The 60,948-nt window shown below is 53.8% G+C and overlaps 2 protein-coding genes and 1 long non-coding RNA gene across 4 annotated transcripts; 2 read left to right on the top strand and 1 right to left on the bottom strand.

Annotated features, from left to right (window-relative positions):
* Nucleotides 1-241: 241 nt before the first annotated feature.
* Nucleotides 242-9,082, top strand: LOC141571511 (uncharacterized). The gene is made up of 3 exons (XR_012496265.1): nucleotides 242-1,443; nucleotides 2,091-2,467; nucleotides 8,121-9,082. It is a non-coding gene; the product is annotated as an uncharacterized LOC141571511 (long non-coding RNA).
* On the bottom strand, nucleotides 4,537-16,223 carry GDF7 (growth differentiation factor 7). 2 transcript variants are annotated; one of them, XR_012496263.1, is made up of 3 exons: nucleotides 15,755-16,223; nucleotides 11,349-12,976; nucleotides 4,537-6,924 (listed from the first exon to the last, which is right to left on the bottom strand). XR_012496263.1 is itself a non-coding variant. In XM_019756336.2 (2 exons), the coding sequence occupies exons 1-2, from the start codon at nucleotides 16,143-16,145 to the stop codon at nucleotides 12,015-12,017; spliced, it is 1,353 nt and encodes a 450-aa protein (XP_019611895.2). In that variant the 5' UTR covers nucleotides 16,146-16,223; the 3' UTR covers nucleotides 10,313-12,014. The 2 variants fall into 2 exon arrangements, 1 of the variants encoding a protein (XP_019611895.2); XM_019756336.2 differs by lacking the exon at nucleotides 4,537-6,924 and having other exon boundaries at nucleotides 10,313-12,976.
* An 11,869-nt stretch (nucleotides 16,224-28,092) lies between these two features.
* HS1BP3 (HCLS1 binding protein 3) lies at nucleotides 28,093-50,065 on the top strand. Its single transcript, XM_019756132.2, has 7 exons — nucleotides 28,093-28,220; nucleotides 31,268-31,433; nucleotides 35,024-35,231; nucleotides 35,558-35,765; nucleotides 43,485-43,639; nucleotides 44,961-45,096; nucleotides 47,821-50,065. Exons 1-7 carry the CDS (start codon nucleotides 28,189-28,191, stop codon nucleotides 48,077-48,079), a joined length of 1,164 nt encoding a protein of 387 aa, XP_019611691.2. The 5' UTR covers nucleotides 28,093-28,188; the 3' UTR covers nucleotides 48,080-50,065.
* The last annotated feature ends 10,883 nt before the right edge of the window (nucleotides 50,066-60,948 follow it).

The following is a 60,948-nucleotide window of genomic DNA, read 5'->3' as shown; positions in this document are numbered from 1 at the left end:
TGATTTTGAAATTTATGAAAATAATTATTCAAAAGAAAACCATGCTCTCTCCTGCTGCATCTGTCTCTCATTGCTTCTGTTTCAGAAAGTGAATTTCTTCTAAGCAGCACATGGAAACGGGTTCAAATCCGGGGTCTGTCATTTATGAGGTTTGTAATGTTACATAGACTTAACCTCCCTGACCACCCTCAGCCCTACTCCCACCTCCCACCCCGTCTCATCATCCACAAAAGTACTTGCTTCAGTTTGGGGACTATGGATTTGGGAAAAGTTTTTGTTTTTAATGGAGTCCAATGAGGTCATGCATGTAGCATTTATCACCCTGTCTGCCTTGTAGTAGCTGCTCTATAATATGGTACCTACAGAAAAGGAGAGCAAACTTATTTTTCTTTTACCTGTCCCTTCTCTTTGGTGCAGTGGAAGACTCCATGATATCTCAATTTTTGCATTTCCACCCAGCCTGCAATTTGATTTTTGCAGTCTTAGCATTTTTGGTTCATTCTGGGGGCAAGGGGGATACTTGCTCACCTGGCCCAGCTATCTGGTCCCAGGCCATGCAGACCTCCCACACGCAGCCCAAGATGCTCCAACATCACTTCTAGGAGCTTACAGTCCTTTTAGAAAAGATGCAGGAAGCCAAGCATTTCTTAAATAACACCAGACATCACGTTTGTTCCTAGCCTTCTCTTGAAGGAAACAAGGAGATACACTTGGCTTCTCCTTCCTGAGGGGGTGGGGGGAGTAGGGAGCCATCAGTTGCTGGAATTAAGTGTGCTTTGTGAACAAGTATATCTCTGAGGCCTTAAGGCCAAAGTTCTCCTGCAGGAAGGCTGAGGACAGAAAGGCTTTCTCTTTCCAAGAGACAGATTTCTTCTGTGGGGAAAGCATGTGCCCCACAGAGATGTAGGTGAGTGACCACATTGGTCCAGGTAGGCAGTCAGTGTGGGACAGTGGTTGGATTGTCCTCTTCCACCAGAGCGAACGCATCCAGAGCAAGACTGGTGAGGCCCAAGAAGGTTCTGGTTGCCATGGTTCTGTAAAGAGCCAACTCCTGGAGGGAGAGGGGGAGAAGGCTGGTCCTGGTGCCAGAAGGACAGGGAGAACTTGGCTGCGTTTGGAGGAGAGAAAAGCAAGTCCAGAGAAAGAACCCCTGCTCACTCTGCACTTTTTTCACACTGTCTCATGTAGACCTCAGTCCTGCGAGGTTTTGATTATACTCACTTCACAGATTACCACAGAGGTGCAAAGGGAAGTGACTCGCTCAAGATCTCACAGCCACTGAGTGACAGCTGGGATTCCAATGCAGAGCCACCCTTCATCCTCTTCTTTCCACGGCCTCATGCTGCCTCCTGGAGGCCACTGGCAGCCTGGGAAGCATGGAGAGTTGGGGAAGGGAGTCCTTGGAGCGGCTAGGGCAGCAGGGAAGTGAAGAGCAGATAGTTGGTAACAACTGAGTCGTTTTAACAGAATGAAAGATGTAACAGACCGGTTTGGGGTGGGGGGATGGGGGGCTTGCCAGGAGGAAGGCCTGCATGCGGGAGGCTGCGCTGAGGCTGCAGGTAGCGCTCTGACCACAGCCGCCTGGCCTGGGCTGGCGGGGGCACTAATTTCTGTCAGCTCTGAAGGAGCACTGAGCTCTGAGCCTCCAGCCTGAGAGTGCCCCTGCCGCTACCCCACACCCTGGAAACTTGGCCCAAAATACCAACCTCTCCTCTCTCCCTCCGAGCCCTCGTGGTCACCTGTCTATGTCTCTATTGAAACACTTACCATTATTGTAGGAATTACATTTTTACCAGTCTGCTGCTTCCCTCTCCTGCCGTCCACACTCTTTCCTTCCCCTAAAAGGCGAGTCCTAGCAGATGGAACTTGTGCCTTCATCATCTCTGTAGTCTCTGTAGTCTCAGGGCTTACAGGACAGGGCCTGCCAATGGCTTTTGTTATCTAAGTTAATAAAAGTTTCTACCATACCTAATAAGAAGCTCTCAAGAGACACAGTTCTCTCAGTCGGCAGATTGTCAGGGACTCTTCGTCCCTCAGAACTGATTACGTAAATGCAGGTGTGACACGGACTTGCTATTTTATCTCTGCAGCATTTCCCCAGCCGAGCTGCGCACAGCTGAGTCAGAAATATTCGAGGACGTGGACAGTTTGCTTTCTGGCACTGGGGACTACAGGAAAGCAAGGTCACTACACCTCGTGGCCCATCCTTTGTCCCCTCCGGCTACAACTGTTACTTCTGTTCTTCTGTGATTAGAAAACCTCTGGAGTTTGGGTATCAGCAACTCCCAAATATGGTTATTATTCGCTGGGCGCCAACCCCCTGCAGCACCCGAGTGGGGATCACAGCAGCAGTTCACAAGACGTGTTGGGGACAGCGCTGCGTGATCATTTTGCATTGCATTCCTCAGACGTTCTGGGGAAGGGGCCTGCGCTGACCTCCCCACACTGGGACAGACTTCCTTGCTGGGTAAGTCTATGGGAAAATTCCTCTTCCCCGGGAGGGGAATGTGACCCTGTGACTGGGCGTCCATGACAGCCAAGGGGTGCAGGCGCACCTGCACGGCCTCCCTCCCTCACTGAGGGACTAGAATCCCGCCTCTGCATCCCCCACCCCCACCCCCCAGGCTCCACAGAACATCTGGGCCTGCTCCTACTGGCCACCGCTGAAGGCCCACGCACCTGCATGTGATAAGACGCCCCCAGCCTCACGGTCCGTGGCTGCAAGCTGGTGACACATGCAGTGTGACACATGGGTTTCTCCCTAGTCACTGTGCCTCCTGAGCAGAAGAGCGTAGGATTCCCAGGGGCACAGGAGCACAGCGTGTCCATGACCAGGTCAGGCAGCCCCACCCTCGGCGGTGCTCGTCTTTGCCTCGTCCTGCTGGGACCTGAGCAGGCGTCAGGCGTCAGGGCGCACCAGGGCCATGGGGCATGGAGAAGCCAATCTTCACCTCCTTGCAGCATCAGTCATGGCAGGGCCTTCTAACCTGCTCTATCCGTGTTTGGGAAACAGGATGAAATTTTCAAAGCTATCCCTGACTTTCCTTTCTCTCTGTAACTATTGCTTCTCTACTGGATGTGTAATCCTCTAACCACAGAATGCTGGGGTAGGTCAAGTGGAGACTGAAAATAAGAAAATGAACTGACCAGGGATTGTTACAAACAAAGCATAACAAGACTTTACACTTTTCAAAGGCATAAAGTTTCTACATTTATTGTACCTACCAAATGAGTTAGTTGACAGGTGAACATAATTGCTCTTCCAAAGAAAGAGACTCTTTATTTAGTAGCAATGAAATTAAGAAGCAAAAAGGGAGCAGACTTGCTTGATCTATCTCTCCAGACACGTGACCGCAGGGACTGGCATTAATGCATTGCAGGACCACGGGAGCGCAGTGGATATGCGTGGCCATTGCTGTGGAAAGCTGGTCACGCTGGCCTGCTCCGTATGCCCGAGGAGGTAATCCTGGTAACAAGTCATTGTGAGGGAAAGTCCCTGTCATCTTACACAAGCTTTTCTGTCACTAATCCTCCCCCAGAAACACTGAAGGAACGGATGAAATAGCTTTCTCCTTCCTCTGTAGGAAAAAGTCGGGTGAGAGCCAGATAATGGTACAAGGGTATGAGTTCCTGCCGGTCTGGGAGAGATGCTGAAGGAAACAAGGCGGTGTCACTGAGCATGGACCTTTGTACTCATCTAGAAGAGTACTGAGCAGAGGGGCCCTGTCAACTCCACTGCAGGGCCTGGTGGGTTTCTCTGAACTACGTCATTGGCCTTGCAGAGGAAGCTGCCACGCTTGGGCCTTATGCTTTGGATTTCAGAGGCACGACTGCAGCCTGCAGAGTGGGCCTGCTTGTGCTTCTGAAGTAAGACAGGTCCCACAGCAGCCTGCTGTGTATGAAAACAGAAAACCTCTGAACTCGAACTGTGCTTGCAGTGACAGCATTCACTCATTACACGTGACCGTTTTCATTTTCCAAAGAGAAAATGTTTTCCACTGCATATTGGCTTCTTGTCCCCTGAACCTTCTACCTTGCTGTGCAGTGGCTTCATGCAGTAAAGGGCTGCACACAGTGTCCAATGCAGTGTCACACCAGTCACAAAGACCCAGGGAGAAGCAGCAGCATGCCTGAGGCCCCCATCCTGGGGGGCCATCTCCATGTTACAGCTGGAGGCGTTTCAAGGGGGGGATGTCAGACGAATGGGCCCAGAGCTGCCGGGCAGCCCCGTTTCAACCTGGTCATTCCTTGCTCCTACGTGGTTGACTGTTCTCAGTGCACAGGAGTAGGGCAATAAGGCCGAACAACACGTCAAAAGTAGTTCTCCAAAGACCAGTCGAGCAGTTTTATCAATAAAATATTTAATCAACTTATCTGTACAAAATATTAAAGTGGTTAATGAAGAGTATACAAGCATGTTTAACAAATATATACTGCTATATAACTGTCAAGAAAAATAGAGATTGCTGTTTTATAGTTCATTTACATTTCAATATGTACAATCTATTTAAACTTGAGAAGACATATACACCGCGGATTTGAACCCTGCTAGCTGGCCTGGGCACAGGCAGCATTCACGACGTCAGCTCCTGCTGCCCAAAGGGCCAGGCTGGGCAGCAGGGAGAAGGCCCATCTCCAGCCCCCAAGCCTCGGCGTTCTGCTCTGGCCAAACCAGTTCTGGAAGACTGCCAACAAAGGAAATTTCGGCTCGCATTAAATGAGCATTTAAAAATCTCACCCCCTTCCCCATCTTATTCCCCAGCCAAGCTGAAATACAGTAGTGAGTGTCACTGCAAAATGAAAAGGACTTGTAAACTCCCCCCCTCCAAAAAACAATTCCTTTTGTCTACAGCTGCTGAGGGAACAACATGTCATTGAGCTGTGACGGCATTACCGTCAGGTTGCGTTGTGCCCATTTCCTTAAAATCACAGTTTTGCAGTCAGAATGCATGTGGTCCTTAAGGGGCAGGGCACCCATCGTGTCAGACGCCGCTGCCCACCCAGGGCCTCTGCAAATGGCACCACGCTGGGGGCTGGTGCAGGAGTTCTGCAGAAACCATGGTAAGAGCTGCTGCTTTAGATATTTAAAAAAAAAAAAAAAAAATTTTTCAGAATCCCCTGTTGTCATCTGCTGAAGGGCAAGCTGCGGTCAGCATGTTAATCCTTGTAAAAAATGCATTAACTTTTCATTTGGGGTGAAATACTTCCAGCTAAAAGACCTGAAGTCATTCAATGATGATTCTCTGTCATAGAGAATATAAAAGCTGTTTGCACCACTCTATACAGTGAAATAGAAAAAAAATGACCCTAAGGAAGCTTGTATTCATCCTGTGACATCTGAAGTGGAGAATGCCGGAGAAATTCCCCTTTCCAGTCTCTCTTCCTGGCTTGGGGCACTTGAATATTTCCCAGCCATAAAACACGTTTTACCCCAAGCTTTCTTGTTTCCCCAACTGGATCATCCTTTTCTGAACAGAGTGCTGAATGGCTGACTTTGCTGTGACTGTCACAGGTCCTGACCAGGAAATATACGTTGCAAAGAAGTAAGCCCCGCTCCTGGGCACTCCCCTTCCTCAGGCAGCCTGCTCAGCGCTGGCCAAGCTGCTGCTGCCCGAGCTGTGGGGGAAACTCGGACCCATGTGTTTTCTTCTGCCCTCAGCAGTCTTCTGTCATGCAGAGGTAAACATGTAGACAAGGAAAGGCCCTCGACACACTTTTTCACTGCTTTTCAGACTCACCCCACTGAAAAAATCCAGGCTAGAGCTGCCCATGTGTGAGAGGTCTGAGAGAAGCCGGGCTCGTGGGAGAGTCCGTACAACAGATACAATTTGTGCACCTGCATAGAGCCACCTGCTTGCTGGCTTAGATGCTGCCCTTTGCAGCCTGTAGCCCCAAGAGCGTCCTCAAGGGAAGTTCAGCCTCTGCCTTGGATGGGTGTGTTTGCCTGTAATTCAGCAGGACTTCTACGAGTAAGTCTTACCGGGAGTCTGGCTTTTGTCAACCACAAGCACACCTGAGCCCTGGAAGGCTCAGCCGAGGTTCTGGATTCTGACGGCCAAGTGTTTGAGCGGGGTCTAGGCCCGGCACAGCCACCTGGCCCCGTTCTAGCTGCAGCAACGGCGTGTGGTTGTTGCCACCTCTGGTCAGATGGAGCAGCGACCAGCGCAGAGATGATTCTGCAAAGACGACAGCCCTTGGCCCACTTCCTGCCAGGTCAAGTCTCCAAAAACCACCGCACCACAATCCTGTTTGCCTATAGCTCTAAAGCGGGGGAAATAGAAAGGCACAAGCAAAACTGCTGGCCACCTCCCGGAAATTCTGTACTGCCAGGCCTGAAGGCGCCGAGGATTCAACCATCGGAAGCTTTTCCTCGTTTTTCTAGACAACTCATTTCACATCCCATTATGAACTTAGAAAAAGGATATAAAGTTTCTGCAGAAGGAAATTCCTCAGGCAAAAGGATCAGTGCAGTGTGCTCCATACACCAGCACGCCAACACACTCACCTGACTGCAGAAGCACCTCGCAGAAAGTGTCCGTGAACTCTTGCCATTGGAGGGGGATGTGTGCGACAAAGCAGTCCTTCGTTCTGCCAACACAGACGCAGGAAGGGCCTGCCAGACTGCTCGGGACGTCTGCACAGGCAGGAGGAAACGGACTGCCACGCATGGGTTGCGTGGCTCTCAGGGCGTATGTACACTTCACAACTACAAGCATGATCGGAAACGCAAACCAATTTTCAGTGACCTCGCAGTCTTTGACCCCACACATCCTAGGCTGCTGTGCTGTAACTGGTGCTGCTGCCGTGACCCAATCTGCCCGGCCAGAAGGTTCTATGGCCAAGTCCAAGCCCGCTGTAGGCACGGCACCTGCCCAGGTGATTGCAGGGTGGGTGGGAAGAAGCTGAGCTCTGGTGAAGCTGGACCTGCGAGCAGAGAGCGCCCCTGAATGAATGGCCAACTTCCACCCTCTCCCTGCAGCCACAGCCGCGTAGGTGCCTGTACACATTCAGCCAGAAGTGTGGTTCCTCTCACCGAGAGCCTCCTTGGGAGGTAACTATTTGTGCAGTTCTGGGCACAAATTAAAGTCCAGAATGGACTTCACACAGAGGAGAAAACTACTCGAGCCTGAATAGCCAGAGGCTCCAGGAACAAAAGACCAAGCTGGCTGAGAAATTAGGAATAACATCTTTTTTGAACTCCCCTGTTCTAGTGTTTCTTCATGTTAAACTCTGCCACCATTTCCAGGCCATAAGAAAGAAGAGAAAGGAGCTCTTCTGATGCCTGCCCCTGGTTCACTCCCCTGGCAAGCTGTACAGACAGGGCCATGGCATGAGGTGACAGCAGGGCAGGGGCCTGGTGGAGCAGTGCACCCTTAGACAGGCTGGCTGGCCTCATCCAGGGGCTCTGGGACACTTCCGGTCCCTGTCTGGGCTGTCAACAAGGCAGAGCCTTTTCTCTGTTCCCCACACACACCAGCAGCAGGTGGGAACCTTCCCCAACTTGGTCTCAGAACAGTCTCAGCCTGAGTATGGCTCTGCCCACGGCCGTGTGAGCATGGAACTCGAACTGGGTTGGCAGTGCACCTCAGCTAGGACACAGGAAAGGTCGTGGCTTTGGTGAGCTGAGCCCCCCTGAGGTCCTGGCCTCTCCTGCACCGGCCTGCCCCAGGTGGAAATCAAAGCAACATCTATGAAGCACCAACAGAGGCGAAGAGTATAATGGACACACATTCACACATGTACCCACAGGCAAGAGCTGCCACACTTGGGACAGGGACCGGGAGGGTGCGTTTTCCAGGAGCAGTCACATTTGCTCTGCCTTTGAACTATGTGAATGTGTTTTTGGACAAAAGAGAATGCCAGAACCACGGGATTGGAAAGCTGCTCACGTTACAGGGGCAGAAGCTGAAGCTCCGGGCAGGGAGCTGACTGCCCACAACTTGGCTAGGCCTCTCCGGGTCGCCTTGTAGAGCTCTGAGGCAGGGGCAGGGGGCGGTGGGGGACAGTTCACTGCTGGGCTCGCAGAAGCCCACTGTTGCTCAGCCCTCAGGGGGATCGAGTCACTTCCCACTCACTCCCGACATTTCCTAACTGATGACTCGCTTTCCTTCCCAATCCAGGCATTTTCTGAGACGGCAGTGAAGGCCCTTTGCTCCCTCTGACAGACTGCTGCCTTCCAGAGCCTCAGGCCTCCTGGCCCACCTGCTGTCCCACTGAGAGGGCCCTGTTTTCTAGGCCGAGGGAAGAGTGTGTACCCCCACTGACATGCTCTCATGAGAATCAGCAAGGCCGTGAGGACATCTGTGGCCCAGAGATGGCTGTAGTGCTTTCTCTTCTCCTCCCTGGATTTTCTGGAGATCAGATTCAAGCAAGGGAAGAGTCTGACTTTTTCTGTGCACAAGCTGCTCTCTGAAAGAATTCAGTTTTTCTCCCTGCTTTAAGAAGAAAAATCGGTCTGCAGTCCCTAGTTATTTTCTGCTGAGTGTGAATGAAGCTGTGAACAGGATAAATGATTTGCAGGATTTGGATTATACTCCGACTACATCCACAGGGTGGTCCGTACTGGTGCACTGAGAGCAAGGTTCCTGCTCCCGCCGACACCTCCACAAGGCCGTCGTGGGAGGTCACTGTGCTGGGTTTGATGGGCTTGACTCCACTGTCACCCGATCCACACCTCTGCTCTTTCCCATGCCACTTTAGCAATAAAATGTCAGGATAGTAGGGTGAAGGGGCTAATGTACATAATGAACAGGCACCGCTCAAGCCTGCTTCCCCAAGCTAAGCGGACAAAGCTCACCGCCCTCTCCAGAGGACCTGGCCCCACTGGCTTGGAAAGCCAGACTTCAGCCAGAGGAACATGTGGGCAGTGGTGGACACGGCCACCCTTAATACTAAAGTCTGGCTGCCAGCAACAGTGACCAGACTTGGTGTTTGGCAGACCCAGCACCAGTGCCCCTGGGGCCCCACCTGGCCTGCCCTGTGTTCCCCAAGCTGGGATGCCAAACCCTCCTCTCTAGCAAGAAGAGTGATTCAAATGATCTCCACTGGCAGTCCATGAATCTCCCCAACAAAATGAAAACTTTGATTTACTTCAGGAGAAATACTTTGGTGACCTGGGGGTGGGGGGGTGGGGGGATCTGCCTTCACTCACAGCCCTGACACACTTGACCCTGCTCCCCAGCAGCCAGCTTGCCCATCAGTGGGACTGGAGCTCCCAGCTGGGTGATTCGGCCCCACTCCCCACTGCCTAGAAGACGGACAGACTACCAGCTGTGCTGGCAGAATCCCTTCTCTACAACTTGACAAAGCTAGTCTGACCACATCTCAGCAGCCAAACCTGTCTGCCTCCACCCGTGGTGGCCCTTTTGCTGCATTTTTACAAAGTGAAACACATCCTCTCCACTCACCTACTTTGAACTCAGATGCCAGAGGCCGGAGCAGCGTTAGAGGAGGACCCCGGTGGTGGCCCCTGGCGGTTACATGCAGCTCCAGAGGAAATCCGGGAGGCACCCCTCTTGTTTGGTAAGCAAAGAACACACTGGAGGCTTCAGGGCCACTGAAGGACCTGTCACTGGCCAAAGACAATGCCCTTCCCCCACCCCCCACCGCAGGTGCAGCCAGGACTCAAGCAGGGGACACCCACTCCTATATCGCTTGTCTTGATAGAGGATGTCATTAGAAGGAAACGGAGAAAATGGAGATTTTTCTTTTTCTGACATAAAAAGCTCAGACTAAATCAAGACATTTCTTCCCCCAAAAAAATTTTCAAATCACTAAAAAAGTATCAAAATGGTTGTTTTTTGTCCAAAGATATTTAAATGCCCTAGAATTTTTTCCAAATAACATTTAACTATAGTTTTCCATTAACTCCCTTTCTAAAACTTCTAATACTACGACTTTTATTCTTCATTATGACAAGTATCAGAGCAACCACCATGCAATTGTTAAAATTATAGTTTTCAAAAAGCAAGAGAGGTTTCTCTGGCAAAATCCATAAATGTAAGGGGACCATCTTGGCCCAGTCACTGAAATTGAATGGAGGTGTACCATTACAGCCACTTTGGGATTTTTTTGTTTTAACCTGAAGAGACTTGCATTTTCTGGTTATTTATAACTACCCACATAGCCACAGCATATAAATTCACATTATAAATGTGTTTTCTTTTCCTTTGGGGGAATTTTACAGCATGAAAAGCACTCAGGTGGGGCCCTTAAATAAATTAGCTGTATCTCTCTCTCTCTCTCTCTCTCTCTCTCTCTCTCTCTCTCTCTCTCTCCCTCTCTCCCTCCCTCCCTCCCCCACCCCCTCAGAATTAAAAGGTGTGTAACTGGTTGTGGACCTTCCCTTCATATCCACGACAAGAAGGGCAGAATGAATGCCTCTCAGGGACCCTACAGGAGAACACCCAGCACAGCCTTCCTTAAACAGCAGCATGCTGGAGGGCTGCAGAGGTTTTCAAAGAAGCTCTCAGAGCCCCAGACAGGTGGACCCCAACTTACATCTCTTCCCTCTCCAAACCATTCATACAGGCCACAAAGGACTACCAGACGGAAATGAACCAAACACTATGCAGGCTGGCACGTCCGAGCTCCCTTTTACATGGACAGACAATCCTCCCATCAACACACCTCTGTGAGGCAAGATGCAGGGCCTGGGAGATAGACTTCCACCCACCTCTGTTCCCCAACGCTGAGGCCTGGCCCTTCTGAAGGGGCCACAGCAGCCAAGCTACAAATGCCGCTGGACAGAGCAAGGAGGGAGGAGTGGGCTTTTCTCCTGCTCTGAACCACTGGGCTGTGGGGAGTTGAAAGCTCACAAAAGCACTTTTGTGTGGCTTCACTCCCTGCTACTATCACACTGCCAAAAATTACAGCAACAACACAGTGAAAGCGTGTAAAAGCCAACACAGATTTGATAGCTAAGCACAAGCACATGTCTGCCCACTCTGAGTGGGTGCCATTGGAGGGGCCATGCAGCCCAGCAGACAAGCCTGGGTCCCCTGCAGGAGCTGCCCAGGATGCCTTCCTGCCTCTTTCAAGCCGTTAAGAGCCTCGTAGGCAGCTCCTTAGGAAAACCACTAGGAAGACCCAGAGCTCCCCACCTTTCCCCACTCCCAGCCACTGCACTAACTTCCTCCTGGTCCCCCCAAAACACTACCACAACCCGGGGCTGCGCAGCTTAGGAGCTTTCGAACCTGACGGAATGCACCCCACCCTCAGTTTCATATCAGATCAGACTGGCAGTTTAAAACCTCTCCCCCATTTCACTCCCCCCAAAAAGAAAAATATTTTTCCACTTTCTAGATCATTCCTAACTGGAACTGATAAAGAAAAAGGGTGGTCCTGACCTTTGCAGAGATCTGGGAAGCTCCATAACGCATTCTTTCTGACAAATGTTCTCTTTCAAAATTGAGGGGCTCCGTGGATTTTCAAAGTCAGAGAAAAGATAAGGCCTTTTGCAGCGGTTCCTTCCCAGAGTGAACCGCCTCCGTGCAACGCACACCTTCGGAAGGGGCATTTCAGCCCTTCAGTCAGCACCAGGGTGACCTCATCCTGCCAGCGGGCCCTGCCCCCCACTCCATCAGAAACAGAAAGCGGTGAGTTAGAACGCAACACCCCTTTAGTTCACCCATTTCCGGAACCCCCAATTCTCTAACCCGTTTCTAGCCTATGTAGTGCCTGTTGTAACATTAATACAAACACTATCGTCTCCCCCAAAGGGGGCAAAGGGCGCGATGGTGATCTGTTTGCAGAGTACACATGGCTGTGAAATTCGGTAGCGGAAGCTCATCTCTTCCCAGGGCTTTCGGACGCAGTCCACGGTAAATGCGTGCAAGAGTGAACGAGTGTGTGGGAGTGAGTGCTGGTGTGAGTGTGACCGTGCGCTCTCCCTCCTCCGTGCTGGCGCGGGGCCAGAGTCCGACCGCCGCACCCACGCTCGGCCCGGCGCGCGGCTGCTCCTCGCAGGGGGTCGCCGCCGCCGCCTCCCAGGCCCGGCCGGTCCGGCCCGCCTGCTACCTGCAGCCGCAGGCCTCCACCACCATGTCCTCGTACTGCTTGTAGACCACGTTATTGGCAGCGTCGATGTAGAGGATGCTGATGGGGCTGAGGCGCGCGGGCACGCAGCAGGAGGCCGGCGCCGCCTCCGGCGCCATGGAGTTGAGCAGCGTCTGAATGATGGCGTGGTTGGTGGGCTCAAGGTGCGAGCGCAGCGGGAAGTCGCAAACGCCCTCGCAGTGGTACGCCTCGTAGTCCAGCGGCGCGATGATCCAGTCATCCCAGCCCAGCTCCTTAAAGTCCACGTGCAGCGGCTTGCGGCTACAGCGGCTCCGGCCCCTGCGACCTTGGCCCCGGCCGGCGCCTCCGCCGCTGCCCTGCGCCGCCCGAGCCCCGGCCAGCGCTGTCCGCCGCCTCCTGCGACCGCTGAGGACCATCTTCGGCGACCTAGTGCCGGGTCCCGGGTCGGGCGGTGACTCCGCAGCAAGCGCGGCCCCGAGCGCACGGGCCTGGGCGCGGATCTCGCGGAACAGGCTCTCCTTCCTCTGCGTTCGGGAGGAGACGACCAGCAGCGCGCGCTCCTCCGCCGCCGCACCACCTCCGCCCCGCGACCCGAAGCCCAGCAGCCTCAGTGCCAGCGGGCCCCGCGCCGGACCAGCCACTGCGCGCAGCAACAGGCAGAACGCGCGGGTGGCACGAGGTTCGCGGCGGTGGCGCCTGACGGCGTCCGCTACGTCAAACACATCCCAGCGCGCCCGCTCTAGGGGCTCCGCGGCCCGAGAGTGCAGCAGCCGCGGCGCGCCGGCGGCACCGGGACACGTGGACAACAGCAGCAGCGGTGGGGGAATCGCGCTGCCAGGGCCCGGCTCCCGACACTCGCGGCGTAGCACGCGCAGCTCCGCGCCCACCACCTCGTCGGCGTCGGAAAGGCTGGACAAGTCGAACAGGAAGCTCTGACCGGTCTCGGCTGCCGACTCATCTGCAGGGGACGGGCAAAAGTAAAGAGAGAAACAGTCGATTGAGAGCAAGGTCTGCACTCCCGCCGCGGGCCCTCCTAACTCAAATGGCCGAACCGGGTTGCGGGACTAAGGCCGGTTGGAGCCGGCGCCCGACCCCTCTTCTCGGCCCCAGCCGGGCAGATCCCATCCTGGTCCAAAGGAAAGAGAGGGTTTGCCCCGACTATCGGGACCAGGGCTTTGGTTCATCGAGCCACAATTCCCGCCACCGCGACAACCCACGGACATTCACTTATCGATGAGACGCGGGGCTAGGAAGCTCATCCTCGCAGCCTAGACCAAGACTTGAGGCCACTATAGTTCTGCTGACTGCCCCAGAGCCACGGGTTTGCGGGGACTAGGTCGGAGGCCAGACTTTCGGCGGGTAGTGGACAGAAGGCCCGGTGGGCGCATCAGAAGTTGTGCGTCCCTTCCAAGGCCCGGAGGCCAGGCCGACTGTTTGCCCAAGGTCCCGCGCTACACGGGGACTGCTCGTTATCGCCCTGTTGAGTCCCAAGGACAGCCGCGGAGTCCCGGCTGTGCGAAACGGAAAATTCTTGTCCCCTGCGAACTCTGCTCTTTCTGCTCCCTCTCGTCCCCAGCCCAGCTGGCCATTCCAGCCGGCCACGGGCTCCCATGCAGGCTGAGTGGGGCCCTGCGAGTCCAGAAAGGGAACCCGTCAACAGGGCTCCAGAGATCCTCTCATTCGTCCAGCTTCCTCGCTTTGCCGAAGGGGAACTGAGGCCCAGGTAGGGGCCGGGCTCAGCCCAAGGCCTCAGAGCCGATGAGTGCGGCTGGTCGCAATCCGAAACTACAGGCTCTCAGATTCTCACAGTGTTTCCTCGACCTCAGATGGAGGGGGAAAGGTGGCAAAGAAGCGCAAGGGACCTTCTCGGAAGGGTTTGTGGCAGCGGTGACTGTCTTGCTGAAATGAGCACAGTGGACCAAATGAGGTCTTGCCTCCAGGACCCAGCCCGTCCCTTCGCATTTACTCTTTCCCTCCTTTATGACTTATCTCAGGCTTTCAGATTTTACTTCTGCTCGTGGGTGCTTTTTTCTTTGGGGGCTCAAAAAAAAAAAAAAAAAAAGACGTTGAAATTCCACCAAGCAGCAGATAAGGAGCTCCCTTTGAAGAGAGTCATATGGTTTCATTTTGCCCCAAAGGCAGAGAGACTGTGCAGACTCCCCCCACGATTGGAGATTTGCTCACCAACCACGGACGCCAGGCCCTGGCTCTTGAGGTCTGAAGTCTGGGAGCTGCCGGTGGCCTCGGGGGTCCTCAAGAAGCCCTGCTCCAAGTTGAGGCTCAGGTTGGAGAGGGAGGCAGGAGAGGCAGTGGGCAAGCACTCCCCCTGCACTGCTTGCTAACCAGAGCGCTTTCTGGGAGCTGCCCGGTTACCTCTCTCTGCTTCAAGGATGCCACTGCATCCCCTCCCTCCAGAGGACAGAGAGGGGACTTACTAGCCTCTCCAGCCAAGCGAAGTGCCCCAGGAAAGTATTTGGCTCAGGCTGAGGCTAGGGTAGGCCTAACTCAACCAAAGAAAGAGCATCTAGTGCCTTTCTCAACCTGGGGCCCTGCACACTCCAGCTCTCCCCTAGCCTTGCAGCCTGACCAGTAGCATAGGGCCTGGCCTTCCCTGGGCCTGTACTCCAGGACTGCTGCTTCCTATGAGTACCCCAGCATCCAATCCAGGGGCCATGCCAGGCCCTCAGAGGATGCTTGCAAGTTCCCACTGGACTATAGGGCCATTTGGGCCCAGGATGTCCTTGCACCCAAAATAAAGCAGTAGGGTGTGTGTGTGTGTGTGTGTGTGTGTGTGTTGGAAGCGGTGGGTGATTTGGTCACTGCTCCCAGGCGGGCCCATCTGCAGCAGTACTTGCTTTCCAGCCCCGTTTGCCCTCCTTTCTCTCCTCCCTGTATGCTGAATCTCTGGCTGGATAGAATTAAGCTCGAAATTACTTGCATTTCCGCCTGAAATTAGTTAAATCTTCCCTATCTGTCTGCTTTAATGACTTCAATAGAGATTAATAAAATCCAGATGACACAGCAATCACCACCGCTTCACCCACGTCCTACCTTTGGAGGGCCTGGCTGGGAGTAAGGTGGAGCGCTTGTTTCGGGAGAGGCCTGCATTCCCGCACTGTCGCTGGCCCTCCTCTCCTCCCCACACAACCGGTCCTCAACCTCCAGCTCTCCTGGGGACCCAGCACAAAGCACAGGCACCCCTAGCTACACACCTGCACCCTAAAGCAGCCTGCTGAGAAGGGCCCTCTTCGTACCTGGTGATGCCACCAGCCTCTCTGGGGCCATTTGCTTTAGTCTGACGCCTGCCTCTATCTCACATGCCCCTGAGTTACCCCCCATGTAAATGGCCCCTATGAGACTCGGAGCCGCCGAAATTGCTGCAACGAAGCAGCCACCGCCACTACCGCTCGCAGTCCCCCCGGCAGGACACCCTCCTCTTGCTTCTCAGGATCTCCGACTTAGCCTGCCTCCTCGAGGGGACCTGCCAGCTGCAGGGCCAAAGCAACCCCGCAGAGGGACCAGCTCAGCCCTCTGGGGCCGGGCCCCACGAGCTGCCGCGGCTCTCGCTACAGTCCAAGCGCAGCGGGTTCAGGTGCGTGGGCCTCCGCGAAGTTTCTAACACCTGAGGCTGGGACGGGGGCCTCGCCCCGACTGGAAAGGAACAGGGCCACGGCTCCGGCGGTGGCCTCCACCTAGGACTGGACAGGATGGACAGGCGCAGTAGAGGCGTGAGTACCTTGGGTCGCTTGGTCTGCGAAGCCGGTGATTGTGTCCGCGCGGCCGTGGCGCCCAGAGCCCGAGGTGGAGGCGGCGGCTGCCCCGGCCGGAGCCCTCCCGGCCAGGCTCCGGTAAAGCGACATCATGAACTGGTGAGGCACCACCGATCCGTTCCTGAAGCCGGAGCCAGCGGCGCGGCGCGCAGCGCGGGCCCCGGGAGCCGTGGCAGCCGGGGCAGCGGAGGCGCCCGCAGCCTCGGGGAGAGTCCGCCGGCTGCCGCCGCCGCCCCCAGGACTCCCGGCCGGCCCTGTCCCCGCCGCTCGCAGTACGGCGGCCGCTTCGAGCCCGTCGCGGGGGCGGCAGGCGCTCAACAGCCAGAGGCAGAGCGCGGCGGCCGCGCTCAGGTCCATGGGCTCCGTGGGCCAGGCGGGCGGGAGGCGCGGGCTCCGTGGCTCCGGGAAGTCCCCCGGCGCCTTTTGAACATAGTGTTTAATAATGGGGGAAGTGTGCGCAGCAAGCCGCGTCCCCCCCTTTCTCACCCCACCCCCGCCCAACGCCAAGAGCAGCGCCCCCTGCTGAACACTCTAGTGGCAGCGCCGCGCCCCCTACTCTGGCCTAACGAGGAGTCCAGGGCAGGAGTTTCTTCCCCCCGCCCCCCACCGAATCGCTGCATCCCCACTCTCGACAAGCGAGTGATAGCGGCCAGAGGCTCCCGCCACAAAACGGGGACCGCCTCCCTTCCCCACCGCCTAGCGACACCCCTCCGCCCATGCTGCGCCTGAGCCAAACGCGCCCTCCTGAGTTAGAGGCTCCGGGGCATTGCGCACACCCGCCCAGCTTCTTCCCTGCTCCCCTGCGGAGAAGCACCCGCCCCTCACCGCTCCTATTCCTCCAGTGCCCGAGATGCCAGAGGTGGGGAGGCGGCATGGCTCGGCCCCGCCCGTCGGTGTCGCGACCCGGTGGCCAAGGCGCGGAGAGGCCACTAGTGTGCACCGGGCCACGAGGGATTGCAGGGCTGCCACAAAGGCGCGGTTTTGATCACCGGTTCAACTGTTCCCACCCTGCCACAGCCCCCAAAGATCGGAGCGGGCGTCCAGAGCAGGGGAGGGGACCCGTCGGGAAGAGATCGAGCAGCTGGAAGGGCAACCCAAGGACAGATGGACATGGACCAACAGTCGGAGAGCAAAGGTTTGGGCGCGGAACGTGCGCTTAAGCGGGAGCCCAGATCTTCAAGGAGCGCGGGAATTATGAAGGCAACGCCGGGCTGATGAGGGGGAATGGCGCCCCGTTCATCTGTGCGTGGAAAGTGATGACCTTTCTCCCACCTTTTAGGGGTCAGGCTAACGGAAACGAGCTACCGGGTAGGTTGGGGTGCAGCCAGAAGCCGGGAGGGCGGTTGGCAAAGAGACCCATGGTGGCACCTCTGTACTTCTTTCCCCCGTCGCGGTTATTGCGCGGGGCCGGGTGTCTGTGGAGGGGGCGCCGAGTAAAGGTGGCGCCCCGGAGTGCACTCACGCGGGCGACTGGACACTTGGGTCCGTAGACGGCAAGGGCAGGTTCCCGAGGCCATGTCTCAGGGGTACGCTCAGGGGAGGGTGGTCGCAGCAGGTGTCAGCTCAGCTCCATCCGCCGCCCGGATATCCCCTGAGTGGGAACGTCAAGTGGACCGACAAGCCGCTGTTAGGCAGACCGAGGGACTGAGCGGAACGAACTCCCTACGCAGGGCAGGCGCGTCCTTTAAAACTGAATTTACTACCAAACTCGAAATCTAGATGGGGTTGGTGCGTCACGGTCACTTTGAGTGGGTGATCAGTGTCAATGTCACGTCACAGGATCCAAAGTCGCGTGAGTTCCGACTCTCGCCGCGGTGAGCGGCACTCTGACCCACTGAGGACTCCCGGCCCGGGAGCTCCCTGGCGACTCGGGCCTAGGTTCTCCAGCTCCCCTGCACCGGCAGTTTAGACCCAAGTGAACTCCTCCTCATGGTCGTCGTGGCCATCCCGGCCACTGCGGAGACACGGCGCCCGCTCAGCTTGAGACTTTGAGCCACTCACAAGTTGGGACATACTGGGGCAGGAGGAGACGCCTGATGAGGGGTCTCTCCTCGCCGACCCCAGGCGCATCGGATGGGCAGAGGAGAAAGGCCCGAGATTAGCAAGGGAAGGTCTGGGCGGAAAGGTGACCAGGGCTTCATTAACCCACCCTGTCTTTGGGACTGGCAGCAAGGCATGCCCACAGGAGCGGTCAGTCTCTGGGTAGTGATGGTATAAAGTTGCCAACAAATGGTCAAGCCCCATGGCTCAGCCTGGGGCTTCCTCTTGGCAACCCTTGGTAGTTGGGCCAGGCAGGGGGGAGACCTTGAAGCTGTATTCTAACATGCTGCTAAGTGCATTTTGAAGGGAAGTTCCTCTGGGGCAGCCCCTGTGTTGCCCCAGCAGTCACTGGGCAGCTGCAGGTGAGGCGCAGAGGCAGGTGCAGGAAGTTCTGAGAAGGCTGCGAGAAAACCCCGGGACTGGTGTCCTAACTGTTTTGCATCCCTCTGACGACTGCTCCCCAACCCAGAACTCCAGACTCCAGGTGTCTCAGAAGAAGAGGTGAGTTGGGCTCCAAAAGGGGAGAAGGGGGGAAGCAAGGGGTCCGGTGCATGTTTCTTGACTGGGATTCTCACCCCCAGATCTTCCCTTGGAGCTCACCACTGCTCACCCATCCTCTACAGAAGCTGTTCGCTTTCTCTGAGCACCAGGTCTCTGATCCAGGTGGCAGAATCCCAGGAACTGAAAGAATCTTTTAGGTTATTTAGGCCAACGTTCCGTTCCATGCCATGCCCACATCATAACAAATGGCTACCCAGGCAGTGCTTGCACACCTGCAAAGACGGAGAGCTCCCTATCCCAGGCAGCCTGCTGACAGCTCTGAATGTGAGATTGTTCTTTATACTGTACTCATGAGAGCCACAACATCTCTCAAAGGAACCTTTGTTGTGGGAGTTTACATGTCATCTGGGAACGTGAGCCTGAAACACTGTGTTGATGCCACTTAGGCAGTTAGTCTTGGGTTCTGCCAGCGAGAGCCACATTGCAGTGACCTTCAGGCACCAGGACGGGCCCCAGAAGCAGCCTCCAACAAGTGTCTCCTGCCACATCCAGACACCAGCACATACACACCCTGCCCCCATATCTAACTGTAAGAGCACAAAGGGGTCCCATAGAAATGGCCTGCTCTGCTGCCTGCGTTGTGCACATGAGAAGGGGAAGTGATCAGGACCCTGTTACTTGGCATCACAGCCATCTGGGATGGCGGGGCCCCTGTGGTCTTGTGCTTTTGCTCTCCATGCAGCTCAGAAGGTCTCAGGGCCACTCTGTCCCGGGCACCCTGTAAATGAAGCATGATGAAGATTCAGCCTCTGCCCTGTCCACTGTTGGGGGTTCTGGGTTCCCACAGGAAAGTACTGTTTTGGAGGATAGAACAGATGCCCCCTGGCTATGACTGGTTGATGCTCCTGAGAGTCAAGAGACCGGAATTCAAATCTTCCTCTAACCTTGGGTCTCAAGTTCCTTGGCTCTTCCTGGTTTTAGATCCCCAAATGCAGAGTGAGGCTGACAGTCATGTGTCCACTGAGACTTCACCTATGAGAGGTGGAGGGCATGTGGGGGTGGGGCCACTGCCCGGACCTAGCCAGGGGCCTGTCTTAGACCTGGACCCACCATGGTCCCTGGCCTTTGTGACTCAGAGATAGAAGGGAGGGTTACCCTGAGACTTTGCCCTGAGGATGGTCTCCATGGGAAGGCGGGAGAGGGAAGATGGTAATGACATTCACAGAGGCAGCTGCCTACTGGCAGTCACTGTATCTGGTGGTGCTGGTCTCCACTCAGCCAGAGAAGTGCTGCAAATATCTCTCCCAGAAAGCCCTGGGATGGGCTGCTTGGGCCACAGGTGTGGGAAGATTCCAGCAGGATTCTGGCTGTGCCCCCTGTCTGATGCTCAGGCTGGGGCTTCCTTGGGCTCTGAGAAATTCCCCATGCTCAACACAGGGCTGCCGTCCCCACCCCCACCCCAGGTTACCTGGAGCAGCAGCTCTGGCATCCACACTGGGATTGGCTACAGCCTGGCCCAGGGCCACCACTGGCTCGACCTGGCCTTGGGCTGCGGGCCCGTTGCATGGGGGAAAGGAGGGGACAGAGAAGAAGGGAGTAAGTGGGGTGGCTTCTTTCCCAGAAGTTCCACAGGGGACCGCTGGAGCCCTTCCATTTGGGACAAGTGCAGAGGGCTGGCAGACACTGCCATCTGCTGGCCACTGGTTGTAACAGCTGTATCACAGTGTGGCTGAACTTCTGCCTGCTGGGATAACAAAGACCCACCAGTCTGGAAGAAGTATCAGGAACCCTGGGACCTCTGCGGTTGAACCAGTTTACCTGGAGCTGTAAGGTGTCCTGGGAGATGAGGGGACAAGGTAATGGACCACACACATCACTGAGGTCAGGAAAGAGACTACAGTATAGGGTCATGGTAAAAACCTGGCTTCCAAACCACCTTTGCAGGACACTAGTTTTGTGTGACCTTGATTAAGTCAACCTGTCATCCTCCATCTCCTTGTCTTTAAATGGGGACAGGGATTCCTGCCTGCCTATGCAGATGAGACTTTAAAACAGGTAAAGTCCTCACCACAGTGCCTAGCTCAATAAAGGTGGCTTTTCCTGTATTCTAGGTAAGGCCCAGTTTAAACAGTTGGTAAACTAGTTAATCTAACCTGTCCACCCAATCTCCTCTGTATGACCACTGTCTTTGAGGCATGTCCCCTCTGTCGACATGTCCATCATGGATATCAGTTGTCTGAATGTTCTAGAGTTATGTCTCCATTAGATTTTCTTGGAAACGTTTGTGGACACATAAGATTTTTTTAAAAAAACTTACTTTTGGAATAAAAACTGGTAACTCTTAGAATGGTAATGGGATGTGGAATCTTGGTCAGATAGGAGCCCAAGTTTTCTTTTCTAGACGCACAATGAACAGGAGACCAAACTCTCTCCTCCTGGGAAAATAGGGGCTGACAGGGGAAAAACAACCAGAAGGTGTGTCCCCCAGTACAGGATATGAGCCTTTGCAGCCACCCCTGAGGATGGGGACACTAGATCAAAAGGTCTCGTGGTTCACACAGCAGAGCGTTGAGCAGGAACATCATGGGGCTGACCTGGGGACCTGGTGTCATCCAGTTGGGTGGCTGCCTCAGGTCTTTCGTCCCACATCATGGCAAAGACATCCGTGAGATTGACCTGCAGGAGACAGTCTCTGAGGCTGCCCTACAAAGGATGAGGGTACTTACAACCCTGGGGACTTGGCCCTAGGTTATGGTGACCTCCAATGCTCCCCACGCTCCTAGGTATCTGATCCACCTCTAAATAATGTGTTCCTTTGGGGCAGTGCCCCGGCTGGGTTCTGCCCTCCCAGACTTCCTGGCTTGGATGGAGTTGGCGGACTGATCCAAATGCTGATTCTGACTCCTGCAGACGCACATCTGAAGAATTAGTACAAACATCAGGTAACGGAGGAAGCCACCAGCAAATCATTGCAAATGAAAAGAACAGTGAGATTCCATTTTCCTTTACCTCTCAGTGGAGTAAAACCAAAGAAGATAAAATGCATTATTGGTGAGAGGACGGACAAATGGCTGTTCTATATACCTTTGGCAGGAATGGAAGTTCATAGAGATTTTCCAAGAGCAGTGTGACAGCATCAACATCTTAAAGAGGAAACCCTTTGACTTGGCATTTTCACTTGTAGAAATTTAATTTGTTATAGGGGATACTCACACAAGATAAATATACAAGGATTTTAAAAATTGAGGTAATAATGACAACTGGAAATGACCAAAATGGCATTTAATAGGGTCGTAACAAAATAATGATACACACTCACATGGGTTGTGTTTCCCCTAAAGTAAGACTAAATTAGATGTGGTGCCTGGCACAGAAAGATGCCCAAAATATATGATACTGAAAGACAGGGTGGGCAGAGTAGAGGGAGGGGCAGGCTCAGCCATTCAGACCAAAGGTCAAGCCACACTGATGGGCGTTTGTCCAACTGTCACTGTGTGTGTCTGTTACCATCCTTCCATCCATGCTCTGTATCCCAGCCCTCTTATCTCCTCAGGGATCCTCCTTTCTCTCTGCTCTGTCTGAAAACAGACCCACATTTTTACATCATAAAATAATAAATCCATCTTGGAGAGCTTTATTATCAGATATCAATATAAATACATTCATGTGTAGCACTTGAAGCAGAATTGACAGATCAAGACGACAGCATAGAGTCCAGAAGCAAATAGCAATGTTTGAAAATGTTTGAAATATAATAATGGTGACAATTCCAGTGGAGGAAAGGAAGAATTGTTCAATAAAATTGACCAATGAACTTACCAAGTACTGGGTACTTGACTAAGTATTTAGGGCCCTCCAAATGGCCCTACGACATAAACGAATCCAATAATTGATTGTAGAAAATATATCTGGAGGAAATAGGGGTAAGGAATACTTTTCTAAGTATGATTTCAGTGTAAAAACTACCAAGAGAAATCTCCATGGTCAAACAACATAAAAATCTTAAAATTTACGTGTAAAAAATACGAAAAACAGAACTGACCTTAAGCACATGATCCAACTTAACACTGCCGGTCGTGGGGGACACTGGCATCACGTGCCCTCTGGTGTGATCACCAGTGTGGCACGCCTGCCAAATACTAATCTGCATCAAACCATGAGAAGTAATTAGACAAACCCCAGCTGAGGAGGGGCCTGCACAAGTGGCGTGGATGACCGTGTCAGTGTCATGGACGATGAGATGAGAAAGGCTGGGAACTGTCAGAATAAAGGAGGTGAAAGGGGTGTGAGTATGAAACAATGCATGACACTCGATTTGATTCTTGATAGGGAGCAGGATGTGGGATTGGAGGAGGGGAAGCAGTTGTAAGTAAGAGACATTATTGGGACAACGGGGCAGATTGGAGTATGATTGCATGTTAGCTAATGGTATTGTATCAATGTCAGATTTTCTGGGTGTGATTGTTACACTGTGGCTATGAAGGAGGGCAGGAATAACAAAGTGTTAATAATTGTTATGTCTGGGATAGTGTGAGAGGTGGTTTTTATTTTATTTTTTTACTATCCATATTTTCTAGTTTTTCTACAGTGAGCATGAATTATTTCTATATGATAGTTCCATAAAATCCTCTGCTTGTCTCCTCTGCTTCAGAATCAAGCTTCTGGAACATGGTGCCACACTCATCACCCCCACCAGTCTGCTGGATGGGGGCCATCCCAGGGGGCGGGCCTGACATTGGGTGAAGCAGCGCTCTTCAGCCAAGGCAAGTCCCAGGGAGAACTGAGCAGAGAACTGCCAGCACTCCCAATAGCGGGGGGCATAGCCCTTCAGTCACAGAGACGCTGCACGGTGGTTAAAGGCACCACGTTTGCTCTATTCCCCACCCCCATTTTTCCTGAAACATTTAAGAGTTACAGGCATCATGATACCTCACTCTAAGTAATTCTTAGAACGAGAGCATTGTTCTTCACAGCCTGTGTTTTCTGCACCCCAGCACCTGGCAAGGTCACAGGCCCGGAACTAGGCCCAGGAATGTTTGTTGAGTGACACAGTAGGTCACTTGGGGTGATTACCCCTGGAGAAGGAAACCATCACTGTGGAGGGCACAGACAAATCAGCAAGTGCCCGGAAGACCTGTCCCACCAGAGAGAAGGGCAGTGTAGATGTGTGGCACGGCCAGAGCTCAGATCAAATTCCTTGCGGGCTGTGGTGTCTCTAACTAACCGCACTGTCCCTGAGGCCTGGAGCTTTCCTCCCGGGGCAGTGGGAAGGGGGACGCTCTGCAATGTGGTTTGTGTTACGGCAGCTTCAGCCACGGAATGGGCTGCTTGAGTCAGGCAGGAAGCAGAAAATATCAGATTTAGATCCCACATTCCATGCATTGTATACAATTATCCACTGGAGCCACCTAGGAGCATGAGGGACCCACAGAGGCAGAAAATGGGATTGCTCTCAGGGTCGAGGTCATTTTCATGGGGAGCCAGTTGCATGCTTGGCTGCGGTGTACAATCAGGAACCCTGGGGCCAGGAGTGAGGCTTATTTGCTTGCAAAGCACTGATGACAGGCGTGCTGCCAGCTTCATCAACAGTGGAAGTCCCCTTCTTTACAGTCCCCCACCTGTGCTGCCCCTGGAACATACGTGCTTCGCTAGCCCTCGCGGGCTGTCTTCTCCACGGGCCCTCACGGGTGGGCCAGCCTCGCTCAGCACCAACAGTTTCTTACCTATGATCCCACATCAGGGTCTCCAGCCCAGGCCTGCCTCCTGGAGGGTCAGAGCCACAGATCCAGACACGTCCACCTCCCAGGCCCTCAGACACCACCTGTCCAAAACGGAACCCAACACCCCACCAAAAGTGTGTCCCTTCTCCAGATGTCCTGCCCCAGAGAATGGTACCACCATCCAGCCACTCACAGGAGCCAAACATTTTAGTAGTGGCATCTTAACTCCCCGCCCCGCCCACATTCACTCAATTTCAGGTCTTGGCCAATTCCATCTCCTGTCTCTCTCGCTCTCTCTATCCCTGTGTCTTTATCTCAACCTGGGGAGCCCTCACCCTAGTTCATGACACCATTGTATCCAGTCTGGATTGTTCTGCAATTCTGCCCACCTTCTTGCCTCCAGCATCACATGCTCCAAACCACTGTCTACAACACAGCTGGTCGGGCCCCTCCTATGTTCACAGCCCTGCGATGGCCTCAAGTTGGCCTCAGGGTCAACGTGAAGCCTTTAGCCTGGTGCACTCCTGCCTGTCCCTTCCCCTTGACCTCCCTTTGCCCCTCGTTCCCTGAATTCTATGATCCTTCTTGTCTCCGGGCTTCATACATGATATTCCTTCCACTTTGTCCTAGTCCTTCTTATTTCTTCAGGGTCACCTTGAACTTTGGCCCCTTTAGAAAGCCTTCTCTGACCCCCACCCCACCGCAAGTATAAGGGCAGAGAAGCTCACTGACGGCAGGGATGTGCCTTATTCACCGTGTATGCTTAGTGCCCAGCATGTAGTGTACGTTACATAAATGAGTGTGCGATGTGACTGCTCATCCCATGGGTCCTTCCCGGGAGCTGCACTGTGCTAGACTCTGGGGGCACTGAGGCCCACACTCTGTCTGCCTTCCTCTGAAGTGGGGCATGCCAATCGAAACGAGATGGACCGCTTGCTACCATGAACCTTGCCCTCCAGATAGAAAGGCAGGTAGGCAGGCGGAGCAGGCAGTGCGCTGGGTCCCCTGCAGAGCTTCCATTCTCCATTCATTCACACATCCATCTTTCTATTCGTTATTGCTCATCTTGTCTACAAACACATTTGAAACAAATCTAATAAAGCACATGAGTCTATGTATTTATTCAAGACATACATTGGGGAACCTGATTCTATTTTCAAAACTTTTTGCTGTAGGATTTCTTCATGAAAATCTGACTCAGAACAGGTAATAACCATGTTAGTCATGATGGTGGTGGTGGTGGTGATGGTGGTGGTGGTGGTGGAGTTGAGGTTCAGGAGACACTCTTCTGCTCCTCCTGCAGGAGGTTCAAGGACACGATCCCGTCATGCGTTCTAAGCCCTAGAACTAAGTGCTAGCTTCTGCCATTGTCACAGGGGTTTTCCATGGAGAGAGCACAGAATAGGGGCAGGGGGTTTGTGTGTTTCCAGTCTCAGATTTTCTTCTCCTGGGCCACTTGGCAGGTGACATGACCGCTACGTCTCATCCCAAGGAGAGGCGAGTCTACTATGAGAGGGTCTACATCCTGCATGCCTTTACCGCTAAGCCCCGTTTCAAGGAAAACTGGCCCCAGCTGTGGCCCCAAGGCAGCCATCAGAGGTAGGCCAGGCAGTAGGAAGGAGCCAGAACCTTGAAAAGGGGACAGGAAAGGGGAAGCTGGAGGCAGCAGGTCCATGGGCACACTCTGAGAGCACAGGGTTGGATGGAGTGTCCTTTCACTGAGAAGCTTCAGAGCCTCCACAGGGCCTGGAACAGAGGCCCAGCTCAGTAGATATTATTGAATGAGTGAATGAATGAATGAATGAATGAATGAATGAAAAGGCCATGAGAGAGAGAGAGGAGAGTAGTTTTGTGATGGAGTCCAACTAGCAGCAGAAACAGAAGAGTGTTCTGTCTTTTTATAGTTGCCACACATTAGAGCAACACAAACAGTCACACTGATTAAATGTCACTTTGTGCCAGGCCCTGGCTAAGCATTTCACAGGTGGTTGCGAAGAGGTGGAAAGTTTGCTGACCAGAGTTCCGGGGTGGTGGGCATGGGGAAGGGGGACTGCTTCTTTGGGAAAATATAGTCAAGCAGAAGCCCCACCTCCTCTTCCCTGAGGGTGGGGAGCAGCTCGGGGAGTGGGTGTCCTTAGGAAAAGAGGAAAAGTAGGTGTCCAGGAAGGTACCTGGAGAGGCGGGTACCAAATAGAGGGGGTGGGGGTGTTAGCAGCTCTGCGCAAGGGAAGTTTGGGGCGACAAAGACTCTCCTTGACCAAACTTTAGATTCCTCTGCGCTCTCTCCTTCACTAGGCCTTGACCTTGACCCCTGACGCCCTCCCTCTTTGGCCTGCCTGGTCCAGTCTTAGTAAGAATGCTGCTAAGTCAGTTTAGAGAGAATCCCTTTCTTGAAATCTGATCACCCTGGGTATCTGATCAAGTTCCTCCTCCCTCACCTTTGACAGATGAGTCCTTGGCCTACCTTCAGCAAGAATCCCCCTACCTGTGCTGTCTTCTCCCATAATTTGTCATCGCTGACCCCCACCCTGCTCCTTGGCTGAAAATCCCCACTTGTCCTTGCTGCGTTCAGAGTTGAGCCCTATCTTCCTGTTGTGATAGACTTGAATAGTCTTCCTTACTGTTTTAACAACTGTCAGAATAACATTTCTTTAGGAAGGGAGAGGAAAGACACAGTTTTCAGCAGCTTTTGTTGGGAAGGTCCCTTTCACCTCTTTCAGGAAAGCCACTGAAGGCCTCTAGAGTCAGGTTGCTGTTTCTTTAGCTGATGCCTCACAAGGGGGTCTAGTTTTATTCTTTGCTGGGTTATAGATCACCTCATTTGACCCTCCTAACGTCTCTCCAAGCATCCATTGAGCCATGAGCACTGGATGCACTGTTTCCCTCACACTTTCCCCCAGGGCAGGGGACCAAATAATTTATCCTTTGAACTAGGACAGTCCAGAAATTCCTAAGAGTGAAACAGGCACTGTTACTGAAACTGAGGGTCCTTATGACTTTGATAAAATTTAACTTCAAATCCTAGCACACATTCTCTCTCTCTCTCTCTCTCTCTCTCTCTCTCCACACACACACACACACACACACACACACACGGTGCCAAAAAATGTACACACATTTTAAGAGTAAAACTGTGTTAAAATTGTAATACTCAATATACACTGATAACAAAAGATGAATACAAGTCACGTTTGACTTCTGCAATTACAAGAGGTGCTCAAAGTGGTTCCCATCAGCGTCCAGATACTTCTGGTTACAGAGAACCACTGCTTGAGTAACACTGACCAAAATGTCCACTTGTATACATTTTTTTGGCACCCCCGATATAGATAGATGATTTAGATTAACCCTTAGAAACCTAATCTTTCCTCTAGATAATCAGCAGTCTGCAGGCAGCCTAAGATAGTCACTGGGACCTGACTAATGATGACCACCTCTAGCCCTAGGACTGCTAAAGATAACATCTTGAGCTAAGTGACGTGTCAGCTTCTGAGCCCTAGGTAGAACTCCCTGGCTACTTTCCCAAGAAACCAGACAGAGGGACGCTGGTACAGACCTCAGAACTGTCCTCAAGAGCTGAAGAAATGACTTATTATCTTTACATCACCTCTGACCAATCAGCTCCCAGCATGTCCCCAACCCCCTAACCCATAGGGTCTTGTGATTTTGCCCTATATAATCTATAAACTACACACCATCTGGAAGCTCCGGCTTTTGAGTATTAGGGCTTTTGACATTCGCTTCCTATTTTCCTGGGTGGCACCATTCATAACAAAATAGCCAGTGTTTCTCCACCGTAATTCTGTGTTTAGTGTTTGGCTCTGCCTGCGCAGGGTGGACAAACTTACTAACGATGCCGGGACAACAGGCGCAAATCAAGACTTTCGGTTCCCAACCGGAAGGCCTCGCTTTCCTCGCTCCCCGCGGGAACCCCGTGGGCCCTGGACGCTTGGTCTGGCACGGGAGGGCGTGGAAGGGCCGCGGGGGCGGGACTTCCAGAACGGCCTGGAAACGCACCTCGCCTCTGGCCCGGCGCGGTGGCCACTAGGGGGCGGGCAGAGCGCCCGGGGCGGGGACTCGGCGGCGCCGGCGCCCGTGGTCCCGTGACTGGTCGCGCCCCTCCCCGAGACGCCGCCGTAATGCAGTCCCCACCGGTTCTCGTCACCTCCAGGTGAGCCAGACCCCCGCGCCTGGCGCCACGTCTTGCACAACGTGGAGTCCAGGTGCTCGCGATCCGTGACCCGGCGCCCGGGCGGATCAGCAGGCGGAGGGCGGCGGCCCCGGACCCGCGCCATGTCGGGCCAACCCTGCGCTCTGACCATTTGTCTAGGCTCGGCCCCCCATCGCTGTACAGGAGAGGTGGGCGGCATCGAGTGTCGCTGTTCTACAGCTGGGGAAACTGTGGCCCCTAGAGGGTAATGAGCTCAAGACCCTGTGGAAGGGAACCCTCTTCTCCTCTTCCCTGCCGACCTGTGTTCATTTCTTTTTGGCCCCCAAATCCAGTTCTGCATCCCTTCAGTGCTCACCGTGTTCCAGGCCCGGTGCTTAGCCCTGGGGACCAGACCAGTAAATCGGACAAGGCCGGATCATGCAGGGAGAGACACTGCGAGGAGGGCAGACCTGCCGGGCACAGGTGCTGGGCGGGTAGTAAGTTCAGGTTGCCATGGGAAGGCAGTGCAGGAATGTACCCAGGGTTCTGGGAGCGGGCGAATGAGGTCATGTCCTGCAGGAAGAGTGGACTTTAACCACTGAAGGGAAGAGAGAGGGGCAGCCCTCAAAGAGGTAACTCAGGAGAAGTGAAGTTATAGCAAAGACCTTGGAGGGGGCCCTGGGAAGTGGAGGATGCAGTGTGGGCCCACCCTGGCCCAGGCCTGAAGGACCCAGTGCAAGATGCATCCTGGAAAGACCGGCGTGGACGTGGTATTACTCTTATTTCCCCCCTTTTAACATCTGTAAAGTGACTCACTTCAAGTATTTTCATATACTCTACCCTTGTCCCCACTACACAAAACCTTGGGCAAAGATGCCAATTTTATTACGTAAATGAATGTGTTACCCAGCTCAGCGGCTATCTTTCCAGCAGTAACTGAACTTCCCTGTTACTTCAGGTCTGGAAAACCAGGATTCTTTATGTAAACCCTGATGTGAGAACCTGCTTGGTCTCTGCATGGTACAGGGAGGTTGTAGATCTTCTCTTCATTGGCAGCGGACATTTGCCCAGTGCCACATAAGTCACCTCCCCTTGCTGAGCCTCGGTGTCCTTTTCTGTAAGAACGAGCTTTGAGATTGGTAGGTATGAGCAGAGCTCTCAGCAGGCAGCCTTCTCAGCAACTCACAGACCGAGGGGGTGTGATTGATACTGGCTGCTTGGAGGGGCTTTCCTCACTGCCCCACCTGCACAGGACTTGTTCTCAGACGCAGGTGCTGGTGGGGAAGGCCAGGTTTGTGGTGCCCATTCCTTCTTGCTCGTAGGCACCAGGAAAGCCAAGGGGCTGCCAGCAGGGTCAGTGCAAACACAAGGCCCAGCCTCCCATCTCCATCACCACATGGATTCCCACCTTCCTTCATCCAGCAGATTTTTATTGAGGGCCTACTCTGTGCCTGGTACGGATAGGAGGTGCCTACTCTGCCTGGTCAGCAGGGAGGTGGGGAGCTTTGGGGAGCTGCCTGGGAATGAACCCTGGCTCTGCCTCTGACCTGCAGAGACCCCGAGCCTGTCTCTACTGTCTCCCTGTCTTTAAATGAATCTAAGTAGCAGTGCCCTTTTGTAGGGCTGCGGGAGGCCGAGTGACTTAGACAGGTGAGGTCCTTAGAACAGAGCCTGCAATGGTGCCAGCTACTGTCACACCCACCTTTAACCTTTAGTCTGGCTTTACTCTCCCACACGCCTAACAGTAACACCCATGTGTTACACCAGCAGCAGCACGGTCCACACTCTGTAAGGCCAGGGACGCTTATTTGGTTACTGGTGAAAGGAAAAGAGAGCCGATTTGTGTGGTGTGTTTTTGTCTCACGTACATGTACATAGGGCTCATTTAATGTCCGACTGAAGGCAGGACCGCCTGGGCCTCCTAAGTGATTCGTACTTACGGTGTGCCTTGTACCCATGAGGTGTTCGCGTGTGCACAGGTCTGTATGGTCAGTGAATGTGTATACACACTTCATGTATAGGCGTATGGTGGCTGTCCTCCCTGCTTGGTGATAAATGGCCTCATGTTGGTGACTGTCACATGCCCAATGTGGAGTTAGGAGGAATCTGTCTGGCAGGAGTACCGGGGACAGGGTGTCATTTAATGGATTGGGATATAATTCCAGAGAGGGAAAGAGCCTTGCTCCAGGCGCAGTTCTGGCCGGCCCCTTGCCTCCCCCTCAGGGCCCCGCCTTTCTTGTGTTCTGAAAGTCCTGCCCAGCCCATGGTAGGTCTTCACCTTGATACCATTTCTGGCACGTCCTGTCATAGGTGTTTGTGTGACGTAAGGTTGCATGCATGGGTCTGCCTTGCCCTTACTTAGGATGAGAATCACATTTAGCTTTTTTCCTAACTTCAGAGAAAACATTCCATAACTTCTTTGCCTTGCGTATCACTCAGTGTGTTTACGTAGCATTTGCAAAGTCTCCAAGAGCGGCAATGTATTGCCGAGGATCCCCTCAGGGCCTCAGACAGCAGCCTTCTCAGTGCCTTGCAAGGGCCCCTCAGTGCCTGGCTGGCATCCAGCGCCCTTTCCATCTCCCCACCGCCACCCCAGGCAGGTTCTGTAGCAGCCCTGCGACCCTCTGGTCAGCTGAGGAGTTTTGGCTCCTTCGAGATTCACGGCAGGCTTTCATGCCTGCATTGTGTGCACAGGAGCCAGGCACTTTCCTTGGTGTGAACAGAGCACCCAGGATGCCTTCCCCACAAACCCTGCAGGAGCTCGAGTGCTGAGTCTGTGTAAGACACTTAGCTGTCTGATTCTCCACCAGCCCCACTTTCTCTGCTCTCACCTGTTTTCCTGCTGGGAACAGCCCTTTGTCCCTGACCAACCCAAAGACAGGTCCCAGGCCCAGGAAGCCAGGCTTTGTGAGGGGCTGGCGTGTGGCAGGGCCGGTGGCCTGGAGCCGTGACCGTTGAGTCTGGTCAACGAAGCAGCCTCGCACCCAGGCTGAGTTCCTGCCTGCGTTTCACTCGAGAAGCCTGCTAATTGGAACCTGAGCTTCCTTTGCCTTCTTTCCCTTCGACAGGCAAGTTCAGAATGTCCACACGGGCCTCGACCTGAGCGTGCCCCAGCACCAGGAAGTACGGGGCACGATGATGTCAGGCCACGTGGAGTACCAGATCCTGGTGGTAACCCGGCTGGCTGCGTTCAAGTCTGCCAAGCACAGACCTGAGGATGTCGTCCAGTTCTTGGTGAGCTGGGGAATCTGCCAGGAGGGCAGGGGTCAAGGGTGCCCAGGATCCAGGGGTCCACGTGGGCAGGCATACCTGCCACCAGGGTTCGAGTAGCATCAGGGAGTGGGCACTTCAACACTCGCTCAGGGCCTGGGCGTGCCCGAGCTTGCTGATAGTAAGGAAGGACACAAGTAAATCGATGCTTGCAGTCCATGGGGAGAGAGACTTATAAAGAGACAGATACAGGCAGTGACAGGAGCACACGTGTCTGTGGGAGTGTAGAGAAGAAGCACCTAAACCACCACAGAGAAAGCGTTCTGGAAGACTTCTCGGAAGAGGTGAGGACCGTGCTGTTTTAAAGAGCAGCTGGAGCTAAGCGGCAGCAGAAGGGGAGAGGCTGTCCCTGGCAGAGGTCACAGCCTAAGGAAAGGCATGGAGGCAGAAACGGTGTTGTATGGGGACCTGTGAGCCTGGATGAAGTGACAGAAGATGAGGGCAAGACGGGCAGAATCCAGGTCATGGAAGGTGTGTAGGGAACCTTGCTTGTCTTGCAGCCAAGGAGGGGTTTTAAGTTGGGGAGTGACATGGTCCTGTTTGCCTTTCACTGGCCGGTCTGGCTCGAGAGTGGAGTTGGATTGGAAGGAACCAGGCAGGGGGGTGGCAGCTCAGTTACAAGGCTCATACAGTAATGCCCCGGTGAGCGCTAGGAGCAGGCCGCAGTAGTCAGTACGGAAACGAGGCAGAGAGCTGGCAATCGTTCCGAGACACCATGCACATAATTTGCTGACTGACTGCTTCCACTAACTGAAATCAAGAACACTGGTGGAGGGGCAGGTCTCGGGAAGGGTCAGGTGTGACGTGTCCACCGATGGGTACACGAGGATGGAGTGAGGACAGGTCAGGTAGGATTGGGAGGCATTGGCTTGGAGGTGATGTTAAAAGTCTGGGAGTGGATGGAGTGGCCCAGAAAATGGACGTGGAGTGTGGAGGGAAGGACCGAGGGGGAAACGCCAGGGACATCACAGCCCAGGGACAGTCATGGAGGAGGAGGAGCCTCCTGGAGTCTGAGGGAAGAGAAGGGCGCATGATGGAGTCAGGAGCGCAGGGAGCACTGAGTTACAAGAAGGGCTGCGGGGGGTGAGATCACGATCTCATTCGTTTAGTATTTACCTTTGGCTTCTTGTAAAAGGAGAGACGGGCCACAGGGTTGTTAGGTAAAGGTGAAATGAGCAAGAGTCTGCAGTCCAGACAGGAGCAACCGGCTGCAGGTTTGCACAGGGAGTTCCCATCTCCTGGCAGCCGAGAAAGGAAGGGAAACAGGGAATTACCTCACTCTGGTGACCTCTGAGAAGAGACACCAGATTGTAAGAGAGAAAAAGCTTATGGCACAAATCTTTCATTAAAGGACATTCAGCACATTGTGGGAAGTATCTAAAAGAGCATGATGTTTTTCATTTGCTTTTTAGACTGACTTTTGGTGAGAACCAAGGAGTAATGCCAGACAGGTCCTGGCCAGTGGTAGTTCTGGGTCTGCTTTGCTCTGTGGGTGGCTTGCAGCGCCTGGTGATCTGACTTGACCCAGAGTGGAGCTCAACACAGCCAAGCTTTCAGGGTCAGGAACAGAAGAGGGGGACCATCTGATGCATGACGGAGAGGCAGCGTTCCGGGAGCCCTCGAGGCGTGCCCCGGCCGCCTGCTCCATCCTGTGCAAAGGCCCAGCCTCACATGCGAGGGTGTGTGTGAGGATCTTTAACACCCCCATGCTTCAGGCCAATGCCACTAATTTTCCTAACCAGTAACACCCGTGCCCTGTGGGGTGTGCATGTGTGTGCACAGGTGAGGGCAAAGAACACATTTACTTCCCATGGGCTGTAGGAATCTCTTTGTAGATTGATGATTTAGCTTAAAAAATAAATGAATGAGCATTTTGCATCCTACTCCTGAAAAGGACATACATGTTTTAATATAAAGTGAATTTAATTGCTAACCACAGGTTAACCAGCCTCTGGGAAAGGCCGTGGTATTTGCTTGGGGTTTAGCAGACACCCCTACCTCTGCTGGCGGTGCAGACACACACTGATGTCAGAGGGATAGGGGTGGTGATACTGTCTGCCGACTCAGCGGGCCACCAGTTCATGGGAGTTCCCACCCTCAGCTCACGGTGCCTCTCCCTTAGCCTCCTCTGGTCCAGAACCCAGGTCCTGGTGGCTCCGTGGGCCCGGCTTGCGTGGAGCAGTCAGGCCAGCAGAGGGCGCTCGGCCCCCACCTGGCCGGCTCTGCTGGGTGGGGCTTCTGGCCTTGAGTTCTCAGGACCACCCTGGGTGGGAGCCTGCACCACCTTCCTAAAGGCACCCTCTTCCCTTTCTGTGAGGGCTGTTCTCAGGGAAGCTCCGGGGCCAGGCTCTTGTGTTGACAGCTGCAGGCGGCAGTGCCCTGTCCCAGATGATCCCCATGGGCAGTGCCCGACGTCTCCCAGTGAGCCAGCCACCTGCCTCTGGAACTCTCACCCCTCACAAGGGGTGTGCCAGGACTGTGTGCTCCAACACAGCTGTACAACAGGATTGCCTGGGGTCCCGTGTGAATGCATCCAGATGCCCTGCTGTCCATCAGCGTGTGCTGTGGGCATGGCCATGGCCTGGGAGCAGAAGTGGCAACATCCATGTCTTCGTGCTCGCTCCCACAGACAAGTTGGGGAGACAGGCCCGGCATACCAGGAGAGCACAGAGGAGACCAGGACCGAGGGAGGACGCTGGGCTGTTGGTGGGGTGTGTGGTGCAGAGCGAGTGAGTCTTCTTTGAGTGCCCACATTGGGTTATACAGACCACAATGACAGCACCAACCACTGCTATGGCTGCAGGCCCACATGAGACCGAGACATGCTGGGGTGACCCCATGCAGAGTAAACATGCGGCAAGTGCTTGCTACGTGAACAAGCAGTCCCTTAGCTGCCTTGGGAATCCTGGGGAGAGGCTGAGAGGAGGGAAGCTGAGTGCTGCCCCAGGGTGACTCAGATGGCCAGGACCACCTTCTAATGGCCAGTGGAGCTCTGGCCTGCTTCTCCGAAGTCCTGGTGTGCAGACAGGTCCTGGCTGGTGGCAGAGAAACTGTGCAATACCTGGCTCTTCTCCACCTGGGTATTGTAAGGACTGGCCCCACTGCTAATTCATGGGAGAATGATCCAGAGATCCACGCTGAGAAAGGAAGATGACCTAACTGCTGACCAGACCATGAGGTCATCTCGTAATGCACAGAAGGCCTAGAACGGAAGCAGTGGCTGTGGGCTCCTGTGGTCTGGGGTCTCTGTATCAAATGTCTCTGTCTGTACCTGTGACAGTGCCCAGAATGTACCATGATTGCATCTTTCCTTTGGGCCACTAAGACTTCTGTAACTGAGCCCAACTTTGCCTCGGGGACTTAAGGAACGGAGCCTGAGGCAGGGAGCTGGGCAGAGGGTCAGGAGGGCGGCACACCCAAGCCACACTCCTGGGGCAGCCGGTCCTGGGCGAGGGCTCTGAATACCCTGGCTCTCACGGGACCTCTGGGTGGGGTGCAAGGAGAGCATTCTCTTCACTCCTCACTCAGGAAACTGTATATTTCTCTCATTCCAGGTCTCCAAAAAGTACAGCGAGATTGAGGAGTTTTACCAGAAACTGAGCAGTCATTATCCACTGGCCAGCCTTCCCCCACTCCCCAGGAAGGTCCTGTTTGTTGGAGAGTCTGACATCCGGGAAAGGACAGCTGTGTTCAATGAGATTTTGCGCTACGTCTCCAAGGACGCTGAATTGGTCAGCAGCCCAGAGCTGCTAGAATTCTTAGGTACCTGAGGTTCTATCCCAAATCCCTGAGGTCTCCCCTTGCCCAGGGCTAGGCCTTGATAGGCCCTGAGCCTTAGACGTTCAGGAGCCGCGGCCTCTGCTGTGCTCAGAGGCTCCCACTTGGAACCGCTCCACTGTAGGCTTCACTGGCACCCACTAACCCTTGGGGGGCTACAGCAGGCACTTGGAGCCCTGGCTGCCCCCATCCACTTAGACCTGCGTCCTGGTCCCAGAACTCCACAGGAAGCTAGGTCCTGGGTGTGGTGAGGCACCTCCCTGTCCCCTGGCACTTGGGTGTCAGATGCCCTCTTTCTTCTCCCTCCACAGGCACCAGATCCCCAGGGACTGCAGATCTCACCAGCAGAGATGTCTCGGTCCTGGACACAGACAGTCAGGCAGAGGACGATGGGGAGGCGTTCGACTTCTTCCAGCAGCAGGAGCGAGCAGAAGGGCCACTCATCCCCAGCCAGAAAAGCGAGGATACAGGGCCGTCCTCAGAAGAGGAGGAGGCACTGGACCCTCTGGGCATCATACGGTAGGTGTCCGTGCTGGGGAGGGCCCCCTTCAGGCTGGGTCCAGGCTCTGGGGACACCTCCTCCCTCCCCCCTGGGAATCTGAGAAGACCCTGTCTTTCTCGGCCATCACCTTGTATGGCCTGGTATGCTCGGGGAACCGGCTGTCTGCTCACCTTCCACATTGCCCGTATCTGTGGGGCTGGGCTCAGGTATCGCCTGCCCCTCCCTGGTCACAGGGTGGTCCCCCACTGCCACCCCCCCGGCTCTGCACTGAAGCCTGGCAGAGCTGGCCTGAACACAGCCAGCCAGCCCACCAGCCTGGCTTCTCCGTGCAGCTCATCCCTGGCAGCCTGTGACATACAGCATTTGACTGGGGCTCCCTGGGTCGTGTGTCACTGTCTGTAAAACGGGTATTTACCTTGGCCCTGCCTCCCCACAGCGTGGTTGTAAGGCTCCCGTGAATCACGTGTGACCCATGAGGTGTCAACGATGTGTGATGCAAGGAATATAGTGAGCCTGGGGTGCCCTGGCCGATGGAGTGTTTTCCTTTACATGTATCCGCATACACGTGCACACATGAGCAGAGATGCGTGCGTGTGCACACACACGTACACTGGCTGGAGAAGAGGCAAGCCAGCTGTGGTCTTGGTCTCTTCTGGATGGTGTCCTGCTTCTGCCACTTTTCATTCCTTCTCCGTTCCTTGCCCGCTGACTGCCTTCACAGCTGCTCCTGAGCCCACACAGCAAGGCCCACCCTGTGCTGCGGGAGGGGCTACAGTTGAGATTAGACTGGAGAGCCAGACATTAGCTGCTAAGGACCCCCCAGTGGGCATAGGCTGAGGTGTTTCGGCAGGACCTCCCAACTAGAAGGAGATGAGAGGGAAGCAGCCTGGCTCAACCACCCCACAGGCCTCACTGTTTCCTCTTGGCCCAAACGTGCAAGAAACAAGGTGGGAACTAATATTTCTTGAGCACCTACTTCAAGCTGGGCATTGTACTTGGCACACTGTGTCTCATTGATGCCCTGCAAGCAGCTGTTCTTATCCCATTTTACAGATTAAATAAACTGAGGCAAGTAACTTGCCTCAGATCAGACAGCTGGCAAATAATGCTGCTGGGATTCGAACCAAGTGTAAGATCCTGCACTGTGGAGCCAGGCTGCCTGGGTTTCAATCCCAGCTCTGCCATTTACCAGCCATGTGTCCCTGGCAATTTACCCCTTTTCTTTAGTTTTCTGAAGCAAAAATAGGGTAATAATAGCACCTATCTTTGGGGCTCTCGTGAAGGGTAAGTGAGTTAACATGAATGTTGGTGCTTAGCTCTTCTCAAGGACCCATCTTTCTGCCCCATCGCTCAGACCACAGACCCTGGGTGACATTCTCTGTGCCACGATGAGACTGACTGAAGTTCAGTCAACAGGTGAGGGAGGCCTGTGTCGCAGGTCCTATTCCAGAAAGGGATCAGAGCCGATGAGAAATCAGGCAGGGGCAGCTTTACAAGAGAAACAGAGTCCTGAAAGCACTGCCCAATCTCCACAGGCCTTCCCTGGTGGAATGTGAGGTGTGGGCACAGAGGGTGGGGATGAGGGCCATGGCATGGCCGCCTGCGCTGCAGGGTGGTTATGAGACGAGCCTAGAGAGGAAGAGGATTCATCCTCGGAGCAGCCCCGGGTGCTCAGGGAGACGGGACCGGAGCCAGGGGTCCGGTGGCACCTGGCACCCAGAATCAGGCCCCTCCCGGCTCTCCACGGCCAGCCTTGTCCTGGAGTGGGGTCAGTGGCCCTGTGAGAGAACAGCAGCAAGGATGGCCAGGTTATGTCCTCAGCCAGGCATGGCCTGCAGGCCCTTCTTGGGCTTTCTTGTGAGGATGGGGCTTTGTTTGAACTCACGCTCTCTGCTCTTGTTCTGAGTTGCCAGACTCAGTGCCAAGCTGAGATGGACCTTGGTAGTTTGTGCCAGCCTTTGGCTGAAGCACATGCTTAGCAAAGCGGCTCCTTTTTTGGGTAGGAAAATGCTCTTTAGGGATGGCAAGGGCTGCCTTGAATTTCCTACTTGTTTCAGAAGCAGATTGTGGGGAGCTGTGTCAGCTGTCCCGGCACCACCTGCCCCCCAACACCATCCCTGGCCTGCATCCCAGGGGTCTCGCTCCTGAATCCTAGGAAAGCTTAAGATCCTCTGCCAGTTTTTCATTTAGTGACCAGTGTGACACTAGTCAGTGCTGTCACCTCATCAGGAACAATAACAACATTTTTTGAGAAATTATTAAGTGTTGCAAACTGATTAGAATTTATGTGAACAAATATTTCCTATTCTACTTCATTTTTCTTAAAGGTCACAATGCACCAAATTGCTTTTCAGGTCCACTGTAGGTCTGGTTTGGGAAGTGGTGCCCTAGGAAGCTGACTGGCATGATCTCATTTTGTGTCTAAGGAAGCTGAAGTTTGGAGTCAAGTAGTTCATATAAATTCATGCAGATACAGATGGCAGAGTCAGGATTTGATGCCACCCACCCGTGCTGTCCCTTGATTCCAGTCTTTCAGCAGTCCAAGAGGTGGCAGGGCCCTAGAATTATCCCATTTCACAGATGGGGAAATCGAGGATAGAGTTGAGTGGGGATTCGACCAGAGCCTGGTGTGCTGTGGCAGTCACGCCTTGAAGTCAGATTTCTTGTCCTCTCCAGGGACACCCAGGTAGGCCTGTTGACTTTCTTGCAGCACCGCACACTCCGTCTTTTGGTGGGGAACATTCTGTTCTTTGCAAATGACTCTGCTTTGCATGTGTATTTCTCCATTCTGAGTGCCGTCAGTCCCTCTGCAGACGCTGCAGCGCTGCTGTCCCAGCGGTGCCCGCACGCCACCCCCAAGCGCCCGTCTGGCTCTGGCTCTGCCTCTGGCTCTGGCGTCGGTCCTCCCTGCGGTGGCCACAGCAGGGCGCTGTTGCTCCACTGCAGGGCTGCTGGAAGGGTGGGAGCCGGCAGCACAAAGCCAGGAGCAGGACTCGCCTGGCTTTTCTTTGTCTTTTAAACCTGGTTTTGATTAGGGAAAAGACGAGTAACTACATGATTAGGAAGCCTTAAAGGTAGAAAAAGCCCTTACCCTGCCCGTCCCGACGCTCCACTCTCCTACTTAGGGGATTTTTCTGGGTCCAGGTCCCAGCGCGACCACGGAGCTGCATACATGAGCGCGTGTGCCTTTTGTACTGTTTTTTCACTTAGTGCCCTCTCATAGTCGCTTTGCACGTCGTACATAGTTCTCGTATTTAACTTTCTATTTTAGAGACTTCACAGTTCTGAGAAAGATGAAGTTCTACGGAAACAGTTTTGCCTTCTGCTGGAAATACTCTGCTAGAAACGTGTCTAATTATAACTTGAATAACATATGATTAGCACATAAAAATTGTAAACAGTTAAAAGTCCTTTTGTCATGAAAGTAGACACTTTGGGGTATTCGTGTTTTATTAGCAAAATGGGATTGTGTCCCGTGTGCCGGTCCATAATTTGCTTTTGTTGTTGTTTAAGTTTATGTGCTTGGTCTTTCCTTAGCAATCACCAGACTGATCCATTCTTACTCTGTGCTCCCTGGTCCATCAGTCAGTGTGCTGTAAATGGCATTGCCTGGCCCCTGCTTGGGGGCATTGTGTTTTCTGTAGGTGTTTGCTATCACAGGCACTGAGGAACTTTTTCACGTACAGAGTGGTTATTCTATTGCGCTCTCCCCTAGATGCCTGCCCCAGAGCAGGGTCCCTGAAGCTGCTGCCAGGGGCGTTGGCCGTACCACCTCAGTGAAGGGTTCTTTATGGACTTCATACCGTCTGTTGGGGAGGCCTTTTCGTCCCCTGCCTACCCACAGTGCCCACTGCCTTCCTCCTCTTCCCCTGGTGCTCAGGGAACCCTCCAGACCCCCTGTCCCTGAGGACTGTCACTCAGCTTCCCAAGGGACAGGCTGGTTCCTGTACAAACACACTTTCCTGTAAGGCTGGGCTTCCCACACTCTGCTCAGAGAACTGGAACCAGGGCCCAGTGCCATGGCCTTGAGTGAAGAAACTGGACATTTCTTTGGAATGCAGAGCTGGGCAGTGTGTCCTCCAGACATCTTGGTGGATGCTGATGGGGGGGGGGGGGAAGTGGGGATGCCAGGACCATAGCCCGAGTGAGCAGCCTGCATCCATGCTCACAGGACATATGAGTGACAGGAAGAATTGGGCTTGGAGACCGAGTGACTCCCTTCACATATGAAATGCCTGACCCTCTACCTGAGGTCAGAAATCTGGCATCATCCTAGACATGCCCCTTCTGCTCCCTCATCTCGTCTCCCCCTCACACAGGGCTGCTCCCCGGGTCCAGGCTCTGGGCGTTTCTCCATGGACCATGAGCAGAGCTTCCGCGGGGACTGGGTTCCCGGTCACACCCAAGTCATGCTCCCACAGACCCCTCTGCCTGAGTCACTCCTCCACGCTTAGCCCACCCCAGTCACGGCCCACTGCTGCATCACCTCCACTAGGAAGCCCTCCTCTGTGCTCCAGCTGTCCTGGAATCAGTGTTCTGTGTGGTAATAATCAGGTTATGTGTCTGACTGCTCAGCTGTGCGTTCCTGGGGACAGCGGCAGGCCTTACTCATCTCTGTGCCCTCATCACCCACACAGGCTCCCGCACATGGGAGGTGCTGGGTCAGGGAAGGCGCTCAGAGTGAATGGATGAGCTAGCGATTCACAGAACAGCTGAAGGGCGGGATGGAGAGACCAGCTGAGGTGACTGAGCGAGCTCTGGAGGAGGCGTGATGGGGCAGAGGGCTTTCTAAATGTGGGTCCATGTCTCAGGCAGATGCTGAGAGTCCCTCTCTCTCCACTCCTTTTCCCCTCCTCTCGGGATGGGGGGGAGAGGGGTGAGGAGAAATAAGTCTGGATAACAGCTGCACTGTCACCCTGTCTAGCCATCTATCTGTTCATCTGTCTGTCCTTCCTTTCTCCTTCCTTCCTTTCTACTGCCATCCATCATCCATCCATCCATTTTTTCATTTGATATTTACTGAGTATTTGCTCTGGACCAGGCACACTACTGAGTCCAGAGACTGAAGTTTGGGGACCAACCAGGACAGGACCCTGGGGCTTTTAGCCATCAAAGCTCCATATTTCTGCTTATTCTGTCTGCCCCGGAGATGGTCAGGGAAGAGTCAGGGAGATAGAGGATGTCCCAGGGTCGCTTGGGGTGGAGCACACAGATGGTGCCTGATGGCACACCCCTGTGTGCTATAGTTTCACTGTATTTCAATTCAAGACAACAGCAGATCACAAACATCTCCAGGGAGAAAAACAACATTCATTCAATTTGAGAGGAAAACTCCCATAGCAGAAAAGTCCGGCCTAATCTGTGCTCTCAGATCCAGAACTAGGTGTAAGAAGGGACATCACTGAAAGCTCTGCGTGGCTTCTCCAGTGATAATTAATCACATTGGTTCGCTCCCACTTCCTTTGTTCTTCAGACGGTTTCCTTTTCTCAGTGCTTCCTCAGATTTCTGGTCCATGGGAAGCCTCTCACTCACCCTGCTTCAAGGGGCCCGTTTGCTGGGTAGCACGCGAGTTTGCTTTTCCCAAGAGCTGTTTCAGGACCAGCTAAGTTTCTGGGTTGTGGACCAGCGGGCAGTGGCTGCAGAGTGGCAAGGCCCAGCCCTGCCCTCCTGGGGAGCTGCCTCCCTGGGTTGGAGGCTCTCCGTCCTTCACTGCTGCAGTCCCTGCTGGACCCAGGAGCAGGGCCAAGCGAAAGGTAATTGAGGGCCAGCAGTGGGCAGAGCCGGCAGGCCCCAGGCTTGTCCACTGGCCCCCAAACCTGACTGATCCTCAATTGCACGGGGACTCAAGCACAGCTTCCTGGACCTGCCCCTGGGGTTCTGATACCGTCACGTCTTGGCTGGGGCCATCTCCAGGTGGCCTGCCTCCAGAGCCATGGCCTGTCTTTGAACCCACTTCCCGGGTGTCGGTAGAGCTGAAGTGACTCTGCCTAATCAATGAAATAAAAGAGGGAAACAGCCCAATAAGAGTGGCCACCCTAATTCAATGTGTGTGAGGGGGTACAGCTGAAGTTTCTGGAAAACACTTGCTGTTAGGATGGAGTCCAGGCTGCTGTCACCTTCCCCAGCATCACAGGCAGGGCCTGAATCTGGTGCCAAAGTGGAGGCATGTCCCTGGGAGCCTCTGATGTGAGCCCATCTGGCTGGTGCCTGGAACAGAGAAAGAACAGGGACTGGAGTGCGTGGGGCTTCCTGGCACAGCCACAGCCCCTGCCACTGAGTCTCTGCTCTCCCTTGCGGCCTCCCAAATATGCCACAGTCCCCCTAAGCACAGCAGGGTCGAGCCTGTTATTCCACCCTGTCCTGTGTCTCCTGCCTGCTTGTGCGACACTTGGAGGTGGCAGGAGTAGATGACTGTGAGCATGCCTGCCCTCACTTCTTGTCAGGGTCACCCTGCCTGCTGTGTGGCCTTGAGCAGACTCCTAGCTTCTCTGAACCAGTTTCTTCAATCTGCCCAACAACAGAGAGCCTATGGCCGAGGCTTCGGCTCTAATCGCCCAGGTGTGCTCTGTCCTGTGACCTTCCTGCAGGTAGCTTCCCCCCATCTCAGCTGGGAGCCTGACATCCTACCAGGCCCCTACATCCAGACCGTGGGAATGGTCGCCTCTGGGCACCCTCCCCTCCCACACGCCGGGCCGTCCTGCTGCTATTTTTATCTGCTGCTGGTTAATCTGTGCCAATGTTTGGGGGTAGAACCAGCCTCTCGGCGCACTTTAGCCACATAGTGTTGCCAGCATGAGCTCAGACGGTGACCTTGGTCCAATGGAACTGCCTGCCAGGAAGGCAAGCAAAGCAGAAATCCTGTTTCCGATAAAAATTCTGGTTTGCGGGAGCCTTGAAATGGCTAATTTAGGCATCAGCCCCAGGGATTGGATCACCTGTTAAACTAAAACCAAGTGTATTTACTGGGGTGTGACTTACAGTGACGTGTGCACATCTGCAGCTCTCATGAATGTTTACGTGTGCCCTGCGTAACCACCACCCGGACCAGGAAATGAAGCCCTCCCACGGCCCAGAAGCTTCCCTCCTGCCCCCTTTTTGTTTTCCGCAGCAGTGTCTGGTCCAGAGCAGGACCTGGACCACCTTAAGGGTGACAGTTGAGTGGGGTTCTGAGTAGCTGAGAGGCTTCCTGAAGGACGTAGGGTTTGCTCAGTGCGACTGAAGTGCTTTCTAGGTTGATGGAGGTTACACCACTCAAGGGATGGGGAAATGTATGTGGAGAAACAGGGAGCATTTACCGCAGCTGCTTTGTGCTCTCCCCTGGGACCAGGCCCTGAGGTTTGCAGCCTCAGACTGCATCCACACCCATTTGCAACTGGCGTGGAGCGTGGAGTGACTCTGCGTCTGGGCCCAGGGGGTGCTGAGGTCAGGCCGCCCCCACAGCCTCTGGGCGGACAGCGCGTTCTCTGACCTGTGACCATGCAGGCTGTCGGCCTTGTAGTCCAGACGCCCACCTGTCCCCCCCTTACGTCCCGACAGCAGTGGTTTCCTGGGCACAGGGCTTGTCCAGTCCAGTAGCAGGTTCTCACCACCTCCAGTGTCAGATCCTTGGAAAGTTCCTTCTGGACACAAGCTCAGGCCCACCCAGCACTTGTGTGGGTCTGACCAGGCCACCTGGGCCAGCTGGCGGGGCTGTCCAGAAACGTCCTAACCTTGAGTTTTGTCTGTGATTCTCCAGCTCCAAGAAGCCCAAGAAACGGCCTGACGTGGCCGTGAAGCCCAGACCCTCGCCGCGGCTCACCATCTTTGACGAGGAAGTAGACCCTGACGAGGAGCTCTTTGGCCCAGGCAGGAAGCCCCAGAACCCCGCAGAGGACATGCTCCACAGAGACCGTAAGTAGTGCCCCTGGGTGTTCATCACGCGTGGTGTCCCCTCGGTGACCCGACCGCCTGTGAGTGGCTTTGGACCTGCCACAAGTGAGCAGTCTGGAAGTCTGACATGATACAGACTCACTCATGGAGCTTTTCTGCTGGAGAAGTCTAGTCTCATGCCTCCTTTCCCACAGCCTGGAACATTCTGGGGCTATATGTTATTCCCATCATCCATTGAAAGGGGAGGGTAGTTTTCTCTGTTGCTTTGAGAAGTGTGGATTGGGATCGTCGTGACCAGACGGGGACCCCAGACGCCCTGCGACTGTAGGGTTGGTTTGTGACAGGAGGTTTTATGTCACCTCATAGATCCCATCGGAGGATTCTGTACAGAAATGGAAAGGGGAACACTCAGCAGCCTGAGGACTTCTGGACTTGTCCCTGAGTCTGACCTTTCCTCACCCTGCCCAGGCCCTCGTCCAAGGCCAGGAATTGATGTCACCCGTTAATTCCAGCCAGCACTTGGTGACCACCCACCAAGGGCCAGGCTTTGTGCTGGGCTCGAGAACATATCCCTGAGTAGGCACAATCTGGCCTCAGGACCTCTCAAGGGAGACAGTACATCTCCTGACAATTACAGGGTAGCCTGAATCTGTAACAGGTCTGAGCAGAACGTCGTGCCTGTGGGGACACTAGGGAAGGCTTCCTGGGGTGGGTGTCCGGTGGGGGCTCCTCTCAAGCTGGATCCTGAAAGGTAAGCGCATTTGCCTGGCCTGCTGAAGAAGGCTATTCCAGGTGAGGAGGCTGCGATCTCCTTTCCTCGAGGGCAGCTTTGAGCAGCGGAGATGAGGAGAGGGTGGGGATAGACCCAGGCTCCTGGAAGGCAGGGACTGCACTTGGAACGGAGTCAGCTCACCACTGCTCCCCGCAGGCAGCAGCCCCTGGCCGGTGGTTGGCGCTCAGTAAGCGCTTATTAGAAGTCTGGAGTGTAGTAATGAGGGCTGAGTTTGGGTCATGGGGAGGCCGGCACATGAAGAGGCTTTTTCCTCCTAAAAGCAGGGGAAAGACCATGAGGGCTTGAACCGAGTGATGCCATCTGGTGACTGGCCCAGTCCAGAGAGGTGGGGGAGGGGCTGGGGACACCGCGGTGCAGGCCCCGCCGGGCTCCTGTCCCTGGCCCCCACCTCGCCCTATTCCTGGGGTTCTTCTGCACTCGGCCTGTCCCTTGCTCGCTCTCTTCCAGTGGGGCCCGGAGACCGGGCCAAGGCGTCTCTACCCTACACTGCAGGCCGCTGAGGGTGGGTCAGGACATCCTCTGATCACTCTGCTGCTGCCCTCTCCACAGCCCTGAAGTTGTTTGACGATCCTGACCTCGGTGGGGCCGTCCCCCTGGATGACCCCTTATTGCTGCCAGCCGCCTGTGAGAGGAGAGGGCCCACGTCCCGCGCAGGCCACAGGGAGGCCTCTGAAGAGCTGTTCAGGTACCACCTGTCCCCAGCAGTGCTTTGCCAGCTCCGAGAGTGGCCTGGACAGAGCCAGGGACCTGTCCCAACATGGGATCTTTCACCAGCCTTGGCCTTTGAGGGAGGGAATCCTGGCCCTGGGAAGGCAGGAGCCTGTGGGTGGGAGCTGGCCAGGAGGCAGCAGTGGGGATTGGATGAGGGGGCGGGGTCCAGCAGCTCAGACGTTTCTAGAAAGAGAGAACTGTGTGTATCTAAGTCTTTTTCTTTTCCTTCCACACTCACATTTTGTTAGTTTATGTAAAGAATAATTATATAATTGCAAGAGCAAGTATAACTGGGATAAACAGGTTTGGGAACAAAAACAACTAACTCTTGGCAACGTGCAGCCACTCAGAAGGAGCAGAGGGCAGATGTGCTGGACAGTGGCTGGTCGCCAGCAGGGTCCCAGCTGCTGGTTTTTCAGAGGAGGGAGTGAGGCTTACCTGTTACGTGGAGGGCGATAGGCAGAACGTGTGCAGAAGCGATAGCCACTGCTTGTGGAGCGCTTGCCGTGTGTCCCACAGCATGTGGGCCCTTCCCATGTGATTGTATTTTATCCTCACAACAGTCCCGTGGGTGGGTGCTGTTACATCCATTTTATAGAAAACAGAGAGTGTGGGAGAGGTAACTGGCCCAAGACCACAGCTCCCAAGTGGCAGAGCAGGATTGGAACCCAGGTCCACCTGCCTGTGTCCTGTCCTCCCCACCCCGTCCAGGACTCTCCGAGCATTTGGAGAAGGAGAGGCTGGGACATGTGCCTCCCTCCCCTCCCCCACTCCACAGCCTGGGGTTTCTGCAGCGCCCTGTGCTCTGAGCGTGCGTGGCACTGTGCATCTCTCCATCGCGTCACTCATGCCCCCTAGAATGCAGGCCATGCTTGGCGATTTATAGGAAGCTGAGCTGTCTGTCTCTTTCCAGGAACAGTTTCAGGGCGCCGAGGCGTGCAGTCCCAGGAGGCTGTCATCTGCACCCTTGTTAGCAGCCACAGGCGATTACACAGCCCTCGAAGCGCCCGCCGTGCCTGAGTCACAGGCCGGCTTCTTGTCTTTACATCTCCCCATGGCCCCTGGCATCTGTTCATGTTCCTGTGTCCTCGCCCCTGACATCACAGCCGGCTGGGAGAAGCCAGGATTGTTATTACAGGTTTAGGAGAAAAACTGAGGCACAGGGAAGCGGGGTACAGGGTCAGCCCTGGGGAGTGGCAGGGCCCAGCGGAGCGTGTCCCCCCCCGGGGAGCCTCTGCTGTCTCCAGGACTCAGCTTGTCCCAAGGGGGCAGTTCCAGTGGGATCTTCCTAAATCCGTGACCCCAGCACTCGCAGACCTGAGTTCTACAGAGCATCGCTCTGGGGCGTGTTCAAAGGTGCTGCCTTCAAAGGGCTCTGTGGCCAGATGGCCGGGGCAAAACCAGTGGGAAGCAGGACCCTGTGCACGTGATGGCTTGAAGAGGAAGCACCACACAGCATTTCATGGCGCTTGTGGACCTGTTCTAGCCAGGACTCAGGAGCCCAGGTGGAAACGGGTGCTCATGCTGCCCTTTGTGTCCCAGATGAGACAGCCCCACCCCCACCTCAGAGCAAATCCAGCTTGTGATTAGTTCGCTGAGTCAGTGCTTTGCCAAGCAGTGTAAATCCTGAACTCTGACACGGGCTTTTAGCTGCTGCTTTATTTCCCCCAGGGCCCTTGTCTGAGGATAATTCAGTCCCTCTGAGCCTTTTCTGGGCACCCAGTCTCCAATTGGAGGATGCAGGAGCTAGCACCTGCCCCAGGGTACCTCAGGGCTGCCACGTGGAGCGAGCCAGGCACCTCTGAGCTGAGGTTGCCAGGAGCAGCGTGTCCCTGGATAGCGCCTTGTAGGTCACCTTGAACCCAAGACAGCTATTAATGGGTAGGTGGGTGGTAGGATGGGTCTCATGGGCCTTCCGTTGTGTATCTGGTCTCCTGGAATTGAGTTATTCCACCAGAAGCTGGCAGCAAGAGCTCCCTCAGGCAAAGGGGCAGAGTTGGGCTGTAGCCCACCTTTTTTAACTGTCACTCGGTACCTGGGGCTGATTCTATGTGACCGTCACATGGCTGAGGTAGGACCAGGGCCGTGAAGGAGGCTTGGTAGGCCCCGGCTAAGGCTGGCTTCAGCCCTCGGCGGGCTCTGTCTAGCACCCATGTGGCCCACGGAGGGGCACTGTGGGCAGGCAGACCCCACCCCACCACAGAGCCCCTCATTTCTTCTCGCTCTGGCTGAACTGGGTCACAGGAGAGCTCTGCTTCTGAAGTCAGACGTCCTGGTTTCAACGCACATGCTCAGCGTCATGTCAGGCCGGCCCCTTGGCCTCCTGGGACTTGAGTGTCTGCATCTGCAGGGTAAAGATTTGGCCATGCTCCCCCCAAACCACATAATGTGTCTAAAGTGCTTGGCACAGAGCAGGGGCTCCTTATCTGGCAGCTCTTACTGTTATTTCTTGAGGATTGAAGGAAAAGTCACCTAAAGAGGCCAGTGTCTGTCGAGGGGGGCCATCTGCAGAGCAGCTCCCCGGAGGCTGCTGAGGGGCAGGCTCTGCCCCCACTGTTTTGCGGGCTTGCAGGGAAGGGAAGCCTGTCTTTCAATTCCTTCCCTGGGGCAGGTAGTGGAAGGGCAGGTTGGGGTTGGGAGGTGGCCTTGCTCGTTTTGCAAGAGGTCATACTCAGGGCATCTCCCTCTGGTTCCCTAGAGTTGAAGAGGACTTGGATCAGATTCTGAACCTGAGGACTGAGACCAAACCCCAGCCCCAGCCTAAGCCCAAACCGCCAGTGGCAGCTAAGCCAGTGCTACCCAGAAAGCCAGCTGTTACCCCCAGAGCGGGCCCATCTGAGGCTGTGGCTGGGCAGCAGAAGCAGCAGCCGCAAATCCAAGCCATGGATGAGATGGACATCTTGCAGTACATCCAGGACCACGACACATCTGGCCAGGCCGCTCCCAGCCTCTTCTGACCCGCCCACCCCTGTGCTGGCCCTGGGCCAGCAGCCCCTGTCCTGTGGTGGGGCATGTAGCGAGTGGGGACTGTGCCCTGCAGGCCAGGACCTCTACCTCCAGGGAAGGAGGGTGGAAGCCCAGGTCTCAGCACCCTGTACTACCCTGTTCCTTTCTCTCCGGCCTGGGGGTCGTGGAACCCTGCAGGGCGCAGAGAGGTCACCATAGGAGTTGGAGCCTACTTGTCTCAGCCACATGCAAGTGGAGGGGAGAGCATGTGGGGTACCTTGCTAACCAGGAGCCCAGCCCCCAGGATACAGTGAGACAGGGGTTACCCAGGGAGGCTCCTTGGGGCAGGGAAACTGTGCCCACCAGCTCTGCCAGCCCCAGCACAGGAGGGAGGGGCTGCCATCCTGAGGTGGGTTTGGTAGAACCAGTTTCTGGGCAGCATGGCTCCTGGGGCCTGTAGGCTTGGGGAGGGTCCCCCAGGACAGGGATATTGAATGGGTACCTGGGAGAGCTTGGCTGGGTGGGATGTCCCTGAGCTGCCTTTGGTTACCAGGTGCTAAGCAGGGTGCTTTCCCATCTGTTCAACTTAGAGACCTCAGGCCCAGCCTCCATCTCTGTAGTGTGCACGGCCTGACAACCCAGGTCTTCCTTCCTCTCTTCCTTTCCCAGGGAAGGCCTGGACAGACCGTGGCCCCCTTGGGCCTCTGGCCACAGGGCCCGTATCTGCCATTGCAGATCCAAGCAGAATGGCCACAGCATCCCCCAGGGCTCTGCCCGGGCCTACAGCCTGGAGGATCCCTTGTATTCAAATGGACCCAGACAGAATGCTCTCCGGCTGCTGCTTCGAAGGCCTAGTCTGTCCAGTGGTGCGTGCTGCCAGGCTCCCCTGTGCTCCAGGTCTGGACTTGCTCGCCAGCCTTTCACTGTGGGAGTGGCCTTCCCAGGGAGAAGGAACCCTGTGCAGGGCAGGGCCAGTGCCTTACACTTCTGGACCCCGCACGCCTGGCACACGGTCTGGGCCTGGCACAGTACTCAGGAAATTCTCAGTGAATGAATGATTTTAATGGAGCAAAGAATGTCTCTTTTTTAATACATTCTTCATGTGCAGACCTAGTTTTTAATGAAAATCACTCTTGTTCCTTGGTTTGTCCTGCCTGACAGAGGCATTGGAAAGGGAATTGGGACTCAGACCCCAGACCCTTTTCTGATTGGGACCAACAGCCAACCCTGGGGGAGGCCTCCCTAACCCGGGCTAAGTGCTTGCTGCCAGGACCTGGGCTGGGCAGGACCTGTGCCAAGACCTGCAGGGTGGGAGCACTCTGTCTAATCCGTTCTGCATCCCACTCACCCTCGTCAGCTGCCCAGTCCTGAAAAGGCTGCCCCGCCTCCCTCCACCTGTGCTAGGGGGACAGGAAAGAGGCAGTTCTGGGGTCTGAGAGCTGAATTCCTCTTCTCTGCCTTACCCAGGCTTTGAGGCCCCGTCTCCCTGGCCCTGAGCTGGCTCTGGGACAGCCTCAGCCCCAGGGACCAGCACCTGCCACTTGCATTCACTGCCAGGCCTTCATGCCCCACCCAGCCCTGCCGCCCTCCCTTGCTGACTGCAGGAAGGAGCGGGTGGTGAGGTGATGGGCCAGCTCTGCCTGGGCTCTTTCCCACCCTGTTGTGTCCTCTGCGCCTCATGCCAGTTCCCTGGCCCTCCGTTGATGCCTGCCTCCCCCCACCACCTGTCACCAACGTGTGACGTGGGAGCAGAGGGTGCAGCCAGCAGGTGCCTGGTGCCCGTGGGGGGCTGGTCTTCTGGCGGGGGTCACAGACGGAACCTGCCCCTCTGGTGTGGGTTCATCCACTGTGGCCCAGTGCTCTCTAGACAGCTCGGCGAGGATGTGCACGTCCCAGGTGCTGCTCCTTGAACTGTGGCTGTTTGTCACTGCAGGTCTGTGACCTCCTCGCGAATTGATGACACTTTGTCATGCAGTAAAGCCTATGTCAGTTACTCATTCCAGCATTTGTTGGTGGCATTCTTTTCTGTGTTAAGGATGGTGGAGTGAGGGGATTATCTCGATAACAGTGGGCCCAACGAGAGGAGCTACCCTTGAAGGGCCCAGTGTCTTTGGAGGCTCTGCTTGGCCTCCCAGGCTGCTGCACAGTAGAGTAGGGTGAGGGCAAAGGGAGAATTCCACTGTGTAAACTGAGGCAGAGGAACCGGGGGCCCAGGCCCAGGGGGAGTCATCTGGTCAGTAAGTGCTCAGTCAGACCTATAGGGGATGAGGACTTTTCCCTTCTTCACCTGCAGTCTCCTCCACGTGGGGATGGGTCCAGGCCCTTTCAGCTCTGACACCAGAGGCCCTGTCTATCCGGACACAAACCTGCCCTGGCCTCCACACTCCTGCCCGAGCCCAGATGCTGTTTTGTGCCCAGGACCCTGAGGTTCTGAGCAGACAGTTCTGCCAGCTGACGTCCCTGGGAGCCAGGGAGGCCCATGCGGGGGTGGTTGGAGCTGGCCCACTTCCCCCACCACTCAGCTCTGGCTCTGTAGCTAAGCTCAAATTGGGGTCTTGGCTCCCACGGACCAGCAGCTGGATCGTTCTGAGAAGGACCAGTCAGCGCACAAGCCTGGAGCTTTCACCATAGAAGGAAAACAAAAGTTTAATTGGGGGCAGCCGCGTCTGTTTGTTTTGAAGCCCTTGTGAGTCCCGCGGACAGGATGTGCCGTCCGTGGCAGGGGTCCCACTGCCTTCCAGCAGTTCCTCTCAGGAAGCCGGCTCCTGCCAGTCCCCCTGGTAAGTCCCGATCCTTGGGCCTGTCCTGGCCAGCCCAGGCAGGGGGCTCGCTAGAGAGCACCCACCCTTCCAAGCTCTGGTATCCCATGACCAGCGCAGCGCAAGACGTCTGAAACCCAGGTGACCACGTGAGCTGGGGACTGCCCCACAGCTCGAGCCCTCACACCGGACGCAGACAAGATAGCAAAAGTCCAGCCACTCTTGGGGGCATTGTGGCCTTCATGCCAGACTGCCACCTTGGTGTTGTGTCGACCCACTTTGTGCAGTGGTTTAACACCCAGTGTTAGGCGTTGCTTTGTCTCCACACCTACAGTCTCCAGGGAAACCTGACGTGGAAGGTCATGCTCAGTTCTCATTCACCAACTGCCTAGCTGAGCATATCCTGGGTAGAGAGAAGGACAATAGAGCTCTTGTCCCCTGGATGGTGGCTGTGACTAGATTGCTGCTGGGTCTTCCTGTGGGTTGTTGGCTGCCCCGACCAGATGTGGTCCACACTCAGGACCCCATTTGAGTGGCGGACCTTTCAGTGTCAAGTTTTGGATGGTGCCTTTCGGGCAAACTGATTGCTCCAAACCGCTCCCCACTCAGCACCCTGAGTCCTCACGGTTGGGGTGGCTGACCAAACGGCCAAGGGAAGAATCAGCTCTCAGGCTCTGTGAACACGGAAGGGTCTAGTTTCTAGTCCAGCTTGTCTCTGTGACGTCCCCTCGCCTCTGTGCCAAGTGAAGAGACTTCCCTGGCCTCCTGTGAAGAGGCCAGGTAGACTGTCGTGCGGGGCGGCCTGCAGGGTCTCTGGTCCCGCTCCCCACATAACGCAGGACATGGTGAGGCCAAAAAGGAACACCCATGGAGCCATAGGTAGGGGAGTCATACCACTATATTCTCTCTGGCGGCACTATACTCTCACTGGAGGCTGGATCCACACTGTCCGCAAACCGCCATCCACACTTGCCAGCCCAGCCGCCATCTTCTTGCTAGCCCCCATTCTCTCTCTCTTCCTCCCTCTCTCTCTGCTAGCGTAGCCACAGCAGTTATATTGTGGCCAATGGCTCACTGGTTACAGCTGACGGCCAACTAGCCACAGCTGATGGCCATGCAATCACAGTTGGCCATTTACTACCTGAGCCAGCACCTGTCTATGTGAGGCCGAGAGCCTGGAAACTACTTTCTGGGGCTCTGCCCCCACATAGACTAACATCATCTTCGTGCCAGAAGGGGTTTCCATGGGCTAATGTGGGGACAGAGTCCCAGAGAGCAGTTTCCATGCTCTCAGCCTCACGTGGAAAGGTGCTGGCTCGGGTAGTAGATGGCGATCAGCTGTGACTAGTTGGCTATCAGCTGTAACCAGTTAGCCATTAGCTACTGATATAACTGCCGTGGCTACACTAGCAAGCACGGATTGCAGCTAGCAAGTGGGGTTGGTTGGCAGAGAAGCAGACGGCAGATTGTGGATCGTGTGGCTCCTGCTTCCTGTGTCTCCCACCCAGTCCCCAGCGAGACTATAGTGGTATGACTCCCCTACCTATGGCTCCGCGGGTGTTCCTTTTTGGCCTCACCATGTCCTGCGTTCTTGTGCGGGGAGCGGGAGCTGAGACCCTGCATGAGTCAAGTCACTCTAGTTTGTCACAGAGGGACCTGTGCCCAGAGCGAGCTGGGTGCTAATGGGAAGTGGCAGGCTGTTGGACGGGTGGTCAGAAGGGGCTGTCAACTTCAGCTCAGCCTCGCCTCCAGCCCCAGGCACTGATCCTTGATTTCCAGTGTTGTGCTACATACAGCACAGCACGACTCAAATGTGCAGCATAGTGAGCACAGCCTGAGTGCAAATACTGGTCCCTCTCCTCACTGCGGCCTCGGCCGCTTGTTTCTCATGGCTCCGGCCACAGGCGAGAGCCCAGGCATTTCATTGGTCAGGTCGCACTGAGAATAAAGCTGCGGCTTCTGGAGCCTGGATTAGGGGCTCAGCATGTGGCCTCCGTGAGCAGAATCCCTACGCACAAGTTGGAGGTGCTGCTGCTCCTCTGCCAGCTCAGCAGAGAGCAGCCTCGACATCTCTTTTTCAGTAAAGCTGGGTTAGCTCCCTCCCCACCAGCTGGCCAACCACACAGTCTCCTCACATGCACAGCTCATCCAAAAATACTAAGCATCTAGTGGCACCTACTGTGTACAGGCACTGTGACATATCGAGCACAGTGGGGAATCGGGTGGGGTGAGGCAGAGGGAAGCAGGAAACATGCAGCTCGGACCTTCTGGTCTAGAAGCTCCCCATCACACTGGGCATCAGTCACAATTTGGTAAGTGAATGCAAGCTGTTAGGAGCAAGACAAGTTCATGAACAATACAATGTATAGCAGAAAGTTTGAGGGCTATGTAGTAGGCACTGCTCTGGGGCTCAGGGAACACAGGGAGGGCATCAGGCCAGCGCAGCCCGTGAACATTTCCTGAGCACCCACTGGATACCGTGTCTGTACCAGGCATGATAGAGGACACAAAGATGAAAAAATACGAATGATTAAAGCCGAATCTACTAGGAGCCAGGCTGAGCCCTTAGTTTCAGTTCCGTTTTGGGGGCCTCCTGCCCAAACATCAGACACAACTGAAAGAGGCACCTCCTCCTCCATGCAGCCCTCTCTGCTTCCCCCTCTAACACCTGCCAGCATATACAGTGTATTGTATGCAACCCAAGCCCAGCTCTTGGTCACTGAATTCATTTCCTAGAGTGGCCGTAATAAAGTGCTACAAGCTGGGTGTCTTTTAACCACAGAAATGTGTTCCCTCCCAGTTCTGGAGGCCAGAAGCCTGAAATCAAAGTGTTGGCAGAACCACCCTCTCTCTGAGAGTCCTTCCTTGCTTCTTCCAGCTTCTGGTGGTTGCTGGCAATCCTTGGAGTTCCAGGGCTTGTAGCTACATCACTGTAATATGCCTCTGTCTTCACATGGCCACCTCCCTGTGTGTCTCCATCTTCACATAGTTGTCTCCTCTGGGTCTGTGTCCAAATTTCCCTCTTCTTGTGAGAATACCACTCATTGGACTAGAGCCCACCCTAATCCAGTGTATGACCTCACTTTAGCTTAATTACATCTGCAAAGATTCTATTTCCAAATAAGTTCCCATTCACAGATCCCAGATGGGCATGAATTTGGGGGAACACTGTTCAACCCAGGTCAGTCACTAAGGGTCTTCTACCTTCTAGAAGGCTGAGTCACTTGAGAGTAAAAGCCATGACTTGCATATCTCCTATCTCTGTTCCAGGGCCTGCTGGGCGCCATCAGGTACCAGGTAGTCTTGTGGCCTTGTTATCTTACAAGATTTGGGAGGTGCTGGAATCACCCTGCCACAGACAATAGGACCAGCCTTTGGACATTGCTTGTGACTGATGGTGGGAGCCAGATTACTGAGTATGTGACTCGTGGAGCACCAGGCCTTTCCCCATGTGGCCAAGGTGTGGACTGACACCCCACCCCAGGGCGACTCTATCCCCTGTCACCAGGACAATGGCAGGCCCAAGATGGGTCTAATTTCCTCCTGTCCTGAGTGGTTGGCTTTCAGGAGTAAGCTCAGGCAGGCAGTGTCCAAGCTTTGGCCTCTGTGCCATCCCTGTGGGGTCTGTGAAGAGTTCAGCAGTACCCTGTCATCTCCCACTCTGTCTGAGGAGAGAACGTGTCGGGAGGGAGCTGGGAGAAAAGTGCCTTTGTTGGACCCCCAGCATGTGCCAGTGTTAGAGTTTTCTCATTTGCAGCTGCCGGCAGAAATGTCGAAACTCTTAACCAAAAATTGCATCTCTTTATTAGATAGTGAAACTTCAAATATCACTAAAAATGACTCTAGAGCAACCTGTGGCACAAAATGGAGGGTCAATGGTGCTCAGAGACATCCTGACAGTAGGTTGTTTCTTCCTTCCTAGAGGGTCACACAGCTCTGGAGAAGGCCTTTCCTCGGGGGGCCGCAGTGCCTCCTGCTCAGAGCCTTGGCTCAGGAATGGTCTGATGGATTTCCCAGGCAGATGGTCTTGGGGCTACCCTCCCACTGTCACCCGTCATCCTCTCCCTGGGCCTCTGAGGGAGCTGGAAAAGGCTCTGACAAACCTGGCGGTGGGAATAGCCTCCAGAGCATGATCGCTGCTGGCTGACTCCCCGGGCACTTAAGGGGTCCCCTCTGCATTCTCAGGTTGGTTTGCTTCCCTTGGTGAGAACTCTCCTGACTTCTCCATGTGCATGTTTCTGTTTTTCCTTTTGATTTAATAGCCACTTTGCTGATTTTCCCCCATGAAGTGCAGCTAGTCCCAGAGGGCGATTTTTTTTAGATGCGAAAGTAGAACAGCTGATGTCTTGGCCACCTATTTCTCAGACAGACCATCGGGAGGAGCAGAGAGGCTGAGCCCGACCCACTGCCCCCCAAGGTCCTCATTTTACTGCCCAGATGGTTAGGACTCTAAGTAGGCTATGTCTGGTTGCACGGGTGGCCCTGGCATTGGAACCCTGGCCTCACAGACTATAAAATCCATGGGCACGGGAATGGAAAATTCTGCAGCATCTTGGGGGGAAATGTTTTGCAGTTTTGAAAAAAGTTGAACAAAAATTTACCATACGATCCAGCAAGTCCACTCCTAGAATTATACCCAAAGAGAAAAGGAAACATATGTCCACACAAAGACTTGTACACAAATGCTCACAACTTCATTCATCATAGCCAAAAGTAGAAACACCCAAAACGTCCATCAGCAGGTGAATGGATAGACAAAATGCGGGATGGCCACACAATGGAATATTATTATTCAGTACTAAAAAGGAATGAAGCACTGACACGTGCTGCAACATGGATCAACCTCAAAAACATTAGCTAAGTGAAAGAAGCCTGACTCCAAAGACCACACGTTGTATAATTCTATTTATACGAAATTTCCAGAAGAGGCAAATTGGCAGAGACAGAAAGTAGACCAGTAGTTGCCCTGGGCTGGAAATCGAAATAAACATGATTGCAAGTGGACACAAAGGATCTTCTGGGGAGTGATGGAAATGTCTAAAATTAGTTTGTTGTAGTGGTTGGGTAGTTCTGTAAATGTATTGAAGTCATATAAATGTACACTTAAAATAGGTGCATTTTAAATTAAATTATACCGTTGAATTGTACCTGAATAAAACTGTTAAAATTAATGGCTGGAAAATGAAACAAACAGAAAACTCTGTGGGCAGCATTGTGCAGTGGCTAGAAGCGTGGCCCAACTTCTGACTCTCTGGCCTCCTAGCTGTGTGGCCCTGGGCCACTTACTTACTCTCTCAGTGACTCAGTTTCCTCATCTATGAAATGGGGATGATAATTGTACCTGCTTCATTAGGGTAATTATATGAGTTAACATTTGTAAAGTCCTTTGATCAACACCTGGTGCCTAGGTATAATTATGTGTAAATAATTAAAATTCTGTTGGGTTGTTACTCACTTGTTTAATGTACTGTGAGGAATTCCAGGATTCAAGTGCTCCCTCTCTTCATCTAAGAATGACAGCCAGACTTTTGGGTGGACAGGGAAGCCAGTGAGGCTTGCTGTATGGAGGGTGGTTGTAGGTAAGATGAGCGGCTGTGCCATTTTATGCCAGCCGCTTGTCTTCTCTGTTCACCTGCCAAGTGGGGTAACGCAGCCTGCTTCTGCTGCCTCACATTGGGTGGGGATTACAGGAGATGGCACCTGCAAAACCAGTTGAGATCCACAAAGGGTCCCTGGCACTTAGAGAGGTCTGGTGTTTGGGGGCTCTGGGATGTGACCAGGGCCCTAGGTCTACAAGGGCCATGGAGGGATTCCGGAGGGAGGGTAGATGGAACATGCTGGAAACGAGCCTCTGAAAAAGACATCATTCTGATGAGGATTACTGATAACACCAGGGGCCGTGGCAGCAGGGAGCTCGTCCAGCATACCCCACAGTCCACCCCAAGTACAGCTTTCCTAGTGCCCTGGAGACAAGGAAATAAACACATGCTTCCTTCTGTTGGCCCCTGACCTTTTGTTCAGAGCGCCTGACTCGGCGGGGCTGAGAAGGGAAGGTCCAGTAAAGAGAGGTTTCTGGCAGCCTCGTGGCCATACAGTGAGGGGGTCTGGAGATGCTTCAGCACTGATCCCACTTCTTCTTTAGGCCTCGGGCCTTCCCCAGCTTCCTCACCATCTCCCTGTTCACTCTGGGAAGGATTAGGGGTAGAAGGATGGATGGGAGCAGGGTAGGGTGTTCCCCCATTCCCCTTTGAAAAGAAGCCACACCCACAATGACTGATATGCAAATGTTCATAGCAACGTTATTCATAACGGCCCCTGCCCCCAACTAAAGGAAACCACTCAACTCTCCATCAGTGGTCAACAGATAAATAGGTTCATTCATATAGTGCAATACTACTCAGAAATGAAAAGGAAAATTCTGATAGGAATAAGGACACCGATGGATCTCAAAAACAGTCTAAGTGAAAAAAACCAGATTCCAAAAACTCTACGCTAACATGATTCCATTTATGTTAAATTCTAGAAAAGACAAAACTAGAGAGACAAATGATATCTGTAGTTGCTAGGGGCCGGAGGGAAGGGAAGATTGACTGCAAAGGTCATGAGGAAACTTTTTGTGGGGACAGAAACATTCTAATGTGAGCATGACTACAAACAAAAATCATTGAACTATATGCTTAAAATGGGGGATTTTCATTGCACATAAAGTATACCGCAATAAAGACGTTGAAAAAGGAACCACAGTACAAAACTAAACATTCTCTTACCATACGATCCAGTCATTGTACTTCCAAGTGAATTAAAACTGTCCACACAAAAACCTTCACACAGATGCTCATAGCAGCTGTATTCATCATTGCCAAAACTGGGAAGTAATCAGCTGTCCTTCAACAGGTGAGAGAATCAACAAACTGTGGTCCATCCAGACAGTGGAATATGGTTCAGTGCTGAAAAGAACTGACCTATCAAGCCATGAAAAGACACTCAGGAACCTGAACTGCATATGACTGAGTGAAAGAAGGTAACCTGAAAAGGCCACGTGTACTGTGTGCTTCCAAATATATGACGTTATGGAAAAAGTAAAACTATGGAGACATTGGAAAAATCAGGGGTTGCCGGGGAAGGAGGGATGAATAGGTGAAGAACAGAGGATTTTTAGGGCCATGAAAGGACTGTATGATACTACAATGTCATTATACATTTCTCCAAACCCATAGAATGTGTAACCCCCAGAGGGAGCCCTGCTGTAAACCATGGACTTTGGGCGGCGTGTGTCAGTGCAGGTTCATAGATGCTAACAAATGGCCCGTCTGGTGGGGATGGACGTTGGTAATGGGGGAGGCTGTGTATGTGTGGGGACGGGGAACTCTCTGCGCTTTCTGTTCAATTTTGCTGTGAACTTAAAACTGCTCTAAAATATAAAGTTTATTTAAACAAAAAAAACCCACAAGGAGGAGGCTCCTTAGCCCAAAAGTACTCACCACTCCCAGACGCCACCCCTGCCCCCCCCCCAGACCAAGCTCCAGCTTCAGGGGTATCCCCTACAATCTCCAGGGTGCCCTGGGCTCCAGCTGAGGCTCCCAAACATTCAACTGATGGTGGAAGAGGGTTCTGGTCCAGCGGATGGGCAAAATGGTGGGTAAGCGCCGGGTAGGGGGACCACCCAATGAAGGGGAGAACCTGCCTGAGAGTCGTCTGGGGAAAGGAGGGGTCAGAATCCCCAGTTGGCCTGGAAGCCCCAGGACACTGACTGGCCTTGGTTCATCCAAAGCCTATCTTTCTTCCTCTGTATAGTTCCATCTTCTCTGTTTCTTCCCCTGTAGTTGCCCTGTGTTGTCCAGATAGGACAGGAGATGGAGAGGATTTATTGTAAGGTGGCTCATGGCCTTTCTGAGGTGGGTGAGATGCCCTGAGCAAATCCACAGAGCGGCCCAGCCTGGTCTTCCCTCCTCTCTGCCCTCGTAGAATGAAGCTGAGGGTCCTCATAACACCTCCCCATGGGTGATGCCCAGGATGCTCCCAAATGCCTCATCAAGCCCCAGGGGCTTGGGCTACAGTGGTCCTCAAGAGAATGAGCTTTTCCCATAGGAGACTCAGCGGTCCATATGGACCCATGAAACAGGCTTTGAAGTCTCAGTCCTGCTAAAGGTTTCCACCAGCTCTCCCTTTGAGTTGGAAAGTGCATAGAACTTTGCTTGCTGGGATCAAGGAAGTGCTGTTCTCAAGGGGCAGAGAGCCAAGAGTGCTCACAGGCCCTGATAAAGCAACAGGTCAGGGTCCTGGTGTGGGATAGGCCTGGCCTCTGGCTCCCAGTACAATCTCATCCTCCTGCAGGCTATGGACAGAGAAGGGGCAGGCTTTGTTTTGTCCCAAGGTCACGTAAGAGTGGACACACTACAGGCTAGGAGCTTTGCACAGGGCACTTAGTTTCCTCTAATCTAAGCCTATTCTGTTATAATTTTTTAAGTTGCATATTCTCTTATAATTTTAAAAATTGTCTTCATAGTTGTGGTTATAAGTCTAATTTTCATTCCTATGGGTTTTTTAAAAATCTTATTTGTTGGTTACGTTTGTCAGAAATTTATTCTATTCATCTTTTCAAAGAACCAGTTTTTGGTTTTAAGATCTATTTCACTATATTTTCCATCTAATTAACTACTTTCTATTTTAACTTTATTATCCATTTCTCCTTTTCAGTTTTTTTTTAGTTCTCTTTAGTTCTTTCCTTAGAATCACATCAAGTTTTTATTTCCCTTTTTTGTTGTTAATTTTAAAAAACACTTAAGGCAATAAAATTTCCTCTAGCACAGTTTTGGCCTCCTCCCTTAGATTTTATCATGTAGTGTTCTCATTAATCTTTAAGAAATCAAAATTTGTAGTTTTTATTACCTGTTTAAAACTGAAAAGGTGTCTTAAATTCTAGTAGTGTTGGTATGTTTGTGCTTTTGTTTCCAAGGTTTTATCATTTATTATTATTATCCCTTTGTAATTTATTTCTAGTCTCATAGTGTGATGGTCTGAGCATGGGAATCTGTATGTGTTCTACTTTCTGTAATTTAAAAATCTTTCTCTACAGCTTAGCTCATAACCAATTTTTATAAATGTTCAATGGATATTTTAAAATACATATTCTGTTTGTAGAATACATGTAATTGTTAAATTATTAATTAGTTTGTCAGCATTCTGTATTTTTATTTACTCTGAGTTCATTTGACCCTTCATTTCTGAGGGAGGATTGTAGAAATCCCACTGTCCAATTCTACTGGGAGTTGTTTGGTGCCAGTCCTGGCGGCAGGTCCTCAGCAGTCTCTGGCCTGGTCTCAGAGAGATGCTGTGGGCTCCTGTGACAGTATGACCTCACATTAGCAAAAGGTGCTCACGTTCCTGGGCTCATCTGGCTTCTGTCTCTGGACTTATGCTCTAAGCCCACTTTTTTTGTGTGGCTGAAGTCATTGTCTTCACAGAGGTGCCTGGTCTCAGGGTCATGGGCATTAAGGTGGGCGCTTACAGGATTCCCCTCCAGCTAAGAGAGAAGTGAGCAAAAGGTCCTGCCCACAAATAGGGTTTTCCATGCCAAGTCAGCAGACTCCACCTCCCAAGGAGCCAGGGGCCCCAGAACACCCGGGTTTCTTGGATGGCCATCAGTTCTCTCTGGGATCCTGCCAATCAGGCCAGCAAGAACTAGTGATTTGATTTTCTAGTGGCCAAGCAGACCCAGACATAGCTCCTCTCAGCAAGCCTGACCTCTTAGGCTCCTGAAAACCAGTTGCTTTTCAAGACCTCAGCATTTATGAAGTTTGTCCCTGCCCTCTCCATACTCAGGACTGAGGGTAAAGGCCAGGGAAGGAGACGCTACCTGCCTAGGTGGGACCACATGACTGAGGCGCAGGGAATTCCTCAATAAACTCTTAATTTGAAGGATGGGGAACTCAACTGGCATGCAGAAGACAGAGGTGGAGACTGAAGGACGTGGCAAAGACTGGAAAGTGACTTCCCTTTGGGCAGCAGGGTGAGCAAAGGCAGGGAGCTGGACACCCTGGAGACAGTGGGGAGACGAGCCAACAAGAGCCAAGAGACTGAAATCTTTCCCCTAAGATTAAGAACAAGACAAGGATGCCGCT

This window comes from Rhinolophus sinicus, linkage group LG05 (genome assembly GCF_036562045.2).
Source record: "Rhinolophus sinicus isolate RSC01 linkage group LG05, ASM3656204v1, whole genome shotgun sequence".
In the NCBI taxonomy this organism is placed as follows: Eukaryota; Metazoa; Chordata; class Mammalia; order Chiroptera; family Rhinolophidae; genus Rhinolophus; species Rhinolophus sinicus.
This window is presented reverse-complemented; position numbering and strand designations above follow the sequence as displayed.

Coding starts and splice junctions, on each gene's coding strand:
- GDF7 (XM_019756336.2), bottom strand. CDS start 16,145: ATGGACCTGAGCGCGGCCGCCGCGCTCTGCCTCTGGCTGTTGAGCGCC. Junction 12,977..15,754: donor CGCAGACCAAGCGACCCAAG/GTACTCACGCCT, acceptor CGTCCCCTGCAG/ATGAGTCGGCAGCCGAGACC.
- HS1BP3 (XM_019756132.2), top strand. CDS start 28,189: ATGCAGTCCCCACCGGTTCTCGTCACCTCCAG. Junction 31,434..35,023: donor AGGATGTCGTCCAGTTCTTG/GTGAGCTGGGGA, acceptor CTCTCATTCCAG/GTCTCCAAAAAGTACAGCGA. Junction 45,097..47,820: donor GCCTCTGAAGAGCTGTTCAG/GTACCACCTGTC, acceptor CTGGTTCCCTAG/AGTTGAAGAGGACTTGGATC.